This window comes from Ruditapes philippinarum, unplaced genomic scaffold (genome assembly GCF_026571515.1).
Source record: "Ruditapes philippinarum isolate M1 unplaced genomic scaffold, ASM2657151v2 ctg5669_1_1_1_1, whole genome shotgun sequence".
Lineage (NCBI taxonomy): Eukaryota > Metazoa > Mollusca > Bivalvia > Venerida > Veneridae > Ruditapes > Ruditapes philippinarum.
The window spans coordinates 105722-177810 of NW_026864298.1; the positions used below are offsets into that span (position 1 = coordinate 105722).

General features: G+C 31.5%; 2 protein-coding genes and 1 long non-coding RNA gene across 9 annotated transcripts; all 3 read right to left on the minus strand.

Annotated features, from left to right (window-relative positions):
* Nucleotides 1–315: 315 nt before the first annotated feature.
* LOC132725115 (serine/arginine-rich splicing factor 7-like) lies at nt 316–11155 on the minus strand. 6 transcript variants are annotated; one of them, XM_060710190.1, is made up of 7 exons: nt 10997–11154; nt 6166–6374; nt 5553–5762; nt 3214–3291; nt 2716–2745; nt 1860–1892; nt 316–1161 (listed from the first exon to the last, which is right to left on the minus strand). In XM_060710190.1, exons 2-7 carry the CDS (start codon nt 6366–6368, stop codon nt 1110–1112), a joined length of 606 nt encoding a protein of 201 aa, XP_060566173.1. In that variant the 5' UTR covers nt 6369–6374; nt 10997–11154; the 3' UTR covers nt 316–1109. The 6 variants fall into 6 exon arrangements, 4 of the variants coding, with proteins under 4 accessions (XP_060566173.1, XP_060566174.1, XP_060566175.1 ...); XR_009625006.1 differs by lacking the exon at nt 316–1161 and adding an exon at nt 4274–4833 and having other exon boundaries at nt 10997–11155; XM_060710191.1 differs by lacking the exon at nt 2716–2745.
* A 38766-nt stretch (nt 11156–49921) lies between these two features.
* LOC132725117 (quinone oxidoreductase-like) lies at nt 49922–54143 on the minus strand. 2 transcript variants are annotated; one of them, XM_060710195.1, is made up of 7 exons: nt 53985–54143; nt 52902–53077; nt 52567–52636; nt 51548–51820; nt 51067–51368; nt 50668–50817; nt 49922–50469 (listed from the first exon to the last, which is right to left on the minus strand). In XM_060710195.1, the coding sequence occupies exons 2-7, from the start codon at nt 53067–53069 to the stop codon at nt 50320–50322; spliced, it is 1113 nt and encodes a 370-aa protein (XP_060566178.1). In that variant the 5' UTR covers nt 53070–53077; nt 53985–54143; the 3' UTR covers nt 49922–50319. The 2 variants fall into 2 exon arrangements, with proteins under 2 accessions (XP_060566178.1, XP_060566177.1); XM_060710194.1 differs by having other exon boundaries at nt 52534–52636.
* A 15213-nt stretch (nt 54144–69356) lies between these two features.
* On the minus strand, nt 69357–71311 carry LOC132725109 (uncharacterized). The gene is made up of 2 exons (XR_009625005.1): nt 70915–71311; nt 69357–69601 (listed from the first exon to the last, which is right to left on the minus strand). It is a non-coding gene; the product is annotated as an uncharacterized LOC132725109 (long non-coding RNA).
* Between the last annotated feature and the right edge of the window lie 778 nt (nt 71312–72089).

Genomic DNA, 72089 nt, shown 5'->3' on the forward strand with positions numbered 1-72089 from the left:
TCTCCATATTCTCGAGTAAAGCTAATAATGGAGGCAGTGGCAATAAGGTAGATGTTATTGTATGGGGAGTAACTGAACTTTTGTTTCTTCAAAAGACCATAGAGCTTTAGTTCAGTTGCTCAGACTAAAAACTTTATCACATACAGAAAATTATCAAATGTGAATTGATAGTAGTAAGAGTTGCAGCTTCAATCAAGAATATTGTTGAACCCACTATTGAAGGGCCTTTATTTAACGACGCAATTTTTAACCAACATGTCAAGTAAACTGTATGAATATAATACAGCTGCCCCATCCTAAGATATAAATGAAACATTTGCGACAAAACTTCCACTTTATTCAAAACCATTTAAAGAAATCCAAGTAAAGAATCATACACAGTACCAAATTATCAACATATTACAACAGAATGTTTAAAATACTCAACCATTTGTAACATACAGGCAAACTACAGGCATTGCCATGAACTTGCAGTGTGTAACAAAAATCTTACCCAAATTTTTCTTTTATACAATATAATAATGTAGAGAATTCATAATAAACATAATTTGTTCATATTCAACAGATCCAACTTCAAAACACTAATCAAAGAAACAATTTAAATACAAGTTAACATCAGTAACACTTTTTCCTGAATGTTATGATTAAAATAATTGAAGTATAAAACAGGTGTAGTATGAATGTGTACAATATACATGAATTCTTAGATTGGAATTTATAAAGAACTACCTGGAAAGACTTCTTTTTGTTAAAATATAAAATTTCCTGCCTTATAATATTAAGTTCAAAACTACAACAAAATTTTATGTGATTATTTATAAAATACAAGGTATTTTAAAAAAAAAGTCCTTTTCTTCTGCAAGTTAAAGTACATAATTAAAGTCACATATCCCAAGTTAAATGTCATTGACATAATCTGTCCTCCGCATGAGCACATGTTTTTGTTTAGTTTTGTTATTTTCTTCACAGTTTTATTATAAAAGACAATGAGATGAGTCTTGTCAGCTGATAAAGTGTTGAGTGATGACATGAATGTATGTACAAATGCCCTGTTCATGAAGAGTAATGGGGTGGATGATCTACAGTGGGTGGGGAATGTCCGGAGGGTTCTAGTTGTCATTCCTAGCTGCACTCCTTGATCTGGATCGTGATGGAGAACGGCTGAAAGTACAAATGTGTAGCTATTTAAATGGCAATTCTTTCTATTTATCAATCAGACAATTAGTAGATAGTCTGCACCTCTTCGACTAAAAATTGTTAATTTCCCCTTGTCATTAATTTCATCAAACTCATTTTCTGTCATATCAAAAACTGTAAAAGTTATACAGAAATTTCCCATGTCAACTGAAGGATGTAGTGCTTAAGTGCCCCTCCAAGCATTATCTCAGACATGAGGGGGGCAGGGAGCACCAAAGCACTGAGTAGAATAACACATACAACTATATTTAGTTAGAAAATTAGCAAGAAAACGGTTCTAATTCTATCCATCAATCACTTTTAAAAAAGTTACACATCATCTTCATATCATCCCATGTCGAACATATATTCAATTTTAAAACTGGATTTTTAGATTTTTTTTGTCTGCATTACCATTCATGGGAAAATCTACTGAATTTGAAGGAGCTTTAGTTGTATGCAATGGTTACTGCCATATATCTAAGTGTAATGTCCATCGACATGTATTTACTTACTACTTAGTGTAATTATTTAAATTGTGAAATAAAAGGAGACTTATCCTTATGTAAATACAATTATCTGAATTAAATTAAGAATAAGCCTTAAAAAAGTGATTGATTTAAATAAGTGTGCATGAACATTTTCCCCCACATATTACAATCTAACATTTATTGGAAACACACCTGACATATCTGTCTCTGCTGCGGCTGTCTCGTCTGTAATGAAAAATAAAGTCAACAATAAAAACAAGAACTATTAAAGTTTCTTTTTTCTTCAACAGTACACTGTTCATCAGCATCATGCAAAACTGGGATCTAATCTACAAATGAAACAAGACACCTGTATGCAAAAACATGTTTTTTTCTTTCTTCCATGCTACTTTTTACCTTTTTAATGTAACAGAGCTATTATGAATTGATTGTGGACAGTGAACAGTTTAAGAATAAATATGAACTTGGACCCAGTACCCAAAATTTACCACTAGTCTACACCCTCACACCAAAACAGTATATTTTTTGTAACATACGTTTGTTTACTTCAGGAACAGTGAAAAGAAAGCCTTACAACTGCCTATTTGTTAATTTCAATTCAATTTTAGCTATATCAAAAGTGATAACGCTGATGTTATTGGTTTTATGAACAGAACATAAAATGGTATGGTTACAGTGTACAACATATTATTTATTATTATCATCCAAAGACAGATATGTGTAAGGTTTTTGTCTTTTCCATAAGGAGTAGTAGACAGAATAACTTCAAGAGCAAAGAGCAATAACTCTGGATTAAAGTCAGACATTTTTTGCAAATGATAAAATAATGCAGACAAATATTTTGCATGTACATGTATACATAAAAAATTCAGACTTGTCTGAACCAAATATAATTCTAGTCATTTCTTTAAACTGTTAAAGAAAACACCATAAAACCATATTTTCCAAACAAAAAAATGTCTTTAAATAATTCATCCAGTAAAAAATATTGGTAAAAAGTGATATTTCGTTAGAAGGTAACTTAACAACCATGGTATAAAACACCTACCCAGCATATCTGTCGCGACTACGGTCACGTCTGAAAAGGAAATAGCAGACTCTCGTTAGCCTTTGAGAATACCTCAAACAAACTTATATAACTAGTATAGAAATATTACTATTTATAATGATTTTAAAAAGCTTTGTGTATGTTTGTGCCTATATGTATTTATCAATAACTTGTATGTCATTCATTTATTTTTTCGGCACTAATTACCGTAAGCATTAGAGAAAATGCTGGGCTTGCCACTATTGTCATTGTAAGGAAATGAGCTGTATTCTTTCTAATTTTCTATGTGTTTAGAACATCATATATCAAACAACATAATATTCAGATTAAACAGCTTGTAACACACTAGATATAAAGATTATTTCTCAAAACATTTAAACAACCCAATAATTCTTAATTCAAACTTATTTTCACTCATATGATATATTTTCACTTCTAACAAAAATTCCCAATCAAACTGTTGAGACTGAATTATGGCCCCTGACCATTATTACTCACCCTCTCTTCTGATCACGACTCCTGCTTCTACTTCTGGTGTAACTCCTCCTTCCACGTGACCTTGACCTGCTTCGTGACCTGAAACAAACAAGGTCATTCAAATTGATTTAACAAAATTCTCAGATATTCAAAGTTCTAGCCATTAAAAGTTTTGTGAGAGCATGATTATAGAAATGATTTTTTACTTTCTTCTCGCTTAAAAAAATTTTTTCTCCTCAGAAAATATTCTTTCTAAATTACTTACATTACTATATTTAATTTGAAAAATAGTTAAAAAATTATTTTCTTGTTCATCATTATTCAACATATTATACTTCTGTATGACAGATATATCCCTGTAAATATGCAATATTCAATATTTTGGATTGTAACCCTAGTGAATACTTACAAAGCTTGGAACTGAAAAATCAATGTTCAACTTCTGTTTACAACAATATTCCAGTGTTCTCACCAGTTACATTTGAATAATTTATTCTACTTTAATAAACAGGATTTGTACCCAAAAATTATCTGCAAAATGCATTTCATGATTTATATTTTTTTATCTTGCAAATCTTGTAATGTATATAGTGGAAGAAATTAACAAAATTTGAAGCATTTATTTTAAAACTTTCTGATTAGAGATGTAATTGACTTTGAAAGATTTCAGGTTATAAACATTATCTGAATTTTCTTTTTCAAATAAAAGTTATTTATATTTACATACATAAACATTTACAGAATTTTAAGTATAAAATGTTTCTGTTTGAAATGAACTTGGACTTACAAAAGATAATAAAATTTTCAGTAACTTACAGAGCTAATTGACCACAAGTACACACTGTTAGAGCAAATTTTTTTTTTAAAAATTTGCCCATTTAACTTCATACATCAGTGCCTTAAACATATATTATCTACCCCTAATCTTATTTTGTTATCAATTACATCCCTAAGTTTACCAGCCCAGTAAGAACACTGTAATACATATAAGGAGACTCAGGCTTTGGAAATTCCATAAGAAACGGACAAACCCATTACCAATTGATGTGAAACCAAAGACCGGAGTTCTGAAATGACTTACGCTTTCATACAAAGCTGTGAAGCTGAACATTTTGTAGATCAAGTATGTAAAGTGTCTCAAATCAAAGAAGAGTTGAGCTGAATTTCACAAAGGCTTCAGCACAGAATTTCACTGACCAGCGACTCATGTAGGTGACAACGGATTCACCAATTTTAAATCATTTTTTTGTGGCTTAGTAATAACATTATCATTCATTTCAAAGATATCAATATTCGCAATTTGCTGATTAAATGCCTTGTGTTGTGAGATTTCGAGATGAGATCTAATACATGAGCCAATGTTGATCTCAAAGATGACGAGTGACGACTCGAGGTGATTCGAAGGTGGATGTTTACAGGCTATGTTAGGTGGTGGTGTTTCTTAGTCTAATGCAGTACTTTTTTTAGATGATTCAATGTTGGACGATCAATACTCTTAGAGCGATGTGATCTTTGTGCGGACTCGAGTGATGGATGATCTATCGTGAAGATCAAGTCACTGGGATGCTTATCAAAGAGTGTGGAAACATTTCAAGCTCTCTTTTGATGCAGATCAATATTGCTGACATTTGAGACAGAAATCTGCAAAACGGGGAAGTACAAACATTTAACAATCTCTCTAAAAACTGACTTTAAACTGTTTTGAAGAGAACTTTGTCCAACCTTTTAGACACACCCATTTCATTAAATACAAGTTAAAATACCCTATACTTACATATAAATCAATTGAAAACTATTTGATTATGTTATTTCGAACATCTTTTAATCACTGGTGTTATTTATTTTAACAAATTTAAAATTTCTTTGAAGATGTTGGAATTTGTTAATCTCAAATACAAAAAGTTCTATATGTTTGATATGCTTTGTAAACATTTCATTGAATTCAGACATAATTTTTTTTTCTGTATATGCATACCTAAATTAAATTTAACACAATTTCACAAAAGCATGTATACAAATACCAACATCTACATGTTAACTACATAAACACCGCTAAAAAATAGCAACCCTTTTTTCAACCCTCTGCTTTTATAGCATCCTAGCTGAAAACAATTTGGCAGTCATTAACATTAGCTGAAAATTGTGTAAACTTGACTATTAACTATCTATCTTGATATTAAAGAGATGTTGTTAGTAAATATAATGACCTTAAGAAAAATAACTATTCATACCCTGAAAATAACAAAAGGATTGTGTGAAACAGACAGATAACTATTTTTTTTAATATAACATGACAGAAAACAACAAATGTGTGCCCATATTGTGAACATATACCCAAGTAAATAACACTGATAATTTACCTAGAGTATCTCCTGCTGCCACGTCCACTTCTATGTCTTGGACAGTCATAAGCATAATGGCCCGTCTCTCCACATTCGTAACATCTGTCTTCTGGATGGAATGGTCGTCTGCCACCTCTTCCTCCCCCACCTCGGCCACCTCTCAGCCATGGTTTTGGGCGTACCTTTCCTGTGGAATGCTCTACTCTTATTCGAGAACCACACAGACTCCTGAAAAAGAATTTTCTTCAGAATGATATAAATCAATACAAAAAAGTCAGTTAGTACCACAATCTCAGTATCTGTAAATTATTCTTTTAAAGCAGTAGGGACACAAACAGAATAACAGGCAATACTTTTGTTTTGTATACTCTTCTTTCTTACAACTCATGAGTGCATATTTGTAGAATAATTTCATTGTAAAACTATTGAACAATCTTATTTTGATCCGAGACATATCTTTACCGTTATAATTATACAGAAACTAACTTTTCACTACTGTCTCCAAATCATAAATTTTCATTACATTTGTAAATTAATTATCATGGATTAGTAATGGGTCTTTGTTTCTAGTATCAATGGACAGAAAATTCTTGGATTAAAGTTCAATAAAAATGTAACAACTTGTACTTACGTGCCATCTAAACCTCTTACTGCATCTTCAGCATCTCTTGGATCTTCAAACTCCACAAAAGCAAATCCAGCAGGATTTCTGGCTACCCAAACACTTCTTAATCTGCCGTAGTAACTGAAAGCTCTTTCTACATCCTTTTCATTGCAATCACGTGCTAAGTCTCCGACATAGATCTTGCAATCCAGATCACTTCTTCTTGACATGGTTAGCTGTTGATGTAATTAAAAGATCTAGGTAATTTCTATTTTATTTATTTAAAATTGTACAGTACTAAAAATAGTGTATGGTCTGTTACTAAAAATAGATGCTAGAATTCCAAAAATTTGAAGTCCCGCGAGATTTCTTTGAAAGCAGACTCCATAGGTAAACAATCTCTAAATATTTCCCAAACAAATAGTTGGGTACACGATGTCATTGCAGTTTCATTTTAAAAAATAAACATGAATTGATTCAAAATTTATTTGTAAAACGGTATTTTTTTTTACCCAAATTTGATAAGGGTGATTTTTATAGTTTTTCCTGTACTGCACACGAAATACAAAATTCGGCTATACCCCGGGGTCTAAACCAGGAGTATATATAAGGTTCATTCCGTTTTCTCTAGTGTACTATATATAGAGTGGGTGGACTAACGCTCGGCGTAAAAATACTATATTTCATATGGCAAATTCAAATCAACGTCAACAAACCTCAATGTTATATGTCCATTTTCAAGACCGATGATATTGTTTTAAATAACCATTGTGTAAAATTCGCTAATCACATAAGCACATGCATGGCTGGAGCTATAGATAGTCCGGATAAACAAGAGTGGTTTGCGTGAAATTGTACCATAGCTCGGCGTACAATACTACATTATGCAGGATTGTTTTTCGAATAAAATCTCTTTTTTATCTCATGAAGAAAACATATTGAATAAATTGTAACAACCAAATAAGGTTCATACATTTACAAGTATCCAACTTTTAGTTTAAATTTTACAGCCACAGAACTCTAGTGTTAAAAGATTTTAATAAGAGATTAATACACGGCAGATTAGGGCCGGAACGTGATAATCGGCCCGCAAAATGAATAATGGCCCCCCGAGGGCTTCAGTCCGAGGTCATTATTCATTTCAGGGCCGATTATCACCTTCCGGCCCTACTCTGACGTGTATTAATGTCTTTAATACACTTGGTATATCTAATAGTAGCAATTTAAAAAAAAAAAAAACAACAATAAAACAACAACAACAAATACTTTGAAGTTCTTTCGTTGAAATTCTTGTCTACACTTCTACTGTTCTGTACTGTACAGAGATGTTGACTGTTTGTGTGTTCAAAGCAGTAAAATCTAGAAGCAAGCTTTATTTTCATTTTTTTGGGAATGAATTTGTTGTATTATTTCTTCAAATTTCAATAGTAACAAAAATGTGTTTGTACTAAATATGCTTAAGCTCTCATAATAAAAATCAAGCGATTCGTGCTGACAACCTAGTCCTAATTATAAGACCTATACGTAACCTATTTCATATTTATCATTCATTAATCTGATATTTTACATTTTTCATTTTCCATGTTACGTTAGGTCTTAACAGATCTTTGCAAAATCGTGTAGCAAAAAAAATGACATTAGACATCGATTTAGATCTAATGAATTTAAACAATTAAAACAGCCTGTATTTACATTAATTTTGACCTATTTATAAACAAAACTAAAAAAAAATACCTTTTAACAAAATAATTTAACTGTCACATCCGAAAAGTCATGATTAAATCCTCTCATTTAATTAAATTCCTTGTACAGCCGATATACAAATGGCCGCCATAAAGTGCGAGAAATCTGATTGGCTAATACAAATGCAAGCGTTTAAATGAGTCCAGAAGTTTCTAACGGAATATTTTTTTAACGAAATAATTGCCCATGCACCGTCAGTGTGTTCGAATATATTTTTCCGTTCAAAAAATTGGAATCAATCTGTAAAACGCTTTACTTAACCAGTATGGCCGATGAGCGAAATAGACTGATATTTCTATTTTATTTTTAATTGGTAAGTACATTGTTTGAAAGTTTTTGTTAATGATAGACCATGCAATTGAAAGAACAGAAGATAAGCTTTTGAATAAAGCTTGAAAGGCAAGCCAACAGACATTTTTTTAATTTTTCAAAATGCTACGCGTTTATGAGCAATAACTATTAGACGTCAGGCTTGACCAACATAAAACTATAACAAGCCTGTAACGTCTAATCTATTGGACTAGCTGACAACCTACTTTTACAGTTAACTGTTTGATGACGTAAAATATGACGTCATTGTTTCAGTTTGTGCACATGCACATGTTCTGCGGGCTGATAACTAGTTCTCGGCCCCGGGCCGCAAACTCATAATAGGTCACGTGACAATCATAATCAGGTGAAATCATAGGCAATTTTGTTACTATATATAGTAACAAGTGTATTAATAATTTATATGTTGGGGATTACATACGGTGTTCGTCTGTTATTAGCATTGTCACGTGACTTTACCAGCAGTGAACCACACCAGGATAAAATGGTGAAAGATGTAAATAAAAGCACCAGTGACCTAAATCGGAGATAACTCGAGACATTTTCAGATATTCTAAAAAGATATTTTTTTATGCCGAGCATTGGTATGCGCCGAGCATTGGTCCAACCTCTCTATAAGTTTTACTCCTGAAAAATATCCTCCAGTACTTTATTTCGACGCATCTTAATTACGACGCCATTTTTGTTTTGACCTCGATTTCGTTTTGGGGTTTCCGTGTGACGTCATTCCCGCGCTTTTTTGTAAGTTAACATTTCGGTGATTTCTATCAGCGAAAATGTGGAAAGTTGGCGATTTTGACGTAATCTTTTCGTACTTTTTAATAAAAACACTTAAAAATGATGTTATTTCTTATTACTAATTTTGTATAATTTTGAAATTATAGTTTTCTCAAAATTGATAAAATGACAGTCGGACCAGCCGACACCCTAACTCGCCGCTATTTTTAGAAAGCCATGAGATAGTATTATGGCATGGTATGTGACCACCAAATATATAATTCACTGTGTAGGAAGGTGTACTCGTTAGCTCATTATTGTGTGACTATGGATGCATTTATATTAAAGTTTGTATTCTATTAAGTTCTTTTTTTTTGTTATGTTGCTTAATTATTAATATTATCTATGTTATTTTTTACAGATCCCTGAAGTCAAGATCCGGAATTATTCACCAACTTCAATGACAACAGCTATTTATTTTTTTTTAAATGCAGGGAGACATAATTACTGCTGGTCAATATGCTGTATTGTATATCTGCTACTGGCATAAATTCAGCATTGCTGAATGGTAGTACTCCTGTGACAGATGGTACTGTTTCAGAGAGTGCTTGAAGCATATGATTTAAGCTCTATCTCCAATCACATCTGATTTCTTCCAGAAAGGTCTGAATCTTGCCCAGTTGTTATATTTTATGATCATAAGCATAGATATCACATCAATTTCAATATTTTTCAATGTGCAAGACAAGAAATGATTATTTTACTTATTCACTTGCTCATACATGCAATGTTCTACAGCCCATGGATATCTATAGGTTGTTTCAGGCCTTTGAAAAACATTTCAATAGGTGCGGACATAAAATTTGAGAGACCTGTCTTGTCAGAGTCTTTCAAATAGAAATTATTGTGAAAGACCCTGGTCCTGTGAAAGGTCAATCACTAAATTACATAATGACAAATGTAAGCTTGAATTCAGTGCCTATTTAAATATAAAGCACTGTTATCCAAGATTTTGCAGTCTGTTTTGAGAAAGCCTTTGACAGTCTAAACTCTAACTTCTCCCTTTCACTGATTTACAGCAAGAGAAATCTCAGTCAGAAGACCAAGCCATGCAGCCAGCCAGGACCAGGATTTAAACCTTCTTTCCTGCCTGAAAATGAGCCACTCATTGAGTCTGACACTGTTCCTGTTATATCTGAAACTGTCTCTCCTGCTTCTTTTTTTCTTGTACAAAGAAACCTCACTGACATGTAAAAAGCCACCTACTACTGAAAGAAAATAATTTAGCACAATTTTGAGTGGTAGGGCAATAAAACGGATGTTATCTTTGTTGTTTTGGTCTACCTGTAATCATTGTAAAGCATGTTTGAATTTAGTCTTCTCAAAAAACTGAAATCCTGATTAACTGATATAATTGTCATCTTTTATTTATTTACTTTTGTGCTTGAAATGTTTCGCGCTGTTTACAAAATTGCTGTACATCATTCTCGCAGTGAAAAGGAAGTGTACTTTCGTTTTAGTAAGATTAAATATAGAAACCAATCAAATGCGTCGTTTCTCTGTACTCTCATATCCGCCATATTGGAAATCTATGCTTGTCATATTTTGATTATTTTTGTGTTAACGATAGTTTTTAGTTAATGAAAAAAGTTGTAAAAGATGAAGAAATGAATAAATTTTTCACTGCTTAGATAATTTGTTAGTTGTCACCTTATTTTGTTACGGTAAATAGTGATTGTTTCTTAGGTGCGTCGGAACTAAGTACACTAGGATACATAGGGGTCTAAACCAGGAGATTGCCCAAAATACTGGTAGCCTTTGCAAATAGGGTTGACCAGACTGGGGTTGACCCATAGCTTTACAGTTGCAACGTCAAAATAAAAGCGACATATAAAGTCATGGAAGCCAGAGCTATGTGACGTATGTTTATTCGAAATGTATTGAGTTTTCGACAAAAGGCGACATGCCCGATTCTTTATTTTTGGAAGGTATCACTTCTAACAAGAGCGTACAACAACGCAGTAAACATTTCCAATATCAAATAGTACACTTTGATATTGAACCTTACCTGTGTTACTGAATGAAAACTTTTTGAATGTTTAATGGAACATTGAATTGATCATATGTAAAATGTTGTTTGTCGCGCGTTTTCCAAAATGGCCGAATCCACCTTTCATATGTTAGCGCATGCGCACAACACAAACAGTAGGTTTCGATTTTCTATTGTGCTGAAGGTTTTCGTTTGAAACCATAGTCACTATTAATACACGCTATGAGCCCACATGGAGCTTAAATTAAAGATTGCCATGAATGTTTATTCGCACATAATATTTATTATGTTGTATGTGCTCATTTACCCCTTTAAAACAATATCCAATACTGGTTGCAGGTATAACGCAGACACTAAATTACATATTTTTTTATTTTTATGTCTGTTTTCTTCTAAACATGGAGCTATAATATATATTGTATCTAAACTAACATACAAACATATTCATGGAAGTAGAAACTGGTAATGAAACGAGGAATACAAACATGGTCTTTTTACCCAATATGGAAAATCAACATTAATCAATTATTTTTACATTTTATATGTTTTATTTATTTTTTGTTGATGTTTCAACTATTTTTCAAAAATCTTTCCCAAGTCAGTGGCCTGTGGTCAATACAATTCTATAACTACATTATGGTAGTTTAGTAAAAAGAACGTTTGGGGCAGTTTTTTTCCAAAGTCAATGGCTTTTTTAAACAAAATGTTGACGTAATTTATTACACATTATAAATTTTACCAAATTAAAAAATATCTTAACATTTTGTTCTTCTCCTACTTACTATAGGTGGCCAAGCGTTTGTTTGCTGAAAAACACAGTAACGTTACTGTTATATTTTTTTTATCAAATTGTTGGGTTTATCTATGTGACTGAGTTTATCTCTTAAACCAGTATATACGAGCTAATGTACTATAAGTATTTAACCCGTAACCTATGGAAACGAAAGTGACCAGCCTTTGCCACCGGCCAGTCTGAATACAGTGCAATCTGAACAGGCTCATATTATTGGTAGCAAAAGCACTACTGGGGAGTTTAAGCGAGCTAAAGGTGCATCAAATCCAATTTGTTCTTATGAGACCAGAGACATGGTTATAATAAAATGATTACCCGCAAAGCGAAATTCTAACAATTTCTATGGTTACAATATGTTACATTAATAACACACTGAAATGCTCTTGTAAATGCATTAAAAAAACATTTTCCATAAAACCCACTTGGACTGAAGTATCTTAATTTTAGTCTTCTTGCCTTGTTTCGTCGGGGCTATGTATATGATTTTGTTGTTGCTCTACTTTCCTTTAAGACATCGACTAATTTTGTAATCTGTTGGTAACTCAGTTCACATATTTAGGTAGTGATTCCCTTTCATTTTGAATGGTAAGATCCAAGAATGGAAGTTGGTCAAATCAGAGGCATAGATACATGTTATATATGTCTCTGGTCAAGTCCATTTAAGAAATTTTACATGTTTAGGGTTAAAAAATTTGCTTGTGATGACAATATAATTATATTTGCTTTTCCTTTGGATTGCACCAAATTAAGTAGACAAGCAAGATCAACAATGGAGAGCATTGTTCACGAAAGGCAGCTCTCACAATGTTCCAAAGTAATGGCCCCAAAAGGGACAGGAACAGATAAAACGAGGAGAAGGTGCGGTCATATATTAACCGCACCAAAAGGGACAGGAACAGATAAAACGAGGAGCAGGTGGAGAAGGGGAGATTAAGTCTAATTATATGTGTAAGTTTCTGTAGGGAATAGGGGAAATTAGGAAAGGCTGGATGGGCGAAAATGGACAGGAATTTAAACAGATGAATAGTTAGAATTTCGCTTAGCGAGTAATAATGTTATTTACGATATCTCGTCTCATAGGAACATTTTGGATTTGGAGCACCTTTAGCCGCTCAAACTCCCCAGTAGTGCTGTTCCAAGGCGGTGTCCCTCTTTGTTCCTAGAGATGTGTATCTTCTGTTTTGTCAATTGAGTTGACACTTGTTGTATTACAGTTTAATTGTCGACAACGGTAAGTGTTCGTTTTGTACCCCCTCCCTGACCTCCGACCATTTCCCCTTTCACCCTTGTCAGCTGTTTGGTTGAATACTTACTGTGGTTTTCCTTGGTTTAATTAAGTGTTGTATGTTTTGCCGTTTCGTCATGCAGTGTCCCCTTTGCTCTCTCCTGCGTTTGTTCGGTGTCTTTTGGGTTCCGTGCCGATGGTCCGGTGTTACTGGGTGGGGGTTGGTGGGTGGGGGGGGGGGGGGGGGTGGGGTTAAATATATTAATTTTAGCTCGATTACGAAACGAGTTCTTACAAATTATATTAATCACTTTCCAGTCCGCTTTCCGGAGCCAACCAGTACTGGTGGCCGTGACCCGATTAGGGCTCGAACCCATGATCCCTGGGTTTAGAGGCAGACACATTAACCACTAGGCCACCGCTCCCCTTTGGAGGCTGCGTTCATAGAATGCCGTCTTTGTTGATTTGTTCTACTATTGTATTATCCATCAAATCATCCGATCACTTTTATTCAATATGAGCAGATTAATTAAGCTTGAAGATTTTTTTTATCTGCCAGGCTATGTTCATGGTGTTAGACCTCCAATGGTTCCCATGTGAAACTCACTATTTTTTATATCTTAAATATAATATGCCTTTCGTCAAAAGAAAATAAATGTTTGAATGTATTATGCATTGTATTATGAAATTGTTACTTCCCTTACACTGCACTACAAAGTAAAATAATGATCTGTTTATCTCCCTGACTCCAATATTTATGTACGTGGCCAATATCCGTTGAAAATTAGTTGCTGTCGCCCTGTTTCTTACGGTGGAATAGAGGTGACATTTGCAGTTTTATTTTATCTCGTGGCCACGACTTATTATCTTGTGGCCACAACTTATTATCTTGTGGCCTCAAGATATTATATCGTGGCCACGAGTTATTATCTTGTGGCCACGACTTATTATCTCGTGGCCACGAGTTATTATCTTGTGGCCACGACTTATTATCTTGTGGCCACGACTTATTATCTCGTGGCCTCAAGATATTATCTCGTGGCCACGACTTTATCTCGTGGCCACGACTTATTATATTGTGGCCTCAAGATATTATCTCGTGGCCACGACTTATTATCTTACGGCCTCAAGATATTATCTAGTGGCCACGAGTTATTATCTTGTGGCCACGACTTATTATCTCGTGGCCACGAGTTATTATCTTGTGGCCACGACTTATTTCAGCCAATGAAAATGGTCGTTTCATCTTGAACAAAAGTTAATATCACTAAGACTTTATATCACACTGGCCACAGCTTTCACAAGAGCGGCGGGTCAAACGCTGCGGCGGTGAAGAAGGGGGACGTTTTATAATTCTTCTTTTTTTATATGGTCAGGTGTTTCTTTCATTCATCTTTTAAGATATACTTTGCTTAAATTTAATATAAGAAAATATAAATAGTTGTTACATAGTCCCTTTGTACATGTAAACATAAAATAAGCATATTTTGACTTCACAGATAGTTGATATGTTATGTTTAAAATTCTGCACAATATAGGTGTTAACCATGAATATATGTAGTGTCAGTTTTTTAAGTAAAGATTACTTGACCTGCTATAGGGAATGCAGCTTCCTGTATATAGTTTATTGATTTCTTTATTCAAGTCAGACGCATTAAGTTAGAATATCATAGATTTAAATAAATTTCTGTGATTTTAATATTCAAGGATGAGCACGGTTTATCTAATGTGAAGTCAAAACATGTTTATTTTATGTTTTCAAAGAGACAGTGTAACAATTATCAATATTTTCTAATATCAAATTTAAGCAAAGTATATCTTTAAAGATGAATGAATGAAAGAAACACCTGACCATATAAAAAAGAAGAAAGGGGTACACTAATAACTATAAAACGGCCAACGCTGCAGCGTTTGACCCGCCGCTCTTGTGACACTTTGGCCAGTGTGATATACGGTCGTTGTGATATTAACTTTTATTCAAGATGAAACGACCATTTTAATTGGCTGTAATAAGTCGTGGCCACAACATAATAAGTCGTGGCCACGAAATAATATGTCGTGGCCACAAGATAATAACTCGTGGCCACGAGATAATATCTTGAGGCCACGAGATAATATCTCGTGGCCACGACTTATTATCTTGTGGCCACGACATAATATCTTGAGGCCACAAAATAATAAGTCGTGGCAACGAGATAATAAGTCGTGGCCACGAGATAATATCTTGAGGCCACGAGATAATAAGTCGTGGCCACAAGATAATAAGTCGTGGCCACGAGATAATAACTCGTGGCCACGAGAAAATAAGTCGTGGCCACGAGATAATAACTCGTGGCCACGAGATAATATCTTGAGGCCTCAAGATAATAAGTCGTGGCCACGAGATAAAATTAAACTGCAAATGTCACCTCTATGCCACCGTAGTAATGCCATAAATATGAGACCAACTTCTACGAAATCACGATTACTTTAAAAGTGCTGAATTTCTTAGATGATTTGATTAAACAGCTGAAAGTATTATAAAAGCAATGGTCATGTCCAATGGACGAATTTCTATCACATGTATGGCATTTAAATGTGGCTGCTAAAGATTTTAAGAGGTGGAGGATGGGGAATTAATGGCAAAAGACATGTAAAATAAAGCAAATTTGCCGACTATAGATCTGAGTAACTTTAAGTGCGAATTGCCAAATATTGTCACCGCTAATTACTTCCAAGCTCTTGTAGCCAGCAAGCCTGATTGTTGAACGTTTCTGTATATAGAAGTACTTAAATGGATACACATAAAATGCCTATGTGTATAAAGTTATTAATTGAATATTTCACTTTGTCCTTAAATATGTCACCAAATCGTGTAATTTTGCGAAAAGAGCATATAATTATGTATGTTTCAGTTCTAACAGTTAAAACAAATTGTTCTACTATGCTAGTTGATGTTTTTAAATGTTGGTTAATGGTGCGATATGGTTCTATAATTTTATTATTTTGAACAATATCGGAACATAAATGCTAAACTAATGTCACAAGAATCCCACGCTTCTGGTTTCATAGACGTTGTTATTATCAAACCGTGTTGGACGACCTTCGAAGTATCTACTTTTGACTATTTTGAAAATTCAAAGTTCACATTGAAAAAGATGTAAACAAAGCATATATAAACAAGGATACTAAAACATTGCGACAATAACGAGATAAGACCGCATTTTAATTTTTATTACAATCATAACCGTTAGCAAAGTGTGTGTTTGTTTTAGGAAAATGTCGGCCACTTTGCAAAGAAAGCTCGAGTACTTTAGTAACGACATTCGACGGTCTATGTCTTCATTATGAAGGCAGGGCAGTCTAAAAATCAGAAATTTCTGAACTTAAAATAGATAATTTGAATATTATATAGTTTCATTTTCATTAATTTCCATTAGGTTCATGAAGGTATGACCATCCTTATGCATTAACTCTGCATTGAATAGTTCAATTAGGCTAGAACTACTATGTTAAACACATGGAAACTTAGGGCTTTGGGTTCAAAGCCCAGAAGGGTAAACTTTTTTTCCTTTTTTCTTTTAACATTATTTAAATATTTCTCATATCCCATTTGGGTAGAAAAAGGGTTTGATTTTAATTATTTTATTAATGTAGGTATTTATTTGGCTAAATAATGCTAAATTTAATCTGATATTTTCTAAGTGCAATAAAATCAAAACCAGATGGTAAAAGTATTTAATATTTTACAAGATTAACCAATATACTTTTAAGGAAACTTTGAAAACAGGCACTTATTTTAGTAAATTTTAGGGATTTTTTTAGATTAGGCGCTCAAAATAGGAAATTGGCCAAAACGTGTTTAAACAGTGTTGAGTAGGGTAACATTTTAATACATATTTCATATATTTTGAGTAGAAACAATTATTTTGCATATGTGGATTGTTAGCTGAATGTTACATTTTGTTTATCACCAAAAATTAATGGGAAAACCTTTTCATAAGGATCTTATTGTTGATTATTTAAAGGTTCCTTATTTCTGAAAAGGCCTTTCTAACAGCCAAGATTAAATTCGGTAAAGGGGACCATAACTTGATTTCTGTACGGTAAAGGTTGTTTAAATTTTGCACACATGTGTCATTTAAGGTATATATCTGACCTATGTTGTCAATTTTTCAGTTCCTTATAGTGCCTTCAAAATGCTATTAAAATTGTTTTTGGCAATCCATTACAGTTTCCAGAATGGTATTCATTGAACATTAAGCTTAACCATCTATTGCTTCTTGGCCATTCGTAAAGTTATGTAAAGTTAATAAGTGTTTTGTATGAAGAAAATATACCACTTTGTACTTCAATATCAAATTATTTCATATTCAAAGCAGACTTTCTTCAACCAATGGTCATCTAAAATGCTTTAAATCTGGTTTTAAATAATGTTTTCCTCTGAGGAAAATCGTATTAATTTCTAAGGTTTACTTCCTCTGTTGCTTTTGAAATACACGTACCGGTAATGAATATCTAGCAATAGCAATGGCACCATTGCAACAATTTAAGTGAGTATTGTAAGTTTTGTTAAATTACTTCTTGGGAAATGCACTGCAACCTATGCTCCTGCTTCACATACCTACATAAAACAAGAGCCACCGCCGGGCGGGGGCAACGCTCGACTTTTTACTTTTTCTAAACGCAAACATAGAAAGGTTTGAACATATATTGATGTTTCCTTTTTATAAATTTAGTTGGTCTGTCTTGTCACATTAGTTTTGTTTATATATTTTGTATATATATGAATAGAAACATTAAGCATATTTCTAAAAATAGCAACAGTACGCAATTTCTAAAAATAGCAACAATGACGCAATTTCTAAAAATAGCAACAATGACGCAATTTCTAAAAATAGAAAAAATGACGCAATTTTTAAAAATAGAAAAAAATGACGCAATTTCTAAAAATAGAAACAATGACGCAATTTCTTAAAATAGAAAAAAATGACGCAATTTCTAAAAATAGCAACAATGACGCAATTTCTAAAAATAGAAAAAAATAACGCAATTACTAAAAATAGCAACAATGACGCAATTTCTAAAAATAGAAAAAAATGACGCAATTTCTAAAAATAGAAAAAAATGACGCAATTTCTAAAGATAGAAAAAAATGACGCAATTACTAAAAATAGCAACAATGACGCAATTTCTAACAATAGAAAAAATGACGCAATTTCTAAAAATAGAACAAAAATGACGCAATTTCTAAAAATAGCAACAATGACACAATTTCTAAAAATAGAAAAAATGACGCAATTTCTAAAAATAGGAAAAAATGACGCAAATTCTAAAAATAGAAACAATGACGCAATTTCTAAAAATAGAAAAACATGACGCAATTTCTAAAAATAGCAACAATGACGCAATTTCTAAAAATAGAAAAAATGACGCAATTTCTAAAAATAGAAAAAACATGACGCAATTTATATACATGTATATATATGTATGTATATATATATATATATATATATATATATATATATATATATATATATATATATATAAATGTGTGTGTATATATATATATATATATATATATATATATATATATATATATATATATATATATATATATATATATATATAATACATATACTATACATACACACACACCGATAAATGCACAATCTGAGAAAATTCAGTAATATAACCTTCAAGGTCAAGGTCATTAAAGAGCCCAAGCAAATTTGGGTTTGATAAACAACAAGGTCTGGTCCTTAAGAATGTTCTGTTATAATATGAAGTTTATCCCTTCAAAAAATAGCAAAGTTACAGTCAGTTACTGCAAAACAATGAAAATTTCAATAATTTGACCTTCAAAGGCAATGTCATTAATGAGTGAAGGTCAAGGTCTTTCGGTATATTTTTAACAGTTATCTTTGAAGATTATTATGTTCAAGTTTGAAGACAATCCATTCAAAAATAACAAAGTTACAGCCAATAATAGCCAAAAAAATGAAAATTTCAATAATTTGACCTTCAAAGTCAAGGTCATTGATGAGTGAATGTCAAGGTCTGACTGGTTATTTTTAAGGGATATCCTTGAAAATTATTATGTTCAAGTTTGAAGACAATCCATTCAAAAATAACAAAGTAACAGCCAATAACAGCATGAACAAGCAAAAATTGGACTTTTAACCTTGAAGGTCAAGGTCATTTATGGATGAAGGTCAAGGTTAGTGTGGTCTACTGAAAGGTCTTGTCCCAAGGGTTGTTGTGGCCAAGTATGAAGACAATACACCAAGAAATAAAAAAGTTATGATCCAGGTACAAGTTTTCGGACGGCAACGGCAACGGCAACGGCAACGGAGACGGCAACGCCGACCTGACTATAACAATACCTCTACTTTTTTTTTCAAAAAAAAAAAAGTCGAGCTAAAAAAACCCGAATGGCAAGAGAAACATATATATAGAGGTTACTAGGCATGCCAACTTTAGGTCGTTGACTTTGAACCAATTAGTCCTTAACTTTGTGGGTATCAAACCCTTCCAATGATTTTTTATTTTTATACCTGAGATAAAAGGCTCATGAGGTCCTCAGATGTAAAGCAGGTATTTGACCTTCAAGTGTCGGTACGACTTAATCTCAAACAGTATCAACGTTTGTATTTCAAATATTTTGATATAAATTTGTATCAATAGGTAATAAGCATATTCAAGATAGATAATTATATATCTTTTGTAGCCTCCATTGCGAGTAATGCATTTCGCATTAATTGACGTCATTTTCCACTAAGATAGGAAATATATAAAATGGTTGTTAAGATACAAAATGTATCCCGTTGTTATAACGAAATAAGGTGTTATACATGATTAATACCCCTTGCCATACTCTGACGTGCCAACTGTCTGCTTTCATACGCAAACATGTTATAAAAAAGCTTTTATAAATTAAAAATCACACATACACTCAAATGCGTAGATTATTTAGGAAATTGTTTACAAAAACAATCAAAACTAACATCTCCAACAAACAGGAGTGTCCAACAGCAAACCTTTGAAAATATGGTCATTTTCGTCATCGGAAATCATTACTGCGATTCATTCAAAACAAATATTGGAAAACTGTTTCCTTGGAAACGATTACATTTCAAAAGAACTCGTTTCACCAAGATGAGTATATGTCATTTTCAAGACGGAAAAACAGGAAGAATTCGGTCTGTTTTCTCTAAGTCAAGTACTTCACTAGGCGTGAATCCCAGAAAATCTCTGATACTATAGTTATAACATGTATATATATGCTGCAAGAAGCGGGACCATTATTCATTTTGCGGACCGATTATCCCCTTCCGGACCTACTCTGCAATTTATCAATCTCTTAATAATCTATACATTTACATAATAAGGTACATGAAATAAAATTTACGGATTGAGTAGGAAGTTTGAAAACACTTTACTTTATTAGAGAAACGATAAATGATTATAAATAAATAAATAAATAAATAAATAAATAAAGCTGAAAAGTATAAACCAAGCGATTAAGAATAAAATTAAATAAGTAACTTATTTCAAACGCTTAATATATTAAATTCAGTCACAGGAATATTCCTGCAATAAATAACAAAGCATGGCATTTTCAACTGGTATGATAATAAATCACAATGTAACTTTTTTTGCAATATCTTCACTCACGTTGATATCCGCGTGAGAAAGGAAATAAACTTCGTTGCCAAATAGAATACATAGATAAGTGAATTGAGCAAGTATAAAGCATAACGATGGGTACATATATACAGTAGAAAATAAAGGTTATCAATGCATCACCTTGGTCTAGTAACCTACTGACTGACTGCCTCATACACATCGAACGGTTATATTTCAGCATTAGTTTGTGATAAAATCAAAAAGTACAAAATGATTGGATTGATTGTCCGGTTTGTCAAAAAAAGAAAAAAAAATGTTACGTTTATTTCTGAGCTTTTTTTTTACTTTTGAGTAAGAGTTTTAGAATCCTGACTGACAGATTATGCATTTATTAAAATGCATTTATATTTTGATCAGTAATCAATTTGTCCGGGGCATCACAAATATCAGACTAACAAGTGAAAAATATGTGGAACTGCTTTAATAAGCTCATAGAATGATTATGTTTTATATATGAACACTCCTTAACACTGGTTCATATGTCATCAAAATAAGACCATACAAGTTTTTATTGTCATTTAGTTCAAGCGTCAGGCGGGGGCACGTGTACTCTGTTCTTGAAGTTTCTAAAAAAATGTTTAAATCGATCAAATATTGTTGCAATAACGGGGAAGATTGCTTTCCCTCTGGAAGGAATCCTTAAAATTCTTATATGATTGGATAAAAAAGTATTGTTGAAGTGCCATTTTGAAATTGCATGAATTTATATAACCCTTCTAGCACTAGGTCGAGTTGCAATTTTGCGACGACTGTACGTTGGCGAAAGTTACGCAATACGTTTTACGGACTTACTGCGAAGTATTTTCTTAGTTGCGCATTTTTTTTATAGTTTTGGTGCTTCAACGTGGTGAAAAAATGTACTCGGTTCAAAATCTATAACGAAATTAAACTATCGTTAAAAATCAAAGTATCGCCTGAGATTGATCTGCTGGAACCGGGTGTGATTAGCCTTTGTCAAAAGTATAGAGCCAGGTCCGTGCAATCTCCCGATAATGTTAGTAACCCAATTTTTGTATATTGATATTAAAATCCTTTAAACACCAAATGGACTTTTCCATAGTCCAGGCTGGACATGTCCATTATAGAAAGTGTTTAGTCACCGGTACACATTGATGTAACATTAACCTGAAAGCGAACTTCACTTCGCACTTCCTCGTCACTGTCATGTTTAGAAGATACACGAACTTTCAAATACTAAACATAATTTATTTATAATGTGAATAAAGAGTCACGTTTTACAATAAGGACTGTTGGGAAAGTAACGGAAAAACGAAAAAGTATACAGAAAAAAATTGAAACAGTTTCAAGTATTGAAGTATGCATGCAATATATACAATAATTAGTATGCATTTTAATCCAGTTAATGAACGTTTTACGATTTAATTTATGAACAATAACAAATTCTTTTACTAACAGGAACCTTATTCAACCAGGTACCATTCGTCAGTGAAAAATAGAGAGATATTGTAACAGTATTTGTTTTACATACTATATCTATTTATGAATTTTCTACCAACCAATTATATAATATGGTTACAAATACCCCGGAACATCTTCCAGTATCTTCAAGAATAGTCCAATTACTTCAGTATTTGCATTTCGTTACATCCCCCATCAACATATCGGATTTTGCTATCTCGGTTGATTACTCACCGACTAGCCGCATTTATTCTATATAGTCATTCAGTTGATCACTCACGAGAGTTGTGACTCCTATAAATAACTTATATAGTTCAACTGATAATTGAATATCAGAAAAATCGAGACACTGATACGGAAATATATCTATACTTTACACATTTGTCAAATGAGTTTTTTTCTGAACCAATAGTAAATGAGGATACAAAGAAAACCGGTTAATGCACCTAGTGTTCTATGGTTCTGCGCTGAGTGAAAATAATTATAATTTATCTTTTCTGTGTTTTTTTTGGTTTCTGACAAATGTTGATGTAGATGTATGGGCACGTTTATAAACACGATGTTTGCAGATACACGAGTTACATTGTACGATATCATTAAAAATAATCCACGTTTACGGCAAGATAAAACAATGCAGAAATATACACCCAAATTCTTTTATTACATTCTTTTATTACAGGACATGGGAACGTACAGAGAGATCTCTTAATGCACACTGATAAATAATAAGTCACTTCAGAGCTGTCTACAATTAAAGGTCTTGTAAAGTCTGCACATATGTGAAAATTAGACTGTAATTAGTTTATACAAATTTATGTTAGTTCGATTGCGCTTATCGAAACACTCTCGAATCCGTTCCTGGAACCAACCAGTAAAAAGCAATGAATGTAAAGTTTCTTGCTCAAGGAAAAAACGGCTTTCCCCTGATAGAGTTTGAACCCAAGCGGTCAGCAATCCTTGGATTACTTGCCCGACGCGTTAACCACTCAGTCACTCTAACTGTTATTATCATATAATAATGCATTGTGAATACGAATTAGGTTTTACAATGTCCTCTCCACACACATATAAATTATTTTATTCAGTTAATGCATGCAAGTCTCCTTCCGAACGGTACATAATGTACTTATACTTACTGGGTTTACTTAAAGGTGAATTAAAAGGTAATTAACATGTACTGTAGCATAATATAGAATAAATAATGTTTCAATTACTTTTATGTTTATGCACAAGCAAGTAGGTTGTCTTGCATATTCCACCAATGTAGCCCGAGGATTTTATGAGTGCAATGTACTCGTATATGTCTTCTTATCATTTTATTCTAAAGATAATCTAGATCCTAGAAACGTTTGAAGTATTTAAATGTACATATGTAATTGCTTTCTAAATAAGCCCTGCATTTGCGTAATTTACTTCTATTGAATTTGATATATAATAATATGCTATACTACCTGTATAAAAAGTTAAATATTATATCTGTTATAATAATAAACAAAACATGACATATATTTTATTTTGAATTAAGCATATAGAGCTCATCTTCATATACAACAAATATATACATGCATTAATATGAAAAATGGTAATATCAATACCATATCAATAAATGAAATAAACTAGTGAGAGTGTAGTACAACACATGTGATATATTCAATACTTATATATCTTTAAACAATACAAAAAGGTGGTCTCATATAGCATTATCCGGCATTCATGAATCAAATCTTAATTTTAAAGCTTTATTTTAATATATAGCTAATTTTGTTAACATTGACTTCCTTTCTGAATTCAGCAATTATAAAAATTTAAACATGCTAGGATTTCTTGCAAAATAGTTTGATATCTACTGTTTTTAATAGAATCATACAAAGAGCAAATCAATACAAAGTGATATTCATCTTCGATGTCATTATTGTTGCAGATATATCATTCTGTCAATTTTATCAATATTATTATGTGTACCTGTTTCTATGAATAAATTGTGAGATAATAATCTGAGTTTAGCTAATGTATTTCTTAATTTTATAGTGATAATGAAACATTCTTAGTTTGAAAAACAAAATGCATGCAGGATTCCTCAGGGTAATGATCCAGATTTTATTTACCAGAGGGGGGTGGGGTTGGTGATCACACGATATCAACCAAGGGAATTTCCAGAGAGATGTTTGTTTGGTTTTCGCTAAAAAATATTATCTGGACCATGGTGTTTTATTATATTTCATGACATATAGATAGTTTCCAATTTTTAAAATATTTACCTTCCTTTACATATGTACAAAAGTATTTGACAATTCACCTAATTCAGCAGTTTACAGTGTATATTGATTTTTCATATTTTGTCAATTATGCTGATTTAGGTGAATTGTCAAATAGTTTTATACATATGGTATACAAAATAATGATCCCCAAAATGACTGCCACTTTTGGCAAGTACATGTATACAAATGCATTATTAAAATATGGATGGTTCACGATAATGCTGCAAAAACTTCGGCCCAATCCTTATAACACCAATACGTTAAGATTTATATCAGTTTTCAGTTATTTAGATCAATTTGAAAATTCTTAAATTAACAAGCAAATAAATGACCGATATATAAAAACACATTCGATGATTTAAAGAATCCCTACCTTTAAACAAGATGTTAATTTTTAAAAAGAATTTATTTCAGTCCCAGCTTATTACAATCATTGACTGACATTATTTTAGTTTAACAAATAAACGTCCTACATTTAGAATATTTATCTAAAAATCCCATGTATGTCATTCGCACGTCATCATTTAAAATGCTAATTACTGTTTTAAATAGATTTACCTCGTCTTAATAGTGGTACAATTATGACGCGAATTATAATGTAATTGTTGGACAGCGACAGGCATTGTATGGTTTGACAAAATAACAAATTCAAATATCAAGCAATATTCAAGGTCTAAAATAAATAAGTTGAAATGCTAAAGCGTTCCGGTTAATGCACCTTACCTGCAATATACCAATACTTTTTTGACCCTGCAATTGCGCAAACAATAACCTCTAACTTCTGTGTCTGTGTTTGGCCTAGGACTTGGTAAATAGAGTATCATACACTTCGATTTTTTTGCTATAGCAATCAATTGCACTTTCATTAAAATCACCGTTATATGAATATGCAGTATGAAATGCAGAAAAGAAATCATGAATATTAAAAAAATGCAATCAAACAAAAATAAAATAAAAGTAACAAAGGCCAAACTAAACTTTAGCAAAGCACTCCATATTTGTACTGAGCTGACTTTGACCTTACATATCAGTTAAGTTCAAGTACGTGCAGACATATACTGTTATGACATATATACTGCCATTGTCCAACATTTGGAACCTTTTTGTAAAAGGTTAAAGAAATTGAAATTATGTCAATATCTAATAATCGGTTATTCTTGGAAGTTGTATTAGAGAGTGCAATAATCGGCAGTCCTTTTCAAATATAAATAGCATTAAATATATGCACTACAATGACAAGTGCTATATACAGATACGTGGTCAAGTAACGAATGAAAACAGATATGTTTGTTGGCTGGAAACGCAGCACGCAAATGTAACATTCCTTTAATCACCAATAATCAGATAATCGAATTATTTTCTACAACCAATCAAATTTATCAGAAAAATACAATGTTATGTGCAATATACATGGTGATGATAAGAAAATTATATAAAGAAGGCGTTTACAAAAAAAAAATTAACAGTCTGAAGATAAATCTTTGAAGATTTTTTACGGTCATTTATTTTATGGTCTCAAAAAGTTCATATTTTCACTTTTAAGTTCATCACACTTAATAACTGTTTTCAACCATATTAAAGCTTTCTTACCTGATAAGAATAAATTAGATTGTGAAAAAAGTAATTCGTTTCATTAAAACTGTTCATATCAAATAATACAATATACCGCAATTTACAGGACAGTTGCAATTTGAATTGCAGCAAAGAACTATTTTAAGAAATACTGACAATGGTATTTTGGCAGACCTAGTTTAAAGTTAATCGGTGACTACATACATTAGGCCTTGAAGGATTTAACAAACAAATTAAATCCTTGTTTCCCTTTATAAATATTGATTTTATTGTTAACGAGTGCATAAATATGTTTTGTACATTTAAGGTGAATAATGCACGTATCAGCTAATACTAATACAAAACTAGTATTAAGTCAAGGTCTTTACGGCGCAAATAGAAATGCATGTCTTTAACTTTTTCATTTTAAAAAAAACTAGATACTTTGGGAGTACCGAGGTGCATTATCTAGTTATACCACATCAAATTTGATATACTATTGTATATATATCGTTTTATTCTATTTATTACATGCTTTTCGGTGGTTTATAGAAATATATCAGTGATATAAAAATTGGTTATTTCACTGTTTGAAACAGTGAAATTACCACTTTGATAATTTCACTGTTTTGAATTTAAGCCCCTTACGTTGTTTCAGTGAAATACCAGCGTGCACATAACTGGGTACCAACTTGCAGCCGATTCTCTACCCCTACACCACTCAAATCATATTTGATTTTGTTTATATGGTTTAGAATTACACTGAATGTACATGGGTTTTATAAATAAAGTACATATACATAATCTACACTATGTCGACCAACTGATGTTTTCTTTTCACCTAAATCAATTGAAAGAAAAAGCCAAATACCCGAAGGAGATCAAGGTAAACAACCTATCAAACATGTTAGTTAACAGTAACTATATTACCGGTCAACGACACGTGTTGTATTATTATAAGTCATTATATAAGATTAACGACCTTTCAGGTAAGTATAAATTTAAGGTGAAATCACGACTGATAGCGAAACTTAATTAAAAATTAAATGACGAGAAAGAGTTTTTTTTATTTTATATTTATATAAAATAATCTTTTGAGTTTCAGTTCTCCAGCTATTGACACTACTTTTGAAGTCATGCATCTACGATCACAATTTCTTTCGACCGATGTCAAGTGCTGTAAAATTCATCCCTAGGGCTACATATAATTAAATCAGGCACAATATACTTGCATTTTGGTTTTGGGGTATTGATAATCGTTTATTGTTTCAACACAGAAAGTAATGTTTGAAGTAAAATGGACTGCACTGTTCAATCAAGTCAATGTTTTGGGGTACATTATTTCTACAGTTATTTACTTTTCAATTTGTTGTTTGCTGTTGCATTCATCATACAACTTTCATGTCACGTGTATTACTGTCTTGAATATATTTATCTAAATAGCTTTTGTCATGACATGCTTGTATTTTTGATAAAACAAATAATAATCAAATTGCAATTACATACTTGTTATTTTGCTTGGGCAATAATTCAACTGACATGAAATTGCCATGGGATACGTATTTTTGCTTATGTGATATACATGTATCAGGAAATTGCAAAATTGACATGGTATTGCGTATTTTAGCTGAAGAAATATCAGAATAAATGCCATGGGGAGGAAGATATTTAATAATAAAGATTACCATAGTTTGCATAACAATTTTAAAGAAAGAAGTTGCCATGGCAAGTATATAATTTATATAATTTTGTGAAGCAATAATGAAAGAAAAGGAAAATAGTAAGGTATGCTGGGACAACATTTGAACTAAAATTTTCCGACTGTGTGTATGTATACATTGAAAAAAAAACTATTTATGTTGCCATGGAATATACTATATTTTTTCTGTTTTTTTTTTACAGCAATAACACAACATAAAGGAACATTGTGAGTCATGGCAAGGGCATATTTTCTCTGGAGCACTAGATCTATATCAAATGACAGCAAAATTGCCATGGCAAAAACAATTATGCTCGTGCAATAATTATACTTATGTTTTCTTTCAGTTCCTTCAGACAAACATAAATCATTTATAATTAAACAATATTATAACCTTGTTTTGAAAAAACAACAAACACTTATATAGGTGTGGTCAATACAGGCATTTTATTCATTGATAGTTACAAAACACAAGCACACTGCGATGGTTTCTCGCAAAAATATGACCAGAAATATGGTCTTTTGAGTCCATCTCTTAACACAAAAGATGAGAAGGGAAAAAAAAATCACTTTAATGTCCAAGAAACCATCTACACTCAAACACTTATTTAAATCCTTTACATATGGATGAATATTCTTTCACTCTGCTTCAATCTTACAGAAAATTTGACAATTCATTCGATCTGAAATAGATAAATTGACATGATAAAACATGAAACAAATTTGAATATCTATATATTAAATTTGAAGCACTGTATATTATTTCATGTATATAACTCTTATGTTGTTAAAACATGTATGCAAATAAACTGTTGTTGTTGTTGTTGTTAAATCAAAACTTTACTGTAACCAAAATTCCAAAGAATCAAAACAGTAATCTTAAAAAATGGGCGGGTGGGTGGGGAAACTAAAAACTAACCAGTTTAGTTTGACTGCCTGTATCTGACCTCAAAGTGACTTTAACACGTTTACAACCCGGTTTATATATTAAACCGCTTCCCGTTATAATTACCATATTTGGTAATTTCTCATGCAAAAACATGACTTCCGTTATAACATAGAACAATAATAAATATATTTATGTTTTCTTTCAGTTTCCTTCAGACAAACATAAATCATTTATAATTAAACAATATTATAACCTTGTTTTGAAAAAACAACAAACACTTATATAGGTGTGGTCAATACAGGCATCAAAAGAAAAAGAACGGGCACCCAAAACCCCAGAAAATTTTCAATTTAAAACAAAAGCGTGAATATTGAATAAAAATTAAACACTTACTCATGAAGTGAAAACAAAAAACGACCATAAATATTACTTCTTACAAATTTTATAAACCTAAATTTAAGGAAACAGACTGTCTCAAGTCATCACTTTCTCTAACGTAAAGGTCTTTAGCTTTATCGGTTTTCCCACCGACCATGCTTCTTGATAAGCCTATCTGGCACACCTTTAAGAGCTGCAGCTGTAGCTCCCCAGACCTTAATGAATGGAGACCAAATTTCGACCTGTCTAACCCTAAAAGAGAAATATTGATACAAAAAATATTTCTCTCGCTCTTGTATAGAAATGGGATTTCCTTGCCTTAGCTTATAAGTTTTTGATTTACTACAAAAAGAAATTTTTCGAAACAAAAATTCTTCTGAACTTTCAGAGATGCCTGATAAAAGCAAGTATTTCTCGAGAGCTTTTACTGGACATGTATCATTATTAGTTTTTACTAATCAAAATGTTTTGACCTTTTTACAATTGGTCAGTTTTTGACTCCCGAATAAAGATTTCAATATGATCCCGTTTAAAAACAATATCGTTTCTTCGTAAAGAAATAACTTCATTAAACCTTAGAAAACCAGAAAAACTTAATAAAGTCATTGTCACGAATCTCAAATCTAGGAGACATGTAGTATCTTTTATACTTTTCTACTATCAATTGTAATGACTGATTAGAAAGCGGCTCTTTAGAACAATTCACGGTGCTTAAAGATCTCAAGATTCCTTCTTTTAACAAAATTAACTAAAGGCGAATTGCAAGGATTTACGAATCCTGCTAATTTATGTGCGTGGGAAATTCCATAAAGCACACTGTTAATTTTTGACTGGGAAGGATTATCTCTTTCCATGCAAGAAAGATAGAGTGAAACATGATAATCAGAAGAAGGAACTGGTTTGAAATTATACTTGATACACCCTTGCAAAAATGTTTAAAATTTTTGTTCATAAGACTTTAAAGTATTTAAAGCTTTAGATTTTAAAGAAAACTTCTTAAGATTTTCATGTGCTGTAGAAAGATCCGGATGTACGTAGACAGTATCGATTTGTTTCCATTACTCCCACTTTAAGAACATCTGTGAAATGTAAAATTTTAGTGAAAATTAATATAAAATCTTATAAAACTTTATATAAAGAAAATGTAATATTTTAAATTCTACGACATGAAAAAAGAAATTAAGCCAATAAAAAACGCTTTAAAATGTAACTTAGTGAAATTTATTTCAGTTTGAAATGTTTTACACATTCTGCTATGTAAATCCGACAAAATTGTATCGCTAGCATGGTATAAATTTCTATTAAATATTAACAGCATTCCTTTAAGAAAATCATGTAACAAGAAACAAATGTCCGCTCTTAAAACAGTCTTAAGCATTCCCCTAAATATAACAAACTTTTCTTCTTACAAATATACTTTAGCAATCGCTAAATAAAACAAGCATTCCGCATACAAAATAATTTAGCATTCCGCTAATATACAACAAGCATTCCGCTTATAAAATACTTTAGCATTCCGCTAATATACAACAAGCATTCCGCTTATAAAATACTTTAGCATTCCGCTAATATAAAACAAGCATTCCGCTCCAAATATTTGCATTCCGCTAAACTAAAAAGGCGATCCACCTTCAGAATACACTTCTAGAAACACAATCAGCACTTTCAAAATTATTTAGCATTTAGCTAAAAAAACAAGCATGTTTAATTTTGCAGTTTTTTATCTAAAACTTTCCAGTCTACCACATGGCTAAAATAGAATGGACAGTTAACCCATTAATTCCGTGTCTGACCTAATTATTTGAACAAGCCAACTCCCACGATTTCACTAATAAGAAAATCACGAAAATAATATGCAGAAGCGAATTTCATGATTTAATCACCTGTTAAAATATATAAATATATATATATATTTTTAAATATAAAAATGTACTATTCTTTACATTTACAAAAACAACCAGCATTATTTGATTCTATCCTTACAGCTAAGACTTTACTTTTTTAAATCTGCTAGAATCAAAAATACTCCTGTCGATTTCAGTTTTAGTAAATATATCTTGCCCTTCACTAAATTCAAGGACTTTCTGAAAATGAAATCCTTGTGAACAAATTTTTTCTTAAAATAACAATGGCCAAAATGGAGAACTAGGCCATTTTGGAACAACGATAGTACCTCTGCCTTTGCAATGTAACAAATGAGAAATGGTTTTAGGTACCAGACGTACGGGAGGAACCAGCCAGTTGTTGCATTTGCCCCAACACTGTGTAAAACGTATCCACAGCCTCAGTTTCGAAATCAACAAATTTTGAATTGAAACGTTAACCTTTCTATTAAGATAAGTGGCAAAAACGTTCAATATCGTGCGGTCCCCACATTTTATCTAAAAACTCAAAAAACGCCCCTGTCACCTGCCATTCATATGTACTCCTGAATTTGCTAATTTCATCAGCGAATTTATTTTGCTCCCTTGGAACCCATTGAATTTGCAAATCTATATTAAACTTTGAACAAAGTTCAAAAATATTCATGGACTCTTCATGCAAGTCAAGTTTGGTACTACCACATTGCACAATATGCACACATGACTGTGAATCAGAAAAACCATTTCACCGTTTTACCCTTTTAACAACTGAGAATAAGCCCTAAGCCCCAATTTAACGGCCTTTAACTCTCTGAAAGTAGAAGTCTGTTGTTTTTCATAATCTGACCAAACGGATTGAAAATTACTATTTTCAAAATTAACTATAAAAGCGCCTGCTGCATAATCCGAAGCATCAGAATAAACAACAGTTTGTGTTGGTGAATATTGCAAAATGTACCTTCTATTAGAAAGTTGCAAATTCTTTAACCAAAATCTCAATTCTTCTAAGCAAGAACTTTCAGAATTTAACTTGTAAACAGAATCCCAAGAAGTTCTACTCTCTATTTCTCGATATAAATATCTAGTCAAAAGCCTAGTTAAATTACCTAAAACGGGCGACATTGAAATAAGTTTACCCGTGCATTGAGCTAAACGCCTTGCAGAAACGAAAGGCAGACCCTCAATGATAGATTTAATAATATCTAAACAGTCTTTAATTCTTCTATCAGGAATACTGATATAAAAACCAGAACTATTCCAAAATATACCTGTCCATTCTAATTCTTGGACAGGGACCCAAATAGATTTTTCGTCATTTAATACAAATCCTGCTGAAGTAAAGAATTTCTAACTACTAAAGCATCACCTCTTAGCAGAATCATATGTTACTATTAGTACCAAATCCATCATCAAGGAACATGACTATCTTTATACTGTTACTTCTCCAAAATTTCTACTAATTCACGCATACATTTTGTGAAAACAAAAGGAGCTGTACTTAATCCAAAAGGCAAAACGGTGAAAACAATAGAAATCACCCCGTACCGAAAAACCTAGGAAAGTTTGATGTTCATAAAAAATATCAATATGATGATAAGCTTTACTAATTGTCAAATTTATAAGAAAAAGACTCTCTTTCAAAATATTCTAAAGCATTTTTCCAATCCTCAAAGGAAAACTTATCTTTCCAAAGATGTTTATTTACTATCCTTAAATCTAATATTAACCTTTTCTTTCCTTGCTTATTGATAGAAACAGAAAGCGGATTAACTACATGAGGCATAAAAGGAGTTTTAATAACACATTTTTGTTGAACAAGTTCTTCAACTGCAGAATCTACAAATTCTAAATTTTCCAAAGCTGATCGATTGTTTTTTTGAAAATGATTTTTCAGGCATATTAAGAAATGGTATTTTATAACCATTTTTCAATTATATCAAGAATATAAGAATTGCAACCAATGTCATTCCAATAAGAAAAGTGCTTCTTTAAACGACTTTAACACAGGTATTGTTTTTCTGCTGGTGAAAATAAAGTTTCTTGATATTCAAAGAACTCTCTTTCAAGGGCATTTGAAAAAAATACTTATCATTTATCTGTTCGTTTATCTGCGGAGCTTTCTGAACTTGAGCTTCTTTTGAAAGTTGTCCGGTGTAAAGCGCTTCGTTGAATTTGACCAGAATCTACACTCGTGGCGGAAATGTCCTCGTTGTCCACATGCGAAGCAAATATCTCTGATGGAGCTTTGTCTTGATGTGCCACGAAAGGAATAAGCCGGTTTTCCCAGTTGAACAGTATCGGAAGGCGATTCTCTCGGCATGAAAGTAGAAACAGGACGTTTAAAGGATTGAAAAAAAGGTTTTCTAGTAAAAGTGGGTTTCTTTGAATTTTTCCTACCCCCCTGGTTCCGCCTGTTTTAGGCGCTTTTCGTCCCATATTTTGATCCAAAAACTGGGTTTTCCCTTTCATTGACGGTAAGCCAACCCCCCGGGGGAACTTCGCTACTTTAAATTAAAATTAAATTTTTATGTTTGAAACCCTTGGGGAAAAAAAAAAACTGGACACCAATCTCCAAAATTTTGGCCCGGAATACCAAAATTTTTCGGGCAGCAACCAAATTCTAAACTGCGGGAAAATATTCCAAAAATTAAAATCAAATGAATCCCTTGCTTTTTCTTGAACTTGACTGAAAGGGGTATATGTAAATTTTAATTTAATCCCTTTTTAAAGTTTCCCTTTAACCCGAGTATCAAGTAAACTCTAAATAAAGAAAAAAGCCCTTTAAAATTTTGAATCCCCCGGGGATTCCTTTCCCGATTCTGGATAGCCAGCCTCTATGTGCCTTATCTTCTCTTTCTCCCTGTATTTTCCTCGATGATGTGAAACGCCCAAAATGGGGTTGCTTCGAATTTTCCTGACTTAAACTAACCAAGTTTAGTTTGATGCCTGTATCTTGACCTCAAAGTGACTTTAAAACTTTTAAACCCGGTTTTATATATTAAACCGCTTCCCCTTTAATTTACCATATTCCCGGGTAATTTCCATTGCAAAAATGACTTCCGTTATAACTAGAAACAATAATAAATATATTAAACTTTTCCAGACTACGACCCTTTATTTCCATCTGATATTTCGTGTTTTGTATAATTTATTGTCATGACTGTATTAATTTTGCTGCAGAATAATTTAAACTTAAAGCATTTTTTGTCAACCTATGTCATCTTCCAGATTAAAACACGAACATTAAATAAAAGTCTCCGTGGCATGTTTTTAATATTGTGTTGAATTATCTACCATAATCATGTCAACTATTCTTATCACAATTATCATGGCATCATTATTTTGATATATTCATTAAAAGCAAATGTAATATGCCATGTCAAATATGATAACAACCAATGCCATGACTGTATTAGTATATGTTTTGATCCAATACATTATAATTCAATTCAATAATAATGTAAACTTGTAAAACTTGTAATCCAATATTAACATCATATAGAATTTACATACATGTATACATTGCCATGTATTCATTCAGTAATAACATTATTCCTATGGCATGCATGTATATTATTATGTTTGATAGCCACACTATTGTTTCGATGATTGCCTTAATTGTCTGTTTGTGCAGTATACACGTATAGGGTGTATCGACTTATTATATGGGTGGTATATTTGGCATATTATACATATAATTTTGCTGAATGTTTCTCACATCTTTTCACTGACATCAAGCATTGAGAGTTTATTCCTCTTTGTAAGCAGGGGATGGCTTAATCCCCTGTGATCCTTTCATATCACAACTGTGTTTTAGGGGCCATTCTTGTAGTTACTTTACAAATATAAATGGTGAATTTTGTAATATTTGAAGGACAGACAATGTATATATACTAACTTACATATGTAATATATCATATTGAAATATTGAATTTCACATCTAGTCGGAATTAATTCACACTAATCGATTAATATGCTCGTCAACAGATATATAATATTTATAACTTATCTTCACTTTTTATAGAACATAAAGAACATATTTATATAATAAAAATCATAATCGACCGGATAAATCTAAAAATTTCAAACATATATTTAAAGTTTTGTTTTTAAATATTTCAAACTTAAATTTATGTAACGACCAGGGGATCTGGAAGTCTAACGTTGTCACGCCCTTGTTTCTACTGGCAGTTTGTTAAATTTCAAATACAATTTGACACTCTCTTAATAAAATTTAAAATTCGTTTATTTTTTTTATTTTTCAAAAAACATATTTCATTTATGTAAAGTTTTGTTTGCAAAATAAATGCTCTCTCGTGTCGGACACTCCTGGACTTAGTAATCTAACCTCAACGTGTTTACAAGCCAGGTAATGAGGTCAAGAATGTATCTTGACCGTTTTATTGACCTAGACTATTTTTTTTCAAACGTACGAGCGTTAGTGAACAAACAAGTAAACGATTAGGTCATAGCTATTCCTTGAATTTATTTGTATGTCTTGTAACAAATATTATTTAATATTGGCAAAAAATCAGACCTTCTTACATATTTGTTAACTTTAATACTGATTTGACTAGCTAGACGTAATGCAAATATTTTTACAAACCTACAAATTGACATTGGAAAAACATAATAATACCGAACACATAAACATGTTTCCTATTGGTTTAAAAGAAATTCGATCAGTGTAAATAAGGTAAGCAAGAACAAAACAACGACGACAACACAACAATAACAAAAATGTTTAAAAAAAAGACCAAAAAAAACCCAAAACAACAAGCGATTCAAATTTAAAAAAAAATTTCTGAAACTTGCAGCACTGAAAAATATTTAACTAGTGTCACACTACTTGTAATTTATCATATTGAAAATAATATTACAGGTTTAATATTTGAAATGATATTTAATCATATCCATCATACCATTTTGTAACTTTGTACATCTTGTTATTATTGTTAATAGTGCAAATTTTATGCAACTTTTAAATAATTTGAATCTTCAAACAGAAAAGTACAGTTATGTTAGTTTATATAAAACAAACAAAGTATTGATAACGATTTAATGACAATTTTTACACAGTACAGAACACTTGCAAAATCATGATACGACCAATGCAACCGATAACAAGCAATACCCCGCCTTTCGCGTTGGTAGGCCGTTTTACATCATAGAAAAAACAATAGATCTCGAAGATAGACGCGTCTCAAAACACAAAAATGAGGCAATTCTTTAAGATATCGAATGGTATATAATACAGCAATAGTCAGTCGTTATCGGTATGCACGAAAAATAAAAACTGTTAAATAGAAGTTGTCCTACTTTGAAGAGACATCACTATGCTTATACTCTAATTTCTATATTTACAAAATGTTTTTTTCTTGCCTACGAAAAATATTATGTCATTGTTATGTAAGCATTGTTTACATTTATATATGTATCGAAAACTTAGAAATAACATTTACAAGTTAACCATTTTTACTTCGGCCGAATATTTTTTTAAAGATATGATCTTGTTTCTATTAACTTTCAAACAAATACATTTATACAAGTGTGTACTTATCAATGTTAAATTGACCACTTTTATTGTTAAATTTCAAATACAATTTGACACTCTCTTAATAAAATTTAAAATTCGTTTATTTTTTTATTTTTCAAAAACATATTTATTTATGTAAAGTTTTGTTTGCAAAATAAATGCTCTCTCGTTCGGACACTCCTGGACTTAGTAATCTAACCTCAACGTGTTTACAAGCCAGGTAATGAGGTCAAGAATGTATCTTGACCGTTTTATTGACCTAGACTATTTTTTTTCAAACGTACGAGCGTTAGTGAACAAACAAGTAAACGATTAGGTCATAGCTATTCCTTGAATATATTTGTATGTCTTATAACAAATATTATTTAATATTGGCAAAAAATCAGACCTTCTTACATATTTGTTAACTTTAATACTGATTTGACTAGCTAGACGTAATGCAAATATTTTTACAAACCTACAAATTGACATTGGAAAAACATAATAATATCGAACACATAAACATGTTTCCTATTGGTTTAAAAGAAATTCGATCAGTGTAAATAAGGTAAGCAAGAACAAAACGGACGACGACAACACAACAATAACAAAAATGTTTAAAAAAAAAGCGATTCAAATTAAAAAAATAGATGTATGAAACTTGCAGCACTGAAAAATATTTAACTAGTGTCAAACTACTTGTAATCTATCAAATTGAAAATGATTTTAGCGTTTAATATTTGAAATGATATTTAATCAAGTATACCAATTTGTGACTTTGTACTTGTCCTTGTTATTATTATAAGTGCAAATTTTATGCAGCTTTTAAATAAATTGTATCTTCAAACAGAAAAGTACAATAATGTAAGTTTATATAAAACAAACAAAGTATTGATATCGCTTTAATGAAAAATTTTATACAGTACAGAACACTTGCAAATCATGATAGGACCAATGCAACCGATTATTTGTCTCTCATCCCCCGCTACTTTAACAAGCAATACCCCCGCCTATCATTAAAACAATACCATGTTATTTAGGATGACCTCAAAGATAGACGCATACACCTCAAAGATATAAGCATAGTATTACAGTATTTTTGTGCATACTGATAACGACTGACTATTGCTGAATTATACTATTCGATATCCTCATCGTTTGTGTTTCAGAAAACACAAACGATGAGGATATCGAATAGTATAATTCAGCAATAGTCAGTCGTTATCAGTATGCACAAAAATACTGTAATACTATGCTTATACTTTAATTCCTAGCTATATTTACAAAATGGATTTCTTCTTACCTATAAACAATCATCATGTCATTGTTATGTAAGCATTGTTTACATTTCTATATGTATCGAAAACTTAGAAGTAACAAATAAAACTTAGAAATAACAAATACAAGTTAACCATTTTTACTTCGCCCGAGTACCTTTTTTTAAAGATATGATCTTGTTTCTGTTAACATTCAAACAAATACATTTATACATGTGTATACCTATCATAAATGTTTATTTATGTTAAATTGACCACTGTTATTGTGTCAAAAAGTAGAATGATGGTCAACGTGTCTATGAACGCTCTATGACCCTTTCACAGTACTCGCGTTTGTTTACAAACACAATTTTACATTATAGCCTTGACATAGTTCAGCCATAAAATACGGTAGCAACAGACGCATGCTCTGTGCGATATGTGATTTTTATCGACCAAGAATGCGCTCTGCTTGATAATTCTGCAGAAATATAGAAGAACAGATAATGCTAAAACCGGTGTAGGTTCAATGTGTAACATTATTCATGACGTCATTTCAGACTTGTACAAAGTACATTATTATACAAAATACAATCATTCAAACATATCAAATTAAAGTCACATTCCATAATCATATCAAAGTTAAATGTCAGCAATATACATGTTTTTTATTGCTTACTTTATAATTGCGCAAAAAATCATATTAAAATGTTAACAAAGCAAAATGTAATTGTTATTTATTTAACATTGGAAGTTATGCAATCAAGTAAACATGATGAGTATAATAATGCTTTAACAAGTCTTCTGATAAATATCTTTACATAAACCTCTTCATTTTCCTCTTATAAATCATGATTTGTAAAATAAGAGTACAAAGATCAAAATTAAAGAGAGAGCAATGTCTTATGAAGTACAATCAAGCATGTACTATATTGTATGTTTTATATCTAGACATCAACAGCAGACAATATATCGTTTTATCTTATGATATACAAATTAAGCTTATCAATACTGGACGAAAGTTAACATGTTGCACATTTTACAAGTACAAAATAATTTTGTACCGTTTCAACTGTGAACTACTGCTACTTTCAGCATCCAATATAATCATACTTTGATTAAGTTGTTTTGTCATCCTGTTCAAATGTGTCACTTAATTCACCAAAACATAGTAGTAGGTTTGTACTTGAAACATATGTAACACGTTAATAACGTTTATAATCTTATCATGTATCTATCTCGCTGAGCAATACATGCTACGTTATGAGTATAAATGGAAATAATATCTTAATTAATATTTACTTATTACAAAACAAATCAGAATAATTTTGTTTGAAGACTTTATAGCAAATGATAAATTAATCAATTATCTAAATACGTGTCAATATAAAAAAAGAGTGGAAATGACGCAAGAAGTATTAATATCGTATGACAAACTAATCAAATGTCTAATATAAATATTTTGATATCATGATGAAATAACCTGTTGTAGAGACATTTACTGAAACCATTATATCTGTTTTCGATCAGTTTCTCATAAAATTTCATTTTAATACATTTGTATATGAAATAAATCATTGTTACTATTTTGAGTAAATATGTTTAATTGAATTAAAATATTGTTTAAACTAAATCTAACGAACGTCTTAAAAATCATCAACATTGTTTAATTATACAAAGCAGAATTTAAAGCTTAATTGTTATCTTTCAGCGTGTTATCTTTTGTTATTTCATAGAAATCTGAAACAATTATTGTCCCAAGTAAAAAAAAAGTTTGAATAAGTACTGTACATCCATATATAGCAGCTGTATATAAAGTAACGGTTAACCACAAGTTAAGTGGGTTGAACTTTGTATGTTATTCGATACAACCACAGATTACGCAAAATAAATACATTTGTTTACTCTTAAAGCAGAACATCTGATAAAGGGCCATATATTAAATTTCAGAAAAATATCACATTCTACTTGGATGCAGATCAACTTACATATAATTATATAATTATAACATTAAAAACTAGAAATGTGTCATCATCATCCCACGGATGCTCCCGCATGCAGCCAAAATTTCAGATGGTGCATTAATTATTTTTTTCATTTTAAGTTGAAAAGCCCTTAAAACTTTTCAATGTTAACACAAACCATTTTCATACAATGTTCAAGGCACTGAAATTATTCAGTCTTAACCTTTTAAAAATAGCATATTGCATATTTGTAGCCAAAATAATGGCTAAAAGTATGAGTGCTGAAACTGAAAGTTCAAAATTTTTCCAACATTCAGGAAAGATAAGTTTGTCTAAAATCATTGAACCACGACCAAATTCAAACTTAAACTGCTTATTCTTAAGATGTATCTATATTATTTTCAAAGTGAAAGGGACATAACTCTGCCAAAAAATCATCAAACCATGACCAAATTCCAACTTGACCTGCCCATTCCTTTGACATATCCATATGTCAAATTTAAGTTGAATATGTAACACTGTTGGGTAGATAATGAACAGAAACTGTAAATTTCATATTATTCTCAAAGTGAAAGGGGCATTACTCTGCCAAAAATCATTGAACCATGACCAAATTCGAACTTGGCCTGGGCATTCCAAAAACATATCCATATGTCAAATTTGAGTTGAATGTGTTGTACCATTGGGGAGATAATAAACGGAAACTGTAAATTTCATATTATTCTCAAAGTGAAAGGGGCATTACTCTGCCAAAAATTATTGAACCATGACCAAATTTGAACTTGACCTGCGCATTCTTTTGACGCATCCATATGTAAAGTTTGAGTTGAATGTGTTGTACCTTTGGGGAGATAATGAACGGAAACTGAAAATTTCATATTATTTTCAAAGTAAAAGGGGCATAACTCTGCCAAAAGTCATCCAACCATGACCAAATTCGAACTTGACCTGTATTTTCTCATGACATATCCATATGTCAAGTTTGAGTTGAATGTGTTGTACCGTTGGGGAGATAATGAACGGAAACTGAAAATTTCATATTATTTTCAAAGTAAAAGGGGCATAACTCTGCCAAAAATATCATTGAACCATGACCAAATTCGAACTTGACCTGTATTTTCTCATGCCATATCCATATGTCAAGTTTGAGTTGAATGTGTTGTACCGTTGGGGAGATAATGAACGGAAACTGAAATTTCATATTATTTTCAAAGTAAAAGGGGCATAACTCTGCCAAAAATCAACGAACCATGACCAAATTCAAACTTGACCTGTATTTTCTCATGAAATATCCATATGTCAAATTTGAGTTGAATGTGTGCAACCGTTCTTAAGATAATGAACGGAAACTGATGATGACGGAATGACAGAAGGACGGAAGGATGGAAGGACGGAAGGACGGAATGACGGAACAGGGTAACACTATATGCCCCGGCCATTACATGGCGGGGGCATAAAAACGGATATGACGTTGGACGGTATGTGTGTGAAAATATATTACCTTTTAATCTCCTTTCTCCAAGATAGAATACCGTCTACATAATATATATATTCTATCTTGGAGAAAGGAAATTAAAAGGTTATCTATTTTCACACACACACTGTTCAACGTCATATTCGTTTTCTTAATGTCATAATTTGACAGACGTTTCACAGACGCTGAGGTGTGAAATAAGTTGCTTTATAAATTAAGGATTGTTACTACGGCTACATTTATAACAATACGTTAATAATAGTTTGATAATAGTTTTGTGCTTTGTATGTTTTTATATCATATCATTTAAGCACATTCCTTTTCATGGAAAAACTCAAAACAATTTCATTTTCTTTCAAATTGACTGGTAACATTGACATATAATGTTAAAAATGAATGACTTTTCAAAGTTGTACTGGGCACAAATACATAACACCCTCTAAAATAATAAAACGAAAACATGAATTTCTCAATAACATGTTTACTGCTTTTCTGCACGAAGTTGCTTTTTAGATAGGTAAAGTGCCAAAAATAAGTCCGAAAGGTATGTTATAATAATTATTTTCATACAAAGAATAAATAATGACTGAGCACCACGTGACTTTATGACGCATGTCTATCAATACCATAAAATGTATCATCGTAATTTATCAGTTAATCTCATCATCAATAATTTATCTCCAAAACAAAGGTTTCAACAGATGATTTTATCAATCAACTTTGGCACGAGTGTGTGAAAGAATGATTTATATTTGCAACAATTAAACAGTAAAATATGGCAGTCATTTTGAAGTATTGAGAAGTACCACTTTACCGTTACATTACGTATAGCTAGCATGAAAAACTACTCACGAAATAACGCTTTTGTGTGCTTAACCTCATAAGAATGATACATACTTTTCTATATTTAATGATTTGATATTTTTCCTCCAGATATTTATGCATTATTAGGTTTTTATTTATTTATTTACTTATGCTGTTATTTTTAACACTTATATTTATTAAAATGTATGTTAAATGTGTGTCACTCTAAATTTAACTGTCACGACTGTAATATTGATGAATGGCAGTTCGATGAATCGTGTAAAATGCTATTTAATTTCAACCAAATTGAATCACTATTGATACTATTAATACACTACTTTTGTATATAATAATGTACTCAATACAATCAAGCTGTACTATTACAATAAAATAAATAAAACTTAAATGCTTGGCTGTTTGTTCTTATTTTGCTAATAGTATATATTCTGATATTAATTGATTCCATTATAAATTCAATAATTTGGAATGTTGTTGTGTTGTTAGAATATATAAAAAATAATTTATTTTTGTGCAAGAAGCTAAAAGCTCATACACACACCCGCGAATCCGTTACTGGAACCAACCCAATATTAAGCAAAAAATCTGGAAAAGGTGTGATTCCTCAACATTATTGCATAAAAATTGCGGACTAGGTTTGACTGAGTCTGTTCATGAGAGATAATGTAAAAATGCAACATCTCTCAAGGACCCTAGCACCAATCTTCAACACTTACGTGCTGGAATCAAAGATTCCGAAGGACTAGAAAAACATCTTGCTTAAGGAAGAAATAGCTTAGCTCGGACGGGGTTTCAACGTTAAACCTGCAATACTTTCATTGTAGTCCAACATATCAGTCACTCTGTTTCTACGCCATAACTTCTCTATTATGCATTCAGAGAGGGAAATATAATACCAAACCATATTTTAAAAAAAATCACTCATTTTCATTACCTTAACAAGAAACATAACTCCCAAATGTAAATAATGATAATGTTGGGGTTTAGTGCATAATGACACGTTAATGACTTTACCAATCTCTCTTTGGAGAACAATTTTTTCACTTGTTTTCTTATTAAAAGTGCAACCATATGAACAAACAACAACAAAGACAAATAGTACAAAACATAAATAAATCGTTTTACAATATTTTATACGTTATATATTTTTTGCAGATAATACTAGTATTAATAGTTTGTACTTTTGACTGGTATTTACTTAGTCTCAAAACAAAGAAGTATTTAGCATAACATTTACTTTATCTTTCAACAGATACTTCAGCAAAAAAAAAAAAAAATAATATTCATTGTTGCATTTTGTACCTTATAATCAGAATATGCTAGTTATTGTTGGATTATAAGTTTATAAGACCAAGAGGCCAATGAAAGAATAAATTGTAAATAAATAAAGATTCTTGAACATTTAAAACAACGTGGTGAAATATCAAAAGGCATAAATATTGACAGCTATGTCCATTTATTAGGGTACGTCACAAAAGTATATCTCCTTCGATACAATTAGTTGCTTAATATCTTGAACGGCTGTAATTGCAACAGATAAAGGTAGGATAAAGCAAAATTGCTATGATAAAACCCCTTAATTTGAAACGAAACAATTCGTATTGTTATGGTCATTGTTCTAATGTAATTTAGAAATCTTACGAAAAAAAATATCAAAAATTTATATTAAGAAATTTTTATTTCAAACATTTTGTTTTGAATAGACTTTAGTACAGTGTAATATCAATATGTACATAAGACTGTTCCTCTAATGTTGATGTTTTAGTAGAGCATTTTTTTCTGCAGAAATCTATGTAGAAGACAAAGAAACCTTGTAGAATTCGTTTAAAATGTAAATGAACATGTTTAAGATATTAAGTACAAAACGGGTAATTGTATACAGTTTATCGGTCAACCTAAATTAAGAGACATTTTATCTGAGATCTAGGTCATAAACACACAATTTAAACTGTAATGTATGGTCTAGTCACTCTAGTGTCACTAACCAAGTTTTATAGATACAAAAGGTAGACGACCATAAATACAAACTTTATTATTTCGTACATTCCTCTCTTCAAGTTTATGACAAGATGGAACGTTATTATGTGACACGAATTTCATTGGACCATTCGAAATAATACTCAAACTGTTAATAATTAAACAATATTTTATAAAATTTTATAATTATGATTATTAGTGGTTAGTATCTTATATGAATTGGCAATCAATATATAAACATACAAATAAAACCAAAAACTAGGGCTGAATGCACAATATACCATTTAATATATATATAAAAATATATATAGCTGTAAATTGTTATACACAAGAAATTAATATCAATTAATGTACATGTATACATACTTCTGTTGGGCCTTTTCGAAAAGTGGTGTATATTTTGTTAATGAAATTTCTACAGTAATTTAGACAAACTTTTAACAACAGAAATTTGAAAATTACTTAACTACGTTATTGATAATATATCGATCAGTCATAGTAATCACCCAAGGTCAAATATTTAGGAGACAACAAGCTAAAGGAAAGTGCGACATTTGCAGAGCACTATATAGCAACACCGGCCTAATCTTCAAATATTACAAGTATTAAAATCAATGACCCCGACAAAACAGCTCAGAGAAGACATCAAAATATTATTTTGATATGCAGTAATAAAGTAAACACATAATAATGTCGTTTATAACTTAACGGTGTAAAGTTTTTCAAAGTGACAGGTCCTATAGAAAACAGAAACATGTGTTGCATTGCATTTTGTTTCCATAATCGACGTTATAATCACAATAATTATGTACAGCGAATTAGCAGACGACAATTACCTTTCAGAATCCTAACATCTGTTACAGGCTAACATTACTTCACTTACTGCTAATAAATCTCGTCATGAGAGGTTGAGTATCTTGACAAAACAAGGTCAAACAATGAATTAATTTCATATTAAAAAATCATAACAAGAAAACAAACATTGTCTTACCAACAAAGTCGCACGTATACACAATGAAGTAATGTAAAAACATATTAATGTGCATACTTAACTTGTATTTATATAACAAAACTTCCGAGTGATCACTTTGTTTCCGGATTTTTGTTTAAGTTTTTTTAAATATGATTATAATAATGTTTATGAAAATTAATTTCCTCATCCGCTACTTAAATGCAGGACCTTTTTGTACTGATTCTTTCACCTAGAACACAACCATTCTAGGCCCGAAAGTTATAAGATAAAAGGAACTTTCCTTAGCTTAAACTCAGATATCAGGTATTTCAATGGTCAGAAACCAACACAGAATGTTTTTATTGACCAATGGAAATTCTGAGACTGACCTGAGAAATATTTTATAACCACAAGGCCACATGTTACATTGTCGCCTGTGATCAAGAATCTAGCCAGTTACATTACAACACTAAAAGCAGCGACAGCCTATTGGTTATGGTATTGGTCTCTAAACACAACTGTCATGGGTTTGAGCCCAAATGTAGCCAAGACTAGGTTTTACTTTAAGGGACCAGCGTTGTTTAGTTCTAGGAAGCGGACTCGACAGTGGTTCAATTTCTAAAATCAAATAACACACACAATAAGCTTCAATTTTACTCCACAGTCGAGTAAAAACATGTTATGTTTTGAACTTAACGAACAATTCTACATTTCGACTAACATTCGAATGAATTTATACGCAAGTTATTCAAATACCACATACATTTCGACAAATGATAGTATTTCACTTTGATTTAATATAGGGCATATCCGTAGGGGAAAAAGTAGAAAACAAGACTAGTGTAGGAAAGAAGGGACTAAAGTCAACTGGTACCAGTCTATTACATGATCATTGGTCTTTGTACTTTGTACAATTTTATTTTGTGAAGTTTGTACGTTGTATTGCTAGTTTTATGCTCTGAGTCATATAACTAATAATATAAAAGCAAATTGTAATAAATTGCACGTGTTCACTCCAGTGCATAATTATAATACACATTTTCCCGGCTTCTGTACATTTATTTTAGCAAAAGCTGCAACAACAACAATATCAAATTGAAATATTTTCTTTACAAGAGGAAACTATCTAGGTCATTTACGTAAATTAAATCTTTTCTTATCGATTTACGAGAGAGTCCTGTATGGAAAACAACACTGTCAGAGGAATACGTTTTTGTATCATTTATCAATTACTGGCTAATGTCTGTGATGTTAGAGGTGACCCTGAAGCTTGTAAATAAAATGTTATGTAAAACTCAGGAATCAATGTTTTAATTGTACTACTTCCTACTTTTAATTATGCTTTTTGCAGTAGTGATAACATCTGTTGAATTGTTATATAAAATATCGAAAAATATAGATCTATAAATAAATATGAATAAAAAACATTTGCGCGATTTCAAATAAGTTATAGTTATATAAAATGTCGAAAAATAAATAAATAGATAAATAAAAAATACATAAATAAAACATAAATAAATAAATAAATAAATGAACGAATGGATGAATAAGCAAGCAAGCAAGCAAGCAAGCAAACAAACAAACAATTGCGTGTTTTCAAATGCGTTAAATGGTATGTTTATCATTAATTATACGTACGTTCCAACTATATCTTACAATTGCACTAATAGAAAACTATTCTTTACAATTAAGAAATAACAACACAAAAACAACGACCTAAAATCAGAGCAGCAACAACAAAGTGAACTTTGAAACGTTATACTCGTACTTATGATGGCAAAATTATAAATCTTCTTATATTACAGTGACTATGAGTAATGATCGTAATCTACTACTTAAAGTAAAACAACGTGTTTACAATATAATAATAAAAGTGTTATGTGGTTGGTAAAATACGGTCAGGTATATTTTCCCTTTATTGAGTTTTTATAATTATGACAAGGGCGGACGCTATGTTGTAGTTTGATGTGTAATATTAAAATAGTTTAAACGTTTATAGATTGGTCTTTGTGCACTGGTTTGAGACACAGTTAGTGAAAACATTCAATGATTTTATTACAATTCAAATGTAATAATTATGAAATGGTCGTTAAAATATTATGGTGAGTCTGATATATGTCTGCAAATTAAGTCTGTTGACAAAGAATGTGCAAAATGTATTTGAATACGGGGGGGGGGGGGGGGGAATACCTCAAGATCATAGCCTTTTTAGAACATTTTAGATGATATATAAATAACAGCAATATTCGACTAGCATCTACAATGTTGACGTAAATGCTGACCTGCATTCTTTGCTTACAGAATAAATGAATGCACTATTACAAAGACATTTAGTACATATCATTTATTTATTTATTTTCACCTTTTTGCTGACGTTGCATTAGTGTCACTTTCATATTTTGTTTAATGGGTTGTATTTAGGAAGAGAGGGTTAAAATATCTCTTAACCAAATAAAACTTGTGCAATTTTTGTCACAGAAAGTAATACAGTAATCTTGTGCATCCACCGAAATAACACACATATCCCCCCTTTCTCAAACTAACATGTAAATATGTAATTAGATTTTGCTGTAAACATATGTACATGTCAATAATTTGTTTTTTCTCACCTTAATTGAATCACGATGTTTACTTTTAAAAAGGGATAACCATAAAAAAGTAACAACACAAAAAACAAACACAGTTTCGCTATACATTGTAAACAAGACACTCTAGTATTGGCATAAATTAACCGATTTACGAAGTGTATAGAGGTCGGTCATTGCGCTTATATGAATGTATTGGATAACGTTTTAGTATGGTCTTATCGAAGTTTTAAAGTTAAAGAAATATATGACAAACTTTTGACCTAAATCATTAAAAAAAAAGGTTTTATACTGATTAAAAGGGTACGAGTTGTACAGGTTTAACGGTTTATAGAACAAGGTTGCAGTGTTTATTGAAATCTTTCTATTTAGAGTTGTTTTGACACGTAAGATTTATGGACCTTTTTTGTTGTTGATGTTTCGTTTTTGGCATTTTTCTATATTGCAAAAGTATAATAACAATTGCAACAGCATTATTCATTAGGTATTAAAATTGCACCAATCTTGTTATTGTACTCATAATTGTAATTGTTTATTACATTTTTTTTTGATGAATGTAAGTTATTATTTTGTTAGCTTCAATGAATAAAAGATTTGAATTGAATTGTTTTATGTACTTTGCTTATGTTTCAATACTTGCGAAAAGAGCAAATACAGGGTAAATAAGAATCTGTTAAGCAGATAATAGTAATAGATATTTGGTATCTAATATATAATTTTGGTATTGTAGTTAAGTATATATAATTATATTCATGTCTTTGCTAAAGTGTATCCGTATTGACATGGAACAGTTGTGTAAAAGTTTAATATATTTGTTTATAATCCTTTCACAATTTTTTTCACATAATAATGTTCACGTTCTTCTGCAAGCAAGTCAAGTTCAAGGACGCAATTTACATGTAAACATATTTTTTTCTAAGTCATGTTATCGAGTAAACTGTTTATCTCGCCGTAACTTTATAGCACTATCAAGATTCATTGATTTTGAACATATGCGAGAATAATTCGGTAATTGACGTACTATTTCAATTATATTTACTTTGTTTTGATAAACTATTCATATGGGCAACATCCATCGAACTGGCTTCCCTTGCGTATCTGTGTGACTTTTAACCCCCGTTTTAACAAAGGTAAAGATATTTTGGAAGGTATTTAAATTAATCTTAATGAGAAATATGAAAGTTACCGAGGTTAAGGATAGATGTTAACCTTTATCTAATCTTTGCCAGTTCATAACCTAAATGACTAGTGCAACTTAAATTTTAAACACAGGTCGGGTCAGAATAGTGTTTAAAGGTTCTCTTTGAAAAGTAACATTTAACGCACATAACCAATACGTACATAAATAGTTATTTTAACATTATCAAATTAAAAAAAGTAAGTAAATAACATTGGAATGCTTGTGAACGTGACTAGCTACCGGCCGTAATGATAACAGATATAACGGCGTCTGTCTTGAAACGCGGTCATTGACCTGACACCGTACTTCTTTCAGTGCTTTGTTTGAATAAAAAATAGCTTTTACTTATTTTGTGCATGAATTATACTCGACAATTAGTACAGGCGGGGCAAATATATGTTCCTCCATAGAAGCCTAGTTTGACGTCATTTTACTGGTGTTATCAAGTTTTGTTATTTCAATCTTTGCTAAAGTAATTACTCAATCTCGCTAGATGTTTAACCTTAAATGTTTCACTGTCAAAGAACTGGGTCATACATTTTTAATTTGATATCTGTTTTATGTCATTTTCATGGCGATTCTTTGTTGTTGCACACGATCTTTGCCATATTTAATATAAGTAAAGCTAATTTCACCTCATTCTGGCTTAGAACATTAAGAATATTTGACAATTCGCACATTGCATTTTAATCCCTGCAGACCGGATATACAGTGTATAACTTAATACACTTTCATTATTAAAGTCTGTTTTCACCACCAAAACAGTTTCTTTTGCAGTAATATGTTCAATTATCTGTGCTTTGTGATTGGCAATAAAAATCATCCATACCAATATTGGTGCCAATCGTGCAATATTAAACTAAGATGTACGGCTGCCAATTATTGTAATCTTACACTCGGTGTTCTAATAGGATTATACATAACAAGACAATGTTATCATTAATGAACATTTTTATTATTGTTTTTTTTTCTTGCAAGTATTTTCAACACTTTTATATCATATAAATACAAAGAATCTGAACACGTTTCAATAATTAACAAATAAAACTAATTAATAACATAGCATACTTCCAATGTAGCACTTTGCTGCATAAACATACATTCAACAACATTAAATGTTATTCTCTAATCATGCAAAAAATATCAAACAAACTATTAACATATGAATCACAGTTGAAATGGAATTTTATACAAACTGAATTTGTAAATGGACAGTTTCATTATCTCTTCTCATATATCTTTTACTAAAGGATGCAATGTAATTATTTTAGCACTAAATTGAGTTAAGCACAAAGTTTGTACACAACTAAAACACTAACCATAAACAACACTATATTCATCAGTCAATTTCTCCCGATTTTAGATGAAAAAAAATAGTCTAGATCGAAATTCATAATCATAGTGCTTTTAAAAACATCAATGAATAATGTTTATGTGTTTTTTTTTCGTTCTTGTTGCTTCCTTTGTTAGTTTGTATATATCTGATGTATCAAAATTGTTCTTGTCATCATCTAAAACAGAACCCGTTGACTGCAAAATATCAAGACAAGTCTCTCTAATCTCTTGTTTAACGTACAGAGTCAGCCACTCTGTCCTGTTATAGCACCATGTGCCCGACTATGGCAACACAAAGCCATTGGTCTGTATCAACCATTGCTTAGCAACAAGTTATGAGGTAAATGTCACTTAGCAACGCATCACGTCAGATCTGAATCTTTGGGAATACTGACCACAATAAACCCCTTACTCCGCTCATACAATCTTGAGATCAATATGAGTACAGTAATGCCAGTGGGATTAAAATTCGCTAACGTTGCCACCAAGTCGTCCCGAAAACGTATTTCATTAAATGTTAATGTTAAAATGAGTTGTGACTAGTTATCCGTGACGTCCGTTGTTCCAGTTGTTGTATTGACGTAGTTGAATCTCAAAACGGCTCTTCCAGTTAGTCTGCACTCGTATAATTCTTGTAGAACCTGGCTTGTTTCTTCAACATTATGCACTGAAAAACTTGGTGGTTCAACCTAAAAAGCAAATAATTTCATCATGAATAAAACACCAAAGATAATATTAAAGACAAATTCTGTAATCCTTGAAAACTTAAGAAAAATATGGCTATTATATACATCATTTTCATTACCTTCTTCTAAATACTTATCATTCTTGATCAAGTTTAATATTCTTATTTTATGTACAAAATGTAACCAGTCAAGTGTATTCACCTTTTTATCTGCAATTGTATCTACAAGAAATCTCAACTGGTCTACTGATCCTTTAGGGATGCCTACAATACTTTGTTGTTTGGCTGCCAAGGTGTTCAAGTTTATTGATACCTCTGCCATTGCATTTCCACCAACAAGAATCAAACCCTCCTGCAAGAAACAGCAACAAACATTTTCTTTACTATTGTTCGTTAGTTTAAATTTGAATAAAAAACATTTAGTCTTTGACTCTTAACTTGTAAAGATTGTTTAACAACTTAAAATTTATCCTTAAGTGTAACGTTTTTTTGTCATTTTTGTTCAAATATCAAAGCAGATAAAAATAAAATTTTACAAAAAATTAAAGATCTAAATATTCGTAGAATATTAATAAATATGCAATGGCTATTAAATACTTACTCTGTTTAGGCATTTCAATGACCTCATCATTGTTCTAGGCGAGCTTACAAAATCTACAACAACATCAACGCCTCCTGTGCATGCATCAAGAGTTCTTTCAATGATGTATTGCTCGTGATCTTCCTCACACCAGTGTATGATGTCATGGCAATCATGCTCCTGTGCTGTGATCAATTTATCAATACTGTTGTCTGCTACAAACAGTCGGATGTTACTGTTCTCTTGTCCAATGAGGTAGTTAGCAAGTCTCAAAGTCCACAGACCTAAACTTCCAGCTCCGACGATAAGAACATTGACACAAGCTGTAAATTAAAAATACAATAAAATTAGTTTTCTTAAGTTCGTTGTACTTTAGAATATAACAATTGTATGAAACAAATTAAATCAATGCCGAAAATATCATATTTTATTAATTTTGACCTTCACAGAGGACAAATACACAACGAAGCTAAAAATCGGAAAATAAGAAATAAATGCTTACATTTTACTTGCTGTAGTTTCTCGACATGTGGTTGTGCTTTCAATACGGCGTTATAAGCAGAGAGTGCACTGCCTGGAAGCATAGAAGCGACCTCTAGTGGAATACTGTTTGGAATCTGTACCAGGTTCTCGATATTTTCAACAGGAATGAATTCCTGGAAGCCATCATGAGCCATGTCTTCTTCTGGGAAAATTATTACATGGTCACCAGGAATTATATTTGAGTTTGGAAGAGTGTTGCAAACATCATGTACAACACCAGCTATCTCAGTACCTGTAATAGCCAAAGAAACGACCGCTGAAATTTGGTTTGTTGTAAGCTAAATAATGAACATGACAAACACTTTAAGAAGATCAGATAAACTATACTATTAACATCTAACATTATGATTTTTTTTAATAAACATTATTTTCTAACTTTCAAACTTTCAGTCACTTAATAACTAATGCCAATACATCTTCAATGACAGCAACACAAAAAGCATGTAAAGCAAAAGGTTCAGCAAGGAGCACATCTTATCATCAAAACTGGAGGCTAGGTTGCTAATAACACGTTACGTTTAAAGTGGATTGCCATTGGTCTACAATAGGCACATTTTCCAAAGTTTTTTTACATAAAATATTGGATTAAACAACGGAAATGTATCATTTGAATATTCTAATGATTTTTTCTTGAAAAAAGGTGTTTCTTGAATTAAGTTAATTTGCATGAACATGTCAATATATATTTCTTTTGTTGTCACGATACATAATAAAATCAATATCATTATCACTGATATAACAGACCAATCCACTTTAAGTGTAAGTAACATATTTGCAGGAAAGGCAAAAATAACTGTGTCCAATCATGTTTCCACATGGGAAATACTTCTGAACTTTTTATTTAGGTAAAATATGCTATATTATGTAACTAGATGCTAGCTTAGGAGAGGGGAATAAAACAAAAGGTGAAGCTAAATTAAGCTATTGATGACAAGATGTGCGCACCTCCATGAGTTGGTAAAGGTACATGTTGTTTACCTGGAAGAGCAGGTCTGAAATGACCCTTTCTGATGTAACCTTCTGAGAAACAAATACCAGCAAAGCAAACCTGTAAAGTCAAAAATAAAACAAACTATTATAAATTTATGAATACTAGTAATATTTTATTAAAGACAGGTGACTCTGATACCAAAGAAAATTAGAGGTAAAAAATAGAACAAAAGTCTTAAGTTATAACAAAGGTCAAATTAATTAAGATTTCATGTTTTAAGGCCAGCCATTTTCAAATTTATAGTAGACATTAAAACATTTGTTAAGTGTAATTATAAATTACTCTTATTGTAAAAGACAACAAATTATCATGTAATCAATACCTTAACTATAACGCCACCTTTTGGGCATCCTGGCATTTGTGACATGACGGAGCTGCTCTCCATTGGCATGGCTGAGAGAGATGAAATACCTGCTTCAGAAACGTTGCCCATCATCATCCTTCTTGCAACCTGTACTTGCTCGTTCTTGTTAACTTCGTTGTCCAACATATTTATATCTGCAGAAGTAAACGACCACTGTTAAAAATGTTAATGTTCAGTCTAAATCTATTCCAATGGTTAATCGCGGAATGGACTATCACGTTTACAACTAAATTGATTATGATTATTTCAATGAAGTGTCCTTTATATATAAATCTTAAAGGTAAGTTAGAAATTTCCCAAGATCCGCACAAATATTTCACAACGATCAACTTCTTTTGTCTTCCGTGATATAAATAACTTGTTTACGAGTAGTCTACAAAACTTTATGAACATCTAAAGTCTTCGTGAATTGGCATGCGCATGATGCATTAATTATCAGCTTGTTCAAGTTGGGAGTTTGAAGGGGTTCATCGAAACTTTGACTCTACTTTTTAAGTCTCCGAATTATATTTATTTCAAATTTGCCCAATTCGTATAAGCGATATGAAAATGAATAAACATAGATTCTATACGAGATCATGCATTTTATTATCGTCTTTAGAAGAAAGTAAATTTTGCAACTAGCCATTAATTTCAATGATACAAAATAAATTATAAAATACAAAATTATAAAAATGTGAAATATACGTATATATATGACTCTGTTACTTAAATACAGTTTCTCACAAGGTTTAGACGAAATATCTTTCGGTAATACATTGCGTCTACTTTTGAGTTTCAAAAACTGTGAACGAATACACATGTTTAAAGATCTATAATAAGTTTAAGCATATTTGTTCAACATAGAAAAAGGTCCATGACGGTTCATAAATCTTTAAAAAAAAAACAAAAAACATAAAAAACTTCATAAATGTTTGACTTAGAACACATCTCCATCATTGTCTATTAATATAAATATTATATATTATGTTGAAAAGAAAAATCCATAGCGTTAAGGAAAAAACACGGTATATTTAATAATAAAGTAAAAGATATATTTACCTTTTCGATTAATTCGTTATATTATACACACACAATTATCACAATATATTTTATCCGTATGCACGTCTGATATGAACGACACTTTTTGAGTTTTGAATGAATTCGGCCAGTGGGTGCTGGTCTTATATGTAAGATCATCAACTAACCTCGTGAAAGCAGAATGGTAAACACGCAGATCTCGGTCAGGTCATGTATCATTTGTTACTTGTAAGGATTGTCGGAAACGAACTCAGGAAATTGCTTGTAAGTTATGCTACTTTACGATTAAATATGTGTTTTACTATTGCATAGGGTCTAAAAAATTAACAAAGAGATATATGTTTACATTACTGAGATTCTGGTGAGTGTTAGAAGGTATATTAAAACATAGTTTAAATCTATCGGAAATATCATAAATTAATCACCCTCGATTTTGCCCGTATTTGCTATTTTTAAACTGTTCACGGCGTATCGGAAACTCCACGCTTATATCAGGGGTGGGCTTAAAAAAAATATATTAAAAAACGGGTTGCTAAAATAATTTCGTAAAATTATTTTGTAAAGCTTAGAGACAAAAAATTCAACAAAAAACAAATAATTAAAGTGGGGAGAAAGGCCCTGCTTTTTTTCATCATCACAGGGTGAAATTTAAAGATTTTTGGGCTTACATTTATGGGACATTTATCCGTGTAGGGGAGTAGGGCCCCTGGTTAAATTTTATGTTTAAAAAAAAAAAAATCAACTAAAAAAAGGTTTAAAAAAAATTTAAAAAAATGTACCTCATTGTCCCGTTACGTAAAAAAAGTTGTTTCTTTTGGGGGACAAAAAAAAACAGGTTTTTAAAGGAAAATAAAAACAACTAAAAAACGCGGAACCCCAAACAGTATTCATTTTAAATACGCAAAGTTATCGAGCCGACCCATGGAAACCCGGTATTTTCAGAAACAGTTCCGGTCACAATTTCAGTAAGATTTTTATACTTCAGATTACATGCTGAGTCGTGGAAAATATTGGGAAGACCCATTGTGACAACCAATTTAATAATTCTCAAATTTGAACTTTTTTTGAGGGAATAGGTTTAAGCTCTATATACGTTGGTTTAGTTGTTGGTGGGTGAAAAATTAAAAAATGTTAATCCCAATTTTTACTTTGTAAGGAAATTTCTACATTTCAATTCCCGGTCAAGACTAATTCAATATCAATATATGGGCAAATGACTTCATGTGTCTTTACGTAAAATATATGGCCCGTCTGTCTGTGAGTTAATTCTTAAAAACACGAACACCATTTTGTCTAGTTCAATATATGGAATATCGACAACGATAGAATATTGTTAGGTCTCACGTACTCGGCATGCACCGTGAACGTGTAGTAGTAAAGTACATTTTATTTTAAAGATTTCCGAAACTTACTAGTAAAAATTTTCCCGGGAACCAATTTTACGGGGGTTATGAATAACTTTAAAGGCCCCTTTTTAAAAAAAAAATATGGGACAACTTTAAAGCAGAACAAACATGATTTCACATTTTCTTGTTATAAATAAATGTACAAGTTACCCTATCAATTAGGGAAGTAGAATCATTAATACTAGAGATGATAGAGGGCAAATTTCTCACAACAGATGCTATATATTTCTTCGTGGCGGTGCAGGTAAGTTAAAAGTCAATCATTTATTTAAGCAAGCGCAACAGAGTTGCCTCTCTTGGTTTTAAATTAATATAGATACTTGTTAGCTTTAAAGAGCATATACTTATACCTCATTATAACAAATATATTTACAATAAAATCACCGACATACATAGGTAAGTCCTGCATGTCGATATTCTTAAAATTTGTTTTAAATAAACGGACAATACATACACATGTATATACTTAATAAAGTACAATATATTTTTATTTCTTACTTAGATCCTGGCAGTCAGATGGCTATGGCATTTCAAGACAAATTCATGAAATGATTTCTTGTAGACAGCAAACACGTAGGTTTTGACATGCAGGTAAAAACATCGTCAGCACCAATTTATACCATAAACAAAATACATGTTCACATGCATATTTCCAGCGGTTTTTGACTTTATGACCGACACTATCTTTAATATAGACGAGTGTAACAACAGTCAATCAAAATAGGAACAAACATGGTGTATTCTTCATTTTAAAACTATTCCTATAAGCTTTTGGGCGTATTCTTCTTTAAAAATGACCAAATATTACTTTTTTTCTGTGCAAAAACGTAACTTATCAGAACAAAGTTTTAAACATAATGTAAATATAAGAATAGAAAATGAAGACAAACAAATGTTTAAAAACATAAAGTTTTTAGAATACAAGTACTTCGACTTGACAGCGAAATCTTACAATGGTTAGACTAAAATGACGTCATGAATTTACTCTTGGTACTCTACCATATGATAGGTCTATCTGGTTCCAGAATGCAGTGCATCGACTACAGCCAAATAAGTACATAATGAAAACCCCTAATATTTAGTGTTAATTTAAAAAAAGAAAAATATTTTCATCTTGTTTATATAAAAGCAATATATAAATTGAAGGGGAAAATGTATCCAAAAGCAAAAACAATATGTTCACTAGAAATGTATGCATAGACCAAGGGAACCCCTACATTCCGGCACTGTTTTGTTATTCTACGGGGTTGTAGCAGGGTAGCGTGGCAAGACGGAGAGGGGCATATATCTAAGAATAAAAAGGGGATACAAGTACATGTATTAAAATGAAATGTTCGGTATAAAACATTTCATAAAATCCGTTTTCTAAAAGGTTTACAAGGGATTTTTGTTAAAAACTTAATAGTATTATACAAAAAATTAAAATTCATCAGGAATAACAAATCCTTGAAGAATTAAAATGCTTATGTATAAAATTGATATGGTCCGATTTAAAAAACAGTATTTCTTTAATTTTTATTTCAAGTAAAGGAAAACAATAACTTAAAATTTCTGAAATACATATTAAAATATTTTAATAAAGGTGTGGTTTTTGTCAGATTAATGATCGGTAGCTTTCTTTTCAAATTAATTGAAACAATCCTTAATTCATTCTGAATGTTTCATTTCAAAACTTTTCTTCAAGCTTTTGGGCGTAACACGGTGTGGCTATCACCATACGGATGTTAAAGGTCGCATGTTCGGCGCATGTACAGCAGTAGGCAAGGAGTATTGGAAATTCACACGTAGTTCATCAGAAGTTCAGCTTTGATGTATTCACATACACGCTAATTATATATGTAATGCTCGCTCTAATGCATTTCCTTTCAGATCGATACTCTGTATCTATTGATAACGTTATAAGTGCATTTATGCATAAAACCAAGATTTGTCTGAATAATGTATTCTTTTTTAAAGGACAGCTTCTTAAACTCTTACCAGTTTGCATAATATTTCATTATTTAAAATTGTTGATTGGTATGGTTCAGTATTTGAAACAAGGTAAATTAAATTGATTCTTTCATACACTTGTCTCCCCACCCCCCAAAAGTAAAATAAAATAGTGGGTCTTATTTTAAGTGAATTTAAAGTGATACACGTCTGTATGTTCAAATAACTTTGATTAAAAATACAATTCCATCTCATTCTGCTGTATATAATATTATAATGTAATGAGCACTGTAAATTGATAATGCAAGTTTTACGTAATAAATATATATATAATTTCTGAATAATATTATATTACTCTGCCTTCAAGATACTTAGAAATGACACTTTTTATATAACATATTTAATACAAATATTTCTACCCCTTCAATAAACTTATAAATTACTCTTTCTATATTCAAAATACCTACACATTACACTATTTGTACAGGTTGTTCTATCTAAAGATACTTATAAATAACACTTTTTTTTCATCATAAATAGCAACACATAATTAAATATTTGATAATAATAAAAAGCAGGCTCGACGTTGAAGGCAGTGTTAAATGTAGTCTCTTGCTTAGCACCGGCTTAAGCAGAATACAACAATACTTAGTCTTAAATACATTCAACTTATTTGGTAAAATATCTTTCTAGTAACAATAAATCTCTACTACACATGGACAAAACTAGACGCCATTTTTATATGGGATATCCTTTGATTTATTCCGACATACGTTTGTAAACCTGGTTTTGAAGCTATTTCTGGCAACAGACGTACAGCACTAAGAAGCCACGCATTGACATTTTACAGGCTAGAAAGTCAAGAAAAAATGAATGAATCATCTCTCACACTAATATCCAGTGATCGACCCATGCTTGGTGCTGACACCACGCTGGTAATGAATGTTGTTGCTGCAATGTCATGGACCACGATTTGAACTTGAAGGTTGACTAAACTTAATACATGCACATAACACTCGCTTTTCGCTTTCAAAATTGCTTTGATGATCGGTGAAATCACGTGCTAAGTTTGTGCTATTACCACACCAAATATAAGATACGTGTAATTAACGGAAATAACTAAAGAATGACAACTGTAATGTAATAATACTTCAGTTTTAAATAATCCACTCTATCACTAATATTGATGAATACTTGCATGTGAATTATAGATAAAGTGCTCATATAATACATGAAATAAATAAATAATAAAAAATGCTGTTATTACGTTATAAATAAATTAATTAAAACGATGTGTTCGCATGAAATATGTATTAATCCAAAAGATGTGGACATAATAAAACATTAATTTTATTCAATGACTCTATCATATTTGTTTCATCATAAACAATTTTACATGTTTACACTTTAGGCATCTGAAAAAAAATCCTAGCACGAATAATACATGTATTAAAATATTCTTATATAAATATGTTGTTTTAACAACATACATGTGAATCTAAATCAAGCACATGTATTTCCATATAAAAATGCAGTACACGTATTTAAAAGTTTAAAAACAGTCTTAATTAAAAAGTTAAATAATAATAGTTAATAATAATGAAATGTTTTTTTTTCTAAACTTATTTTAAATAGTTTTTTTTCAGTGAGTTTTAAAAAGTCAACGTAAATTGTTTATAAATAATTAAAAATTAAAGAAAAGTTCAAAATCCAAAACCATACAATGAACATTGCATCATCAAATTAGAATATATCGTTAAAAATGTTAGTATATCATACTTCATCTTTGTATTATTATTATATAAGATTTATTAGTATGTAATTAGCATATGTTCTAACGATTTTATATATTTCATCACCATGCATGTATAAATGAGCCATGACAAAACCAACATAATGGGTTTGCGACCAGCATGGATCCAGACCAGCCTGCGCATCCGCGCAGTCTGATCAGGGCTTAACAACCATATTACAAGTAGAAAAACTGATAGCGAACAGCATGGATCCTGATCAGACTGCGCGGATGCGCAGACTGGTCTGGATCCATGCTGGTCGCAAACGCACTATGTTGGTTTTGTCGTGACGCGGCTCAAATGTGGTTAGTTGCACTTATACTACATGCAAATATGTACTATGATTCCATGAATATATATACCTGTATTTTGCATTGCAATTGCCTAAACAGATAATGAAATTTTAATATCTTAACAGGGTGGAAGCATGATTGCATTTAGTGCTTTATGTTCTGACTTGATATATGATATGTGAGTGAGGAACAATAAAGACAGTGTCTATTGTAGGATTCGAAAAACAGGGGGGGGGGGGGTTATCGAAAAATGAGAATTTATTACATTTGTTGACCCTTTTCCTTCTTTCTCTTTGTAAAATTTTTCCCCTGCCTCTGAAAAAAATAAAGGGGAATTCTCAAAAGTATGAGTCAATCCCTCACGCCCTCCTAGAATTGACACTGCAAAGATCAACATTAAAGGCACGTTATGTTACAGTAATTAATAAATTTGTTCTTCAGAAAAAGCAAAACTGAGTTTTATAACACCTAAATATCGATGCTTAAAGATGCTTATTACTTGAGGAAAGAAGTAAATGTAACAATGTAGTACTAATACATAATCAATATACACATGTAATTGTACTAATTGCCAAAAATCATCAAAAGCAAAATATGGTTCAGATAAATAGCCAATGAGTAGTAACTTTTTAGAAACCCTAACAGCTAGGACACCAAAAATAAAAAGCTGTTAATAAAATAAAATAAAATAATATCTGAGGCATAATGGGGTTTAAAACAACACAAAAAGGAAGAAAACCGCAGCTCCAGACATATTCAGTCTCGGGGTGATTGGAAGAATGACGAAAAACCGGAAAATGAGAAAATAAATACATGTAAGTAAATTAAAAAGTTGTAAATTAAAGGAGGAAGAGAGGGAATGGCCGTATTATGGAGGTGGGTTAACTGCAATTCACAGAGCAAGCTACACAAACGTGCAAATATCTAATATAATCAAAGTACATAATCCTTGCGGTGGTCTTGTAGATCTCGACAGTAGACTATTGTAGGCTGAAATTGTTACAAATACATGTGAGGATATTTTAAACCAAAACAAAAGATCGAAAATTTCAGATCATGTTTAATTTCTAGTGTGTGTATGCAAGATATTCGTTTCCTGTAACGGCACCCTACGAGCCCCAAAGGTTGATTGCTAAATTGACGCAGCCGTCCTTGAAAGTCATTTTACATCTACAGAACGGTTTTATCTGATGATGCAACTTTATCTGCTAAAAAAAATGCTCACGATTTTACGAGAAAAAAGTCAACCAAGCCACGAAGGTATACGTAAGTATAATGATTAAGTTGACGTTTGGCATAGTCAATCAGACTTACAGTGATTTTATCCCGACTTTTTAAAGAACAATTTCGAGCTATTGTTACAGTAAGGTTATCTATGGTGGCATATTTCTGCCACCAGATAACCATATAACTAACTAGTTAATTAAGAGGTTAACTAGTTACGTAACTAGTTAACCTCTTAATTAACTAGTTAGGTATCAGGTTAACTAGTTAAGTAACTAGTTAACCTCTTAATTAACTAGTTAGTTATCAGGTTAACTAGTTACGTAACTAGTTAACCTCATAACTAACTAGTTAGGTATCAGGTTATCTGGTGGCAGAAATATGCCACCATAGTTATCGTTGTCGTAACCAAAAATTTAAAACATTATTGTTTTTATTTCTTTATGGATTGTCTGCACACTTAGATATAACAACCCATTGGACAAGCCCTTTAAGTAGACCAGACCGAACTTGTCATTGACTCATAAATGACCTTGACCTTTATTGTCATTTACATTTGCTTGAATTATTTATACGTTAAATTTATTTTATTTATGAATGGATTGTCTCCATACTTGAACATTGAAGGTCAAATTATTGTAATTCTACAGTTTTCTATAACCGATAACGTTTTAATTAATTAACATAATTATTGTCTTCATACCTGTACAGTTTCTATTGTAGGATTCGAAAAACGAGGGGGGGGGGGGGCAAAGAGAGATTTTTATCAAAAATGAGTATTTATTACATTTGTTGATCTTTTCCCTTCTTTCTCTTTGTAAAATTTCCCCCTGCTCTGAAAAAATAGGGGGAATTCTCAAAAATATCAGTGATTCCCCCATCTCCCCCTCCTAGAATAGATACTGCTTGTAACAATCATTAGGACAAGACAGATTTGATTCATACGTGGACTAAAGAATATAATTATACTTTAACTGAACTTGACTGTCAAGTTCAAATTATTGAAATTTGCTCATTAATTATTCAATTGTAAAATGTAAAAATATAACCTCTGTCTAGAGCGAAAACAAGATTTTTCAATATTTGGTCTGTCTGACCTAGTTTTTGACCCCGGATAACCCATGTTCAAACTTTAGCTAGAAATTATCTGAACAACCTCTCTCACAAATTTTCAGGATATTTGGGCTTAAAATCTTACCTCTAGAGTATAAACAATATTTGGGCTGTGTGACCTAGTTTTTGGCACAAAGTGACCTATATCCATACCTGAACTAGAAATCATCTCATCAATCACTTACAAATGTACTTATTTCGAAAATATTTGGTCAGACAGTATTGTCTCAAGAACGTTAAAAGGTTTTTCCATATTTGGGCCGTATGGCATAGTTTTTCATATTTGGGCCGTATGACATAGTTTTTACCGGTTGAACTTGAGTTAAATATCACTTAAACATCCTTTCTGCCAAATTTCAAGGATATTTGGACTGAAACTGTAGCCCCTACTGTAAAGTGTTAATGATTTCTTTGAGTTATGTGACCTACTTTTTAACCCGAGGTGAACTACATTCGTACTCGAGCTAAAGAAAATCAGCTTACAACCTTTCTGACCAATTTCCATATTTGTAGCAAAACAGTAGCCTCTAGAGTGATAACAAGATTTTTCCATATCTGGGATGTGTGACCTAATTTTTGACCTCAGATGACCTATATTTAAACTTGAGCTAGACATCAAGTTTCAAGTTTATTAGCATCAGCAGCAAATCAATTGCTATTGGCCATTTACAAAGAAAACACATGACGTATGGCAAAGACAAAAAATACAAAAAAGTAATAACAGTACATATTCATAAAAACAAAGACTTTCATGAAACACTTACAGTTTCAAGGGTATTTTTACGCAATTCAAAAGCTTCTTAAATAAACTTCGATAAGAAAATTAGTTTCCTTTTGCTGTTACAAGACATATATAGATCTACTATCAAATTTATTCAAAGAAGGCCATGATATGTTACCAAGGTTTTTCTGGCGAATTTGAGAGTATTTTGTACAACACACTGATGATAGGATAAAGTGATATGCCGTTTCTGTTACACTTTGATTACACATTTACAATATACGATTTTATCTTTCGATCTAATCTACTATATCTGCCTAGTTCCACAGACGCTTGGGGGTCAGATCCTGTCCCCCAACGTGATACGCCCCTGTAAACACTCTACCAAAACTATTTTAATATTTTAATATTTAAACACGAACGGTACATCTATTACAACGATAAAAATGGTTTTCAAACATTTTTTACATATATGAAAAAATACCGTATACCATCAAGTCTCAATAAAGTACTTTATAGTTTTGGTAGAGTGTTTACAGGGGCGTATCACGTTGGGGGCGGGATCTAACCCCCAAGCGTCTGTGCCTAGTTCTAGGTACCTCTAAATTATGTGAACAAAGTCTTTAACATGTAAATTGTTTTCTATGCAAATCATTGGTAATCTTATCTAAATAAGTTTCATTTTTAAATTGTCTGTAAAAATCTAATTTAGATATATTATTTAACGATGTATCCCCGTACTGCCTCTTTCCGATCAGCTAACAGATTTTTCAACAATAACTGACAGTGAAATTATATATAAAATAAATTCTCTTTCAATTCTGCGAATATTATCATTTCAGCTAATAAATGCACCTACTTTTTAAAATTTCACTTCAATTATTACTATGAATCGAGGACAAATCATTACTGACCCATTTTCCAGTTCTTCAAAATTTCACAACCACTTTTCAATCAGTTAACAAAATATAAACTGTACCACATAAAAATTGTCATACAATGTTAAAATATAATTAGTTCTGTATTTTGGAGAAATTTTGACAAACTCAACTTCAGATAAATGGTAATAAACAATTTTAACCTAATTATAATGCCATTTTTCAATCTAGATATCTATTTGCAGTGGTAAAGCTGTCACAATTGGGGTATGGATGTACATTTCAATTTGCATAACAGAAAAAGCATGTTCTTGTGAAATTTTTAGGATCTTAGGGTCTATATGACCCCATTCTAGTGACTTCTTACTGAAAAGTTATCACAGAGAAGGTTTTTCCTTGGTTAAGTGACTGTTACTTTACTAATGTATTACCTTCCAATTAAGAACTGTATGGTAAAATATGTACATATTAAAATTACAGCTTTTGAAGTGTAGCAAACATAATGACTTCATGATATTGAAACAGTTGTCCAACTTAATATCCATTTCTGCAGACTGACAAAAAACTGAGTCTGTAAATCAATTATTTTTAGAAAATTATTGTGATTTGTAACTGGGTAAATAAAGGATTAGTGGAAAACACACATTTTACATATTTTGAACTAAAATGCTAGCATTTTCTTTTTTATCGCCATAATTGACATTGCTGCTGATAAATTTAGTCAAGGTGAATACAAGATGTGCTTACAGTTTGGTTACATGACAAATAAGGTCAAAAATAAAAAAATTCGAGGGATGATTGAAAAGTGGTTGTGATTGAAAACTGGCAATATGTGGATATTCCATTATTGTATAAATTGATCACGTGATGTTCTTTTTAACAAAGGATAATAATTCATACTTGTATCAAAGTTTAATAAGTCTTATATGCGAATATCCAAGGTGATCTACAATGGAATGAATTCGACTTGCCCAACAAGAAGTATTTACATTGTTGCTTTGGTCAATATAATTAAGCATCAAAAATAGGCATGTTTCAACCAGTATTCGAGTGCTCTCTCTTTTGCAACAATAGACAATGGAAATATCCCTAATTCCCCATAAATTGCCATATTTGACATCATCCAAACAACCTTTCTGACCAATTTCCTGCATATTTGGGCCGATCAGTAGGCGAGGAAAAAATGATATAAAATTACCTATAATAATAAATAAAATACCTCGAATCACTTCAGAAGACTGCAAATGGTGTGTCGGGTTGTAAGGGGTAAAACTCTGTTTGCAGTGAGCATAATTATATGTATATTTTCAACAGGCACAATGATAAATAAGTTTACAACATTTCCGTACATTATTTAGAAGTCAGCTGATATTCTAAAATTATCCCTTTGTTTATATTTAACTTGCTATAACAGACCGTTTTTTTTTACTTTTTAGGGAAAAAAAGGGATCATGTGGGCATTCATTCCCTTATTACCTATACATTTTGCTTACGTGAACAGATTTGATTTTGTGATGGTAGGTAGTGTCACCCGTTGTCAGTCGTTCGTCATTATCCACGATTTCTTTAAACAATTGAGTACCGCTCAAGCCGGTGCTATGGGGCGTGAGGGATGTTGCACGTATTCATTATCCCTCAAATATACAGACTCAATCAAATCGAGTCTGCAATTCTCTTGTAATTTTGTTGTGATTAATGCTTCCGAGGGATCACTTTGTTTCCAGATTTTTTTTCCACAGTCCTAATGATCCTCAAGTGACCTTGTACAAAGTTATACAAGAAAAGCATTGATGCAAAGCATCAAAGGGCGTCCAAACAGCAGGTGCAGATGAACTAGTAGATATATGATGACAAGATATTCTTATAAACTTTTCAATGGTTCATTGGGTTTTACCAGAATTGTATATCACTTTTGAATGAACGGACGAAAGACATTGTTCATTATTTATAACTTTGATTGGCATGCTAGAAATTAGAATATTACTTGTTATTTCTTTATGATCGTGGTTATTAATAGCAACGGATATACATGTATACAATCATAATCCATATGTGTAACGCATGATCAACACCATACTTGTGTAATTGTCCCTTATTATGTTATTGCTATTAACGAGGACCCCCTCTTAAGGTATCTGTTCACACTAAGTAACAATATGACACTTGTTATATTACCATGTTAATCATGTTGAGCATAATAGTTTATTATACAATAAATGTAATTTCTATTTTAATAAAAAAAATACAGATTTTATGAATATTGTTTTCTTTTCTTTTTTTGTGTGTGTTTTATGCGCTATTTTAATACTGAGATTTTACGTTTACTACTATTTTAAGAATTCAATTGTCATAATGATCGACGATTATAAGTCAAAACTTAACTGGAAAAAGTCAGTAAATCATGGTTAATCTTTCAATATATAATATTGTTTATTCTTAAACCATATACATGTACATTTGTATTTTCTTTATCATTTTTTAAATTATCAATCAATTGAATAATTCATAAAATCTGATTTGTAACTTTGAATAATTCCCCGGAATCTTTACTAAACACGAATAACAAATTAAATAAAATGTTTTAAAGTTGATAGTGTCATATTAATGCCATAAAAATGTACATTTTTTCTCAATTATTGTACATATTTATTGTTTTTATCTCATATAGATAAAATATAACATGCGATTTGTGTTGTTGGTTTTTTTTTTCGAATTGTATGTTTATGTATAATAATAATCAATCAATTCGAGAGTTGATCTGTGTTTATTAATTATTGTAACCAAACTAAGTGACAAACATTCATTTTGAAAAAAAAGCTTATTTATCTGTAAAATATTTGTTCTGTTCTGTAACGATATCTACTCCAAAACCGGGAGAGACCGGACAATTGTGGTACTATTCGCCGGTCATTAGTAAATCCCGGGAGAGACCGGGAATTACCTAGGAGTACATCCCTCTATAAATACATTTTCGGAATATTAAGGTCATCAACTCATCATTCTATTAACAGCTTTCGGAATAACATACCATAATAACCCACTGTGTACTACAAAATGATAAGCAAAAATACCCCGAAGAGCGCGATTTATTGACGGAAAAGGTTATTTCATTTGAAAATGTTTGCATTGCGAAATTCTCCAGTTCGCCATTCATTGTACATATCGCGACTAATTAACAATCAAGCACCCTCATACCGATCGGAATGATCGGCTTTTATTATTGGCGTCCGCGCCGAAGCGAGGCAACTATAAAAGGCTCGAGAAGTTGCTGTCGCCCTTTCACAAAATCTCATTTCATTCCAATAGGCGCCTCGCTTCGGCGCGGACGCCAATAAATGGTTCCAGTTTGATGCATAAATTGGTCACAAGAGCTAGAAATAGACTTTTAAAAGGACATCTTCTTCTCAAAAACTGTATGACCACTGCTTTTATATATTAGATATTTTGAATAAAGCAACACGTACCTTGTGATCCTCTCCAAAAGTTATATGTATCACATATCTGCATTTGGGGTCACAAGAAGCCCAGCCCCAGGAATCACTTATTTACATAGACTTGTATAGGAAAATGCATTTAAGTCAACTTTTGTGAAACTACAATGCCCAGATCTAAGATATTTGACATGTAGCATTTCCTAGAGTACCACTACAGAAGATATATAGGTCATGCACCTAGAATTAACAAGAGCCACCGCCTGGCACATTCATGGTGGTTCTCATCATGGCCGTCTCTCTACACGAACAACAGAAAGAAAAGCTTAAGGACCATCGGCATCAACAAACGGCATAAGAACCGCCATAAAGACTCATACTGCAGGAAAGAAACCACTGCAAAATAATGTGAAGAGAGGACTCTATCACCTAAACGTAGGCTTACCCATGATTCATAATTATGTCGGACAGGATGGTCGTATAACCTTCCCTGGCATATGATAATGACAACATCCCGGCCATTGATTTAACACAAATTAAACAAGTAAAATTGGTAAAAGTGATATAAATTCAGAAAATTTGAAATTCATTTAATGTGCTACGATTTAATATACTATAATCACACATATTGTATAATGCCGGCTCGCCACGGCGAGCCGGTATAACGTTAGAATTTTACTGAGATACAACCTAAAACTCCGAATCTATCCAAAAATTTAATCGAAGCTTGGCTTCCAGCTTTCTACAAAATTTATCTGTCAGGGCTGGAATAAAAAATTATTAAGCCAATCAAATTTAATCTAACATAGCGTCAAAAAAAACCTTCAATTTGCACCCCATTTTTCAAAAGCAGCAAGTATTGCTTTGAACGCAAAGATATAATGATGATTAAAATGTTTGTTTTCATGAAATCTTTTCAATTAATCATATGTACACCGACTTTTGATTTAGCGATTTCTCTGTTTTCTCTGTAGTAATAGTAAGTTTTCGTTTGGTTAATTAACATAAGTGTACATCTGGTGCATTTTTTTCTTTTTATCCGGTCATTTTATCCTTTCCGGTATTTAGTGTTTGTATTAACTGGCCGGGATCCGGGACGCCCGGGATCGTAATAGATATAGAGGAAAAACTAATAAACTATATTTGTGTTGATTATTGTCGTAATGAAGGCCATTAAACGTTAAGATTTTTGTTTTTTTATTGTATGTAATGAACGTTAAATTAATTTAACTTAGGATATAGATATATTTGGAGTTATTTATTAACAAACTTAAAAGGCGGAAATCACAATACTTATAATTATATGCCTATTTACATGTAATTGGAAAAATCAAAGACTACATTCTTGAATTGGTCAAATCCCGGGATCCCTATATGTTTTCATACGATCCCAGCTTTTCTGAAAACTATATTCTTGAACTGGCCAATTCCTGGGATCTCTATATATTTTAATACGATCCCGGCTTTTCTGAAAACTATATTCTTGAACTGGTCAATTCCCGGGATCCCTATATGTTTTAATACGATCCCGGCTTATCTGAAAAACATCTTCTTAGACGGATCCCTATATTTTTAATACGATCCCGGCTTTTCTGGCTGAATTGATTGACAACTTGTGTTTACTTTAGGACTTGTGTCTGTCACTCATTCTAATACTAAATCATATTACAACTTAACTTCGTATAAAGAGACATCTTTATGAAGTCTACCTATCTAACATTTTTTTGGTCAATTTCAACAGGCCATATAGTAAATGTGCATAGACATAGGGACTTAATTCATTCTATCTGTTTACATGCATCTTCATAAATACTCATATAACTGAGAGAACTGGCTTCCATAACTTTATATGTCACTTTTATTTTGATCTTCGCTGAAGTCTCTTCAGCTAACAGAACTGTCATTTTTACATTTAAACACACCCCTGGAAAAAATTACGAAGCGAGTCGCTACTAGCTTTTTTAAAAGCTAACCTTGTAGATCACTAATTTGAACAGGAATTGTCTATAAGGGAGGAATTAAGCAAGAATAGACCGATTAATTCGGCGTGAACGATGTGGCCAGTATAAAGATGATTAATGGAAACAAATATCGAACCATCTGTAACTGAACGCTCTTTAATCATTAAAACTTATTTTACTTTATGAACATCGGGTTCTTTTCGTTGTTTAATTACTATTATGAGTTAAAGGAAGATCTCTGACCTTGAATATCAAATCCTCATAATACATTGTGTTTATTTATTAGAATTAATGTTATTCATTTTTGATATTAATTAATTATACATTTTAATCTGAAATATTAATACATTTGTATAAAAATGAGATCTAATTTAAACACTATTATACATTTAAGGGATTCAGAGTCAACTCGTCCTCTGGTCAACTCGTCCTCTGGTCAACTCGTCACCTTTTTGGTCAACTCGTCCCCTGGACAACTCGTCCTCTAGGATAATAATAATATATTATAAAATTACTGAATTGGACATATTTTGACGCTTTTTGTATGCGAATATTTGGAGTTTCATCTTATAGTAAGGATATATATATATATGCATAATTCTGATTAAATTACATACAGAAAAAAAAACAACACGAAGACGATCAATAGCAATAACATTTAATGTATAAAAACATGTTTTATATGCAAAGATAAAATATCATATAGTATGTCTTTTTTGTCAATATTATGTCATACATGTATATATTCACTTTCACTTTCACACTTTCATTGTTTTTTTCATGCACATATTTCATTGTCTTTTTTTTGGACATCTTACGTTTCTACTCTTGGGGCTTGTATAAGTTGCCGAATTCTCTTAAACGTCCCGTTGATGACAACTCCCCATTCCTGTATTTATCCCACAGCTGGTGCGTCTGTCCCTGGAGAAAGGTGTACTTTTTCCGCTGGTAGCGGCGTAGTCTTCCTTCACTTATCAATTCAGAGTTCCTCACCGCTACCTGGGCCTCATCGTACAGCAGTTTAATCAAAAGGTAGAATGGAGGCGTTTCCCCAGCCCTCCCATTCAATCTTCAATAAAAATAATGATAATGATAATAATAATAATAATTTAATCCATAAACCAATTTTGGTTTTATCCTGGGTTAAACTGTTTTTACTCAATTGCTAGAATACACTTGTTAATCTAATTTCTAAATATGTTTCATTAAATCAAACATATCATCATTATTTTACAACCAATAAATAAATATAATTGACTTGATACAATGACCTAAATTATCGTGTTGATTGACGATAAGTGGATACTGTACTGTTTTATGCATGATATAAATTGTTGTTAATTAAATATATCATGACACGTGCCTTTGGTTATTAAAGTATACACATGGTAATTTGATAATAGGATTAACGACACAAATACCTCTGTGGTTGGATACGTTTTTATATATTTAAAGAACGCGTGTCTTTAATTTGAAATTATACAAATCGCGTGAAAATCGTGCCAAAGGTTGTTATAAAAATTTATTTTCCAAATGTCGAATTTGTTTTGATGGTGTATGGTCAAATATATGAAAATGTTGATTAAATACAATTAATACATTCAATATGTTGACTTGTATTATACAAGAAATTCTGGAACTCGGTTTTATACAGCTCCTCTTTGAGATCAGTTTAAAGATTTATTTATGGAAATTGAATATTAATCTTTACTAATTATTAGATGGCAATTGAATATTAATCTTTACTAATTATAAGATGGCAATTGAATACTTGGTAATTACTTTTATGTTTTCAATCATGTTTTCAATCAGTTAATATCCACTGCAAATATTATTGTACGGATTTTTTATTTAAAAAAAATAATGAAAAAAAAAAATAAATACTAACTCTTTCAAAAGGCATGTATGTATATACAACTCCAATATAATAATGGACCATAATATTACAATAAAATGCAATTTAAAAAAAAAAAAAACTTAATAAATTCATTAAATATTCTTTGACAAATTTTATTCCAATACACTATATAAGATCATTTGGAATTGCAAGACCATTTGTCTGTTTAAAATGAACATAAACATCACAAATGACTAACCTGTATCACAACTTCTGTGTTGCCAGTGTTCACAGCGCTCACACTGAAGTGCTTGCTGATTTTTCCGCACATGTTTCCTACAATCAATGCAGGGGTACATTGTCACAATTAACGACACTAATCAATTAAAAAAGTCACAATCAACAACACAAATAATTAAAATTGTCACATACACCGTTCACATGCAGTCTATAATCCAACAATATGGAATTCTAAGAAATGATTAATATGCACTATAAAAAATAATCCAATGTTCATATAACGTACAACGCAAATGTGTTTTTAAGAATAAATCTTATATTTATCAGGGCAACTTTTATATTGACAATTTCCCAACAAACAATTATCATGTTTTTAATTGGCACGCTCCTTCTATAATGAGATCAATATGCACCGACATAAAGTTTTTAGCGCTTCTAATTTCTGTTAATCTGTCGTCAGTCTTTAATCCATTCAGGGAGGCGGTAAAAATCAAAGGGTTGGACCTAATTTTAGTTTTAATTATCATTAAAACTCCGATTAATTAAACATAAATTGAATGTTTGTAAACTTACCTGTCTTTGTAGTTTGACATCAAAGCTATGCAAGTGCGCTTAGAGAAAGATCATTAAAATTTAACGTAAAAAAGACGTAATTATTTTATTAATATTTCGATATCAATCAAATTCAGTATTAATTTTACATATTTTACATAAAAGAATTATTTAAAGACATTTTAAAGACAGAGATCGAAAGTAGGGGACGAGTTGACAATATTAGGGACGAGTTGACCAAAAGTAGGGGACGAGTTGACCAAAAAGGTGTCGAGTTGACCAGGGGACGAGTTGACCAGGGGACGAGTTGACCGGATTGCCATTTAAGGTGACAACAGACACTTTCCGTGGTACTCACATAAATGTCATTTAAACCAACTTATTTTAGTGATAATTGTTATTTATTTAATCTTTGTGCATTAAATGTCGTTGATCATCATAAAAAAATAACATATTTGAAAAAAATGCCTTTGTAAATGATTGATTTTTAATAAAATCCTAAAATTTTAAATCGTCATATCAAAGTCATTTTTTGGCTTGCAGCCACGGCCATTTCATATGGAAAACTTGTTCCGGTTAGGTGTTTTTCGGCTTACATTTGTAAGTGCATGATTGAACGGGAAACCAGCTGCAATCGTGCCAATCGCAACTTTTCGGCCTTTTTCGTCACTCCTCGGATTAATGATAATAGCCGATGTAGTTCCGATTGCAATCGTGACAATTCGGGCGATTCCGTCATACTGCAGAA

Excerpts from the sequence above, each read along its gene's own strand:
- LOC132725115 (XM_060710190.1), bottom strand. The coding sequence starts at position 6,368 with ATGTCAAGAAGAAGTGATCTGGATTGCAAGATCTATGTCGGAGACTTA. Across the intron at positions 2,746-3,213 it reads AGTCGTGATCAGAAGAGAGG|ACGTGACCGTAGTCGCGACA; the intron begins GTGAGTAATAAT and ends TTTCCTTTTCAG. Across the intron at positions 1,893-2,715 it reads AGTCGCGACAGATATGCTGG|ACGAGACAGCCGCAGCAGAG; the intron begins GTAGGTGTTTTA and ends TTTTCATTACAG.
- LOC132725117 (XM_060710194.1), bottom strand. The coding sequence starts at position 53,069 with ATGTTGGACAACGAAGTTAACAAGAACGAGCAAGTACAGGTTGCAAGA. Across the intron at positions 51,369-51,547 it reads GAAACTACAGCAAGTAAAAT|CTTGTGTCAATGTTCTTATC; the intron begins GTAAGCATTTAT and ends TTTAATTTACAG. Across the intron at positions 50,818-51,066 it reads CATTGAAATGCCTAAACAGA|GAGGGTTTGATTCTTGTTGG; the intron begins GTAAGTATTTAA and ends TGTTTCTTGCAG.